The 72,089-nt window shown below is 39.2% G+C and overlaps 3 protein-coding genes across 6 annotated transcripts; 1 reads left to right on the top strand and 2 right to left on the bottom strand.

The window, feature by feature from the left end:
* Positions 1 to 5,609: 5,609 nt before the first annotated feature.
* On the bottom strand, positions 5,610 to 23,922 carry LOC131721994 (zinc finger protein 345-like). 2 transcript variants are annotated; one of them, XM_059015477.1, is made up of 3 exons: positions 23,708 to 23,922; positions 8,733 to 9,237; positions 5,610 to 7,450 (listed from the first exon to the last, which is right to left on the bottom strand). In XM_059015477.1, exons 2-3 carry the CDS (start codon positions 9,205 to 9,207, stop codon positions 6,003 to 6,005), a joined length of 1,923 nt encoding a protein of 640 aa, XP_058871460.1. In that variant the 5' UTR covers positions 9,208 to 9,237; positions 23,708 to 23,922; the 3' UTR covers positions 5,610 to 6,002. The 2 variants fall into 2 exon arrangements, with proteins under 2 accessions (XP_058871460.1, XP_058871461.1); XM_059015478.1 differs by having other exon boundaries at positions 8,733 to 9,234.
* An 8,109-nt stretch (positions 23,923 to 32,031) lies between these two features.
* Positions 32,032 to 42,710, bottom strand: LOC131721995 (zinc finger protein 345-like). Of its 2 annotated transcripts, none has more exons than XM_059015479.1 (3): positions 42,499 to 42,710; positions 36,851 to 37,319; positions 32,032 to 36,435 (listed from the first exon to the last, which is right to left on the bottom strand). In XM_059015479.1, the coding sequence occupies exons 2-3, from the start codon at positions 37,287 to 37,289 to the stop codon at positions 35,054 to 35,056; spliced, it is 1,821 nt and encodes a 606-aa protein (XP_058871462.1). In that variant the 5' UTR covers positions 37,290 to 37,319; positions 42,499 to 42,710; the 3' UTR covers positions 32,032 to 35,053. The 2 variants fall into 2 exon arrangements, with proteins under 2 accessions (XP_058871462.1, XP_058871464.1); XM_059015481.1 differs by having other exon boundaries at positions 36,851 to 37,316.
* A 7,185-nt stretch (positions 42,711 to 49,895) lies between these two features.
* Positions 49,896 to 71,594, top strand: LOC117407894 (aurora kinase B-like). Of its 2 annotated transcripts, XM_059015498.1 has the most exons (9): positions 49,896 to 49,989; positions 65,190 to 65,239; positions 65,608 to 65,692; positions 65,972 to 66,005; positions 66,192 to 66,383; positions 67,419 to 67,557; positions 67,780 to 67,928; positions 68,282 to 68,456; positions 71,175 to 71,594. In XM_059015498.1, exons 2-9 carry the CDS (start codon positions 65,195 to 65,197, stop codon positions 71,343 to 71,345), a joined length of 990 nt encoding a protein of 329 aa, XP_058871481.1. In that variant the 5' UTR covers positions 49,896 to 49,989; positions 65,190 to 65,194; the 3' UTR covers positions 71,346 to 71,594. The 2 variants fall into 2 exon arrangements, with proteins under 2 accessions (XP_058871481.1, XP_058871482.1); XM_059015499.1 differs by lacking the exon at positions 65,190 to 65,239 and having other exon boundaries at positions 49,922 to 49,989.
* Positions 71,595 to 72,089: the final 495 nt, after the last annotated feature.

Raw genomic sequence — 72,089 nt, 5'->3', positions numbered from 1 at the left:
ATAGCAGGACAGGCAAGACAAATAGGCACAGTGGGAGCAGTGGGGTGAAGGGTACAGACTTGACTAGTAGATGGCTTCTTCCAGAGCGCTGCTAGGTTCGGATCTATTCGAAGAGTGTCTCAGCGCAGGCCCCCCCTTTCTGGACTCCCACAGCTAGACTCCCGGCTCTTTTGTTGAGGCTCTTCTGTTTGCTGGCGCTTCTTGCTGGCATGGAATAGGCTGCTTGATTAATATTACAACTGTGTGGCAAAAGAACCAACTAAACTGTGTGGAAACCAAATCAAATAGCAAATCAACTTCTAATCAATTTAACCACTCACCTGGTACTAATCACACACTAACTCAGCTAATTCAAACTCCACCTTACAATGTTACCAAATGTAGTTAATTTAAAATTACTTGAAGCAGGAACTTACCTATCTGCCTCGGTCCCTGGTTACCTGTAGACTGACAACTATTAGATACCCACCCTTAAATAGGTTCCACCTCACTTTGCAAGGGAACTGGCACAGCTGCTAACTGCTCTAGAGACAATACTTTCACACACTTCAATGGGATCACACCACTACAGGAGGCTGTGTGGAGACCAATCCAAATGCAAACAACTCTATTCAAGTTAATTAACCACCTTCCCTGATACAATTTACAAATTGCAAATCAACCTGAGAGGCCATTTTGAAGAAATTCTGTCTACATATGGAATACCTTCACCCATGCTAAAGGGCTAGGCTTATACATTTACCCATTAGGGGTCTAGCAGAATGCAACACCTCAAACTCTTTAGTTTTATTTTTGAATGTATTATATTTAGAGCCCTGTGTTTTATTCTCCTCTTTTCCATCTGGACACTTATCATTCTTCCTTAAATGCACTTTACTTGCTCTTATCTGCTCCCTATTTTACTGCATTTAACCCTGTACTTTAGAGTACTGTAATCTGTCAAGTGTCATTTAATCAGCAGTATTTTGTATTGAATTATATCCTGATGTAACTATCACTGACACTGTTATCTGCTCTGTTATTGAATCGTATTTTGTCATGTACTTGTACTTGCTAGAACCGAAGTGATTGTATTTTATCTTGCTCTTAATTGTATTATACTTGTACTAATTCTTGAAATGTATTTTTGTCTACGACTGTAAGTCACCCTGGATAAGGGCGTCTGCTAAGAAATAAATAATAATAATAATAATAATAATAATAATAATAATAATAATAATACCACCGTGTAACACATTTTTTTTTGGTTCCTGGGTAGTAAGTGTTATTTCCTAATTGCTTATGCCTCAAAAGTATAGAAAATGGCTATTATTCCCCACAAACTTTGCTTTTGTGACCAGGACAGTGATATTTTGAAATTTAACTATTTTCCAGAACATTCCAGATAGATTCAGTGCTGAGTGAACTTGGAGTAACTTCTAGAACTTTCCAGTAATATAAATAGTAGTATAAATACAGGGGCCCACCAGTTCAGTTTAGTTCCAGCTGCCTAAGTGGATACATATCTGCATTTTTCTGAGATGGCATCAAGAGGCTGCAAGCATCCGGCAGACGCATTTTGCTATGTCTGTGGCCAGTTTATCAAGACAAGAGCGAAAAAGTACTCCGTGGAAGCATCTGCTAAGATGTGTGAGGCATACAAGGCATATTTCGGCATGCCTGTCGGGGGTCAAGACAAATGCTGGGCACCTCATTTCACCTGCGAGCACTGCAAAAAAACTCTGGAAGGTAAGATGGACAATTGTTGCTCGGAATTTTATGTTATAAAATGTGTTAATTTTTAAAATTGTAAAAGTTTTTAATTTTAAAATGTTTTACAATTTTCAATGTTATTGAAAAAATATATCCTATATGAAAAATGTTGCGAGAATCTCTTACACATTAGTCATGGGTGAAATAAATGTATTTTTGTAGGATGGTACAGAAGGGAAGAGAGAGCCATGAAGTTCGCTATCCCAAGAATTTGGCGGGAACCCACGGACCACTCAAGCAACTGCTACTTCTGCATGGTGGACCCTTCCAAACGTCGGACTGGCAAGAAATCAAAATGGTGGCATTCCTGATGGGTCTCCAAGGCGGTTTTACCAAGTTTCCCTGCTATCTTTGCCTTTGGGACAGCAGGGACACCAAGGCGCACTACCACAGGCGGGACTGGCCACAGCGGACAGAGTTCTCTGTGGGGAGGAACAACGTCAAGTGGGAGCCACTGGTGGACCCCCGGAAGGTGCTGATGCCACCACTGCACATCAAATTGGGCCTTATGAAACAATTTGTCAGAGCTCTAGATAAGGAGACGGCAGCCTTCAAGTACCTTCAAGACTTCTTCCCTAAGCTGTCTGAGGCAAAGGTCAAAGCCGGTGTCTTTGTCGGACCACAGATAAAGAAGATCCTGGAGTGCAATGAATTCCCCAAGAAGCTCACTAGTAAGGAGAAAGCGGCTTGGAACAACTTTGTCGCAGTGGTTCGGGGCTTCCTGGGCAATCACAAGGCCGAAAACTATGTGGAGCTGGTTTAGACTCTGGTGAAGAACTATTGGACAATGGGCTGTAGGATGTTCCTCCACATCCTTGATGCTCATCTTGATAAATTCAAGGAGAACATGGGAGCGTACTCGGAGGAGCAAGGCGAGCGCTTCCACCAGGATATACTGGACTTTGAATGCCGCTACCAAGGACAGTATAACGATAACATGATGGGAGACTACATTTGGGGGCTGATTCGTGAAAGTGATTTACAGTATAATCGTAAATCCCGAAAAACTACTCACTTCTAAATCTTTTGTAGTCATTCTTGTATTACTTTAGTATAAATACATGTTAATTTGGATTCATATGTTGTTTTTTTCTGACTTTATGTGAACGAAAAGACACAAATTCGCCCGTTTTCTCATTGGAAATAGGTAAATTTCAAAATATCACTGTCCTGGTCACAAAAGCAAAGTTTGTGGGGAATAATAGCCATTTTCTATACTTCTGAGGCATAAGCAATTAGGAAATAACACTTACTACCCAGGAACAAAAATGGTGTTACATAGTGTACTCACTGTTGCTGTATAATGCTTGACTTGGCTGCCCTCCTCAGGACAGATTGTGCACATGCAGGATTCTGGCTGAAAGGGATTCTGTTCACCTGGGATCTAGCCTGGTTTGTTAAAAATGTACAATACAATACATTAATTTGATTGTTTTGGGGTTTCAACAAGCAAACCGGTTGCGATTGATACATTTTTTCAGGTATTTGTTGTAAAATGAAACTGGAAAGTTGACCCGTTCTGTGGATTTGTTGAATTATTCCAAAGTAATGCTGTGTGTGTGGGTGAGTAGTTGTAGAAGGATGTACACTGATTAAAGGAACGCCTTATGAAAAATGTTTTGTTAACTCCTGTATTGGACACACTTCAAAATACAAGTATATTAACTAGACTGTACTTAATATTGTGTTACATTTAATTAAAGTACATTTAATTAATGCAATGATCTCTACCATATTACAGCAACAAATTCACAAGCAAATTAAATCCAAACACTTCTGTACAGTAGAATTATTCTTCAGACCTCATTTATGCATTGGCTTCCTTTGCATGTGTTTGATAGTCATTTATATCTGAACATTTTCACCACTGAATATATTTCAAGCAGTGTTTATTCAAATAAAGGACCTGGCTCAAGTTGATAGTTGCCAGATGGACACAGACAAAAGCATTGATATTTAAAATCCACAAACAAATACATTGATAAGATTTGACTGTAAAATCTTTAGGGATCCCTTACAATTTTTTTTAAAATACAAGTCTTTAGAAGCACAGAATCATACAGTATTTGGGAATCTCTTCAGGAACACACATATTTGCTTTCTATTCAGCAAAGTTATAGATAATCCAAAATAGTCTACACTGTAAATGTTTATCACATTCCATTTACTTCCCATCTCAGCATAATTATGTGTGTCATTTAAAATGTTCAGAATACCAAAAACATTAACCTCAAGATAAAACAAGAATCGTTAACAATGATAAACGTTTTATTAAAGCCACACAAATGACTGAAAGTATAACTCTGTCGCCTTGCACTTTCTGACACTTGTGTTTTCCTCCTTTGCAAAGAAGAAATCTAACCATTTCTGACAGGAGAAATTATAATATTAAGCATACTGGTTCAGAGCGAATATATAATACCTTTAAATGAATTAAAAATCATTATTTTGTACATACACAGATACTGTATAGAGACACCGTATGTATGCCACTCCATTGTGTATGAAAGAAATCGTCTAGGAGAGAGAGGTAGAAGGATTGAGATGAGAAGCTGAAGAGGGAGCAGTTTTTAATACAAGAGGAGGGAGTGAAGGGGAGCCTGCCAATCAATTGGGACAGGGGAAATGAAGAAAAGATGGGGAAGAGAGCGATAAGCCAGCAACTCTATGTAAAATTTGGAACAGGATAAAGAAAAAAAAAAGTTTATTAATGCACACATTATGTTCAGTGGATAGTATTTGTGCAGTAAATATGAATGCATGATACCGAAAGTGGCTCCTCATAATATGAAGGTTTTTGCTGGTCCCTTAAAGAGTTGGCAGAGAATATATATGTTAACACTAGGGCTGCTCCAATTAAAAATTGGACTGATTAATCAACTAAAGAATTGATTGCAGATTAAATCTTTTTACAATTTAAATCGTGCAGAATTTTATTTTTTCATATAAAATCAAATCAACCAATAGAAGATCTGCAGTCCAATCATAAGTGAGGGGAGGCGGGACATAAACAGTTTGAGTAGTCTTGAGTAGGTTTAACCAATGGGAAAGTCAAAGATCTGCCCTGGTTTTGCAGCTGTCCAATCATTAGTGAGCTGAGGTGGGACATAAATATGCTAGGGTGCACGGTGTAAGAATAGCTGAATTTCACACTATATTGCTAATATTAAAAAGATCATTATTGAGAATTATATTGATATTTAGAATTGCTTTTTACAAATTAAAAAAAATGTCAGACAACAGGGACATCGTAATCGTTCTGGTTCTCAGAAAAATTGGAGATTCTTAAACGCTCGATTGATTCTGTTTACCTTAGCAAGCAAGAAATGACATTCAGAGGGCATGATGGAGGCACCAATTCCTCAAATAGAGGGAATTCTGTTGAACTGCTTTCTGATTTGTGACTACGACAGCATGTTAAGCAATCGCTTGTCAATAGCCACAGTATTCTCAGGTACCTCTAGATTCAGAACGATAAAAAAAAACAGCAGTATGTGTTACATTTACTAAAATAAAAATACTTGTATACTTTTATAGTAGATTCTACTGCAAAAGAGCAAGAAAGCCTGGGGTAAAACCTGTATGCTTTTCTGTACCTAAGATCAGTACACATGCTTTCTACACTTGTATTATTTGGGGCAGTTTACAAAAGCATGCACAAGATAACGTATATCAGAAAAGCTAAGGAATCGCTTCTTTTCTGCATATTCACTCTCCCACGCCCTGACTGCATTTACAGCCCGAGTTAAAAGGACAGCAGAGCAGCCTCTTGTGATGTTGCAATGAAATTGCTGTTTTTTATTTTTAAATGAAATGAAAAAGGATTAAATCACATCATAGAAAGGGCGAGACACCTGTGATGTTGACACACCAAATTTATTTGCCACAGTAGCCTGAGAAACCACAGGAGACTCCAGCTCCTTCAAGCACTAATCTGGTTTATGCAATTTACACAAGTCACAGCGTAATCACTGCACTGAGCTACGCAAAGCTGTCTTGCTCTGAAAAGTGATCTCTGTTCATCATTTCAAAATACTGAAATGATCCCATTTAAGCAGAAATCCTGATTATCAGTGTCCCGATTAGGTGGCGCCGACTATACAGGGGAAAATATAAATTATATATATATATATATATATATATATATATATATATATATATATATATATATATATAATTACACAGGGACATAATTCAAGGTTAACGTTTTTTCCCCCCAAATAAGTGAAAAGTCCCATTGAACATGCTCTTTAAGGTTTCTCTCCTCTGTGAATTCGCTGGTGTTTTTTAAAGTTTCCTGAATCTCTGAAACTCTTACCACAGTCAGAGCAGGAATACGGTTTTTCTCCCGAGTGAATTCGCTGGTGTTTTTTCAGGTTTCCTGAATCTCTGAAACTCTTCCTACAATCAGAGCAGGAATACGGTTTTTCTCCTGAGTGAATTCGCTGGTGTTTTTTCAGATCTCCTGAATCTCTGAAACTCTTCCCACAGTCAGAGCAGCAATACAGTTTCTCTCCTGTGTGAATTCGCTGGTGTGAAATAAGGCTGTGTGACTGACTGAAACTCTTCCCACAGTCAGAGCAGCAATACGGTTTCTCTCCTGTGTGAATTCTCTGGTGTGTTTTCAGCTCTCCTGACTGCTTGAAACACTTCCCACAGTCAGAGCAGCGATACGGTTTCTCTCCTGTGTGAATTCGCTGGTGTTTTTTCAGATCTCCTGAATCTCTGAAACTCTTCCCACAGTCAGAGCAGAGATACGGTTTCTCTCCTGTGTGAATTCGTTGGTGTCTTTCAAGGTCTCCTGACTGTCTGAAACTCTTCCCACAGTCAGAGCAGAAAAATGGTTTCTTTCCTGTGTGAATTCTCTGATGTGTTTTCAGGTTTTCTGAACATCTGAAACTCTTCCCACAGTCAGAGCAGTGATACGGTTTCTCTCCTGTGTGAATTCGCTGGTGAGCTTTCAGGTTTCCCAATTGACTGAAACTCTTCCCACAGTCAGAGCAGCAATACGGTTTCTTTCCTGTGTGAATTCTTTGGTGTGTTTTCAGGTGTTCTGAACGACTGCAACTCATCCCACAGTCAGAGCAGCGATATGGTTTCTCCCCTGTGTGAATTCGTTGGTGTATTTTCAGGTCTCCAGACTGTCTGAAACTCTTGCCACAGTCCGTGCAGCAATACGGTTTCTGTCCTGTGTGAATTCGCATGTGGGCTTTCAGGATTCCTCTGTTGCTAAAACTCTTCCCACAGTCAGAGCAGCTGTACGGTTTCTCGCCTGTGTGAATTCGCTGGTGTGTTTCAAGGTGTGCTAACTGACTGAAACACTTACCACAGTCAGAGCAGAGATACGGTTTCTCTCCTGTGTGAATTCGCTGGTGTGTTTTCAGGGAGTCTATCCTACTGAAAATCTTCCCACAATTAATGCAGCGATATGGTTTCTCTCCTGTGTGAATGCGCTGGTGTTGTTTCAGGGCTCCTGAATGACTGAAATGCTTCCCACAGTCAGAGCAGCAATACGGTTTCTCTCCCGTGTGAATTCTCTGGTGTGATTTCAGGTTTCCTGATTGACTGAAACGCTTCCCACAGTCAGAGCAGCGATACGGTTTAGCTTCTGTGTGAATTCGCTGCTGTTTTTTAAAACCTTTCCCAGAGTCAGGATATTCTCCACTGCCCACCGACGCTTTAGCTGCTGGACTGGAACCTGGAAAATATGAACAGGAAAGAAAGTAAGAGAGTCTGTCTGAAGGTTTAGGGCATGTGGCTAGGTGGTGGAGTGGATTAAAGTAAGTGAATTTCAGTTGTGGAGGTTTACAAGAGTTTAGAAAAGCAAACTTAACCACTTCAACTCCAGATGTAAAAATGAAACCCCTTCCCAGGTACCACATTTTGAAAATAATAATAATAATAATGTTTTCAAATCTGTAATTGCTATAAATTGTTAACATGTGATGAATAAAACACAAATAAATGACCTAAACTGTGTTTCTTAACCCTTTATGCTCCTGTGTACTACATACCCATGTTCAATATATAGATTTTTTGGTTTTTTGAACAATGAAAACAAAAATGCTGCTTATAAAATAATAATCAGTAAACAGTAATTATCAAATAAAAATCAAAACAACATAAAAACGTGTGCCATTATCGACTTGCTCTGTGCCATTCATTGAAATGTTCAATACAACAGAACCCGGGGTTGCCTTCGCAACCACTGCACATTTTTCTTGTGTCTTTTCATTTGTTTTCATTTTCGTAGCAGACCCTGCACCTTTTTTACAGTCTCTGCTTCCCTTGTGTTGGAGGGATAGTCACAAATGCGTGTACGCAGCTACTTTGCACAGGCATTGTGATGGATCTGGCTGCCTTATTGCCTGTACCCAGTGCTGTGTTTTGATAGTATTTTGTCACAGCACTGCCATTTCAAACCAAACAGCTTCCCGATTGCAGCTGGCTTACCTGTAAAGTAGCTGCATACTCTTTTGTTTGTACAGTTTGAACTGTTCTTGGCTCCACATCCTCTTAAATCCTCCGAACCAACTTCACTCCCATTGCTCATTATAGAAAGACCACGTACGTTGCCATGTTTAGCTTTTGCTAAAAACTATATAAACTACAACTAAACAAGTAAAATTAATAATAAAACAAATTTAAAACACTATATATATATTACACACACACTTGTAAAAGTTGAATGATTTCCCGCAGGTAGATTGGAATCGCTACATGACACGCAATTTGATACAAATGTTACCTGACACTCCCCCGATTTTCATTATTATTATTATTATTATTTATTTATTTCTTCGCAGACGCCCTTATCCAGGCACATTCCACAGTACTAGCACTGCCTTAGAGAATGAAACCTGAAGTGCTAGATTGAGAAGCCAATCATAGAATAGAATGGGAATCTTGAGTAATCCCTACCTAGTAGTTCCTCTCATTGCGTGATATTCACAATGTCACAGTTACTGGGAGTCACTCACCTGCTAGACTGTCTTCTGAATATGACCACCCGTCTTCCTTTCCAGCGCCTTGTGTGCTGTTGGGAGGAAAGCCTTCCTCTCCAGTGCCTCGCTCTCTCATGCAGACTCTCTCCAGCACCACGCTACACTTCCGCAGGTGTACAGGCTCCAGCTCAGGGATGTTTGGTTTGAAGTCCTCAGATTCTTCCTTCCCGGCTTCCATGTGGTCAAACTCTACTGTCAAACCCTCCTGTTTAATTTCCAGCACCTCTTCTTGTTTAACAGAAAGCAGTTCTTCTGTCTGGGGGATCTCGAATTCATTGTGCTCAGCTTTAATCTCAGAGACATCTTGCTGACTGCTGTCACATTGCACCTCACAGAGCTCCTGTTTAATGGGGGGGCAAGCCAGCCCAAAGAACTCCACACTAAAGGGGACAAGTTCAAGTTCAAAGAGCTCCTCTTTAATTGGGACAGATTCCATCTCCACACTGTCCATGGCATCACACGGGACTCTGTTTAGTAGCTGCTGAAAAAAAAAGAAAAAAACATTCCAATCATTCATTTATTGATTGATTTATTTAAATACAGTGCTGATAAGGCCATTGAAGGGGCAGACAAAATCTGGCCTTAATAGCAGGGGTGGCTTTACTATTGAAGGGACACAGAATTTCTAGTAATAAGCTTATAATACCAAAGGTTTACACAATTTAACCATTCCATATATTATTCATTTTAGATTTAATTTATACAAGCTGTTCTCATATATTTGTTTAGTTTTATAACAGTTACACACGCACACATTAGGGCTGGTACGATTACATCGAAAATTTATTTTTTTATCGATACCATTCCTCATTACATACATTAAGATAAATACTGGATAATCGATTAAATAATTACATTTTTGTAACGCACATAGTTTATAACATTATTTAAGTTTATCACATTAAGTTTAGTAAAAATGTCTGTAGGCTGCACCGAGTACAATCATCATATTTTTCTAACTTTTATTGTGTGCCCAATTAATCAACTGCTATTTGGAGGTTTAGCTGACAGCCCTAACATATACATATAGATAGTACAGTAATCCGTGATGTATCTAACTGTCACATATCCACCCTAACCGTTTATCCACCATGATCAAGCTCTTCAGCACTGTGTGTGTGTGTGTGTGTGAGTGAGTAAGAGAGAGCCAGAACCAGGAAAACGCAGACAGTTGGGCGAGTAGCCGGAGTTCGTTTATCATTGAACAGAAAAGATTAGTTCAGAGATTGCAGATTCCACATAAGTTTTCGTACACTGTTGTATAAACTCCATGCTCTACCATTGCTGGTAGTGTCATGTGAGCTGTTCAGTGTGTTGATATGTAAATAAATCCTGTTCGCCTGCGGGGCGTATCAGCTTCAACCTCCATCTCGCTCTCCTGACGGTCACTAAGCAGCGAATGCACGCCCACACACGGCAGACGGCTACCCTGTATCTTTCTAAACAAGGGATTTAGGGGAGCACCATAATAAAAGCTGAAACTCAAAACAAGAATTGTGTGAATATAGTAATTGTTACAGCTGTATATAATTGTATTTCAAACAGCATTAATTTCACGGACTTTTTACATATCCAGCCTTACTCTGGTACCACTGCAGTCGGATACGTGACAGCCTACTGTAGCTATATTTATCCATTGGCCCCATGCTTAAAAAAAACAAACCTGGCACTGTGTGTATGGGCTGTGGAAGCAACTCTCTCCTTGCGTTGCTGTCTCCTAGCAACAGTACTGCAGGGACGGGCCTTTCTACAGAGGCTCTGATCAGACTGTAAAGCTGAATCAGAATTGCTGCCTAATAATGAGCTACATTTCCTTAAGCAATGTGTGTGAAGTTTTCCTTATAGACCCGGTAGGTGGCATCTCTTGAAAGATTACAACGGTACTATTCTGAATTCAACATTTGTTATTGTGTTTATACATGTTTATACATTACGAAAAGACGAAAGTGAGTAGCCTATGAACCCAGAAAGGTACGTTCTATTTTGAGTAGTTATTATTATTAGTTTACTTTTACTTTGTGTGTGTGTAAAGAACAATCATTATTATTATTATTAATATTATTATTATTATTATTATTATTATTATTATTAGTTTACTTTTTCTGTATGTAAAAAAGGATGGAGAATCTTTCTTATTAATTGGTATTTAGTTTAATGTTATGTAGGTGTGTGTAAGACAGAAAATGAATCGGTTCCAGCATCTGGTCCAGTCACTGAAGAGGAGGAGGGCCCTGACTCTGGATGTCGTTCCCATTTACAAACCGTCTGTTCAAACTTCAACCCTAACCCTATCCCTAACCCTGTACCAACTTCAACCCTAACCCTAACCCTATCCCTAACCAACTTCAACCCTAACCATAACCCTAACCTGTACCAACTTCAACCCTAACCCTGTACCAACTTGAATCCTATCCCTAACCCTGTACCAACTTCAACCCTAACCATAACCCTAACCTGTACCAACTTCAACCCTAACCCTGTACCAACTTCAACCCTAACAATAACCCTATCCCTAACCAACTTCAACCCTAACCCTGTACCAACTTCAACCCTAACCTTAACGCTATCCCTAACCCTAACCAACTTCAACCCTAACCCAAATTCAACCCTAACCCTATCCCTAACCTCAACCCTATCCCTAACCTCAACCCTAACCCTATCCCTAACCTCAACCTCAACCCTATCCCTAACCTCAACCTCAACCTCAACCCTATCCCTAACCTCAACCTCAACCCTAACCCTAACCCTCCACACCCATCCTGTCTTCTCACTCTCTTCATGTGCCGGAACTAACTTGCTGGCTTTGCTACCGTAAATACAGAAAAGAGCATAAGACCCTGATTGTTTGCATGGCGCCAGAATGCAACATGAAGCTGCTTTGCTTAGTTAAAAATCGGAACTGTTTTCAGATTTGGCAATCCCCCGAAGGTAATTATTTTCGTTAAAACTAACAAAAAAAATAAAAAAAAGTAGGTCTCCATACGTGAACAGGGTGCTTGTTGTTACTGTAAGTACTTTACTGATCATTATCTTGTATAAAATGTTAAATTCATTAAAAAGAATTGTTATAAAATATTACTTTTCTGCAATAAAATGTTTTAGCCTGATTTTTATTGATTCTAGTTTTGAAAATAAATCAATTCAGCACAATATGGAAGTTTTTTCTTGTCTCCCTCCCTCCCAAATAAAAATTCTTAATATTAAAGAATATTATTATTTCTAATATGCTTTTTTTTCCAAAAAAATAAATAATTTTTTTGCTTGATAACTTGTGTGTTAATTTATTTTTATACTGAAATATAATTGTATCTCAAACAGGGCAATAATGTTTCCAATTTCACTTTTTGGCAAGTCTTAGCCCTGGTCTGCCTTTGCCATTTCGGAGGTTGATTTTTATAAAAATACTATGCATTGTAAAACCTTATCTAGCTCTGCAACTGTACAAGATATTTCAATTCAAATCCTTGATAAATTGTGAAGCTACAATATACTCCAAGTTTTTTTTTTTTATATAACATTTGGAAAGAGGTTGAAAAATACTATTTATTATTTTTCGGGAGGTGTAGCTCATATGAAAAAAACAACAAAATTAATGTCCTCACTGGAAAATCTACTTAATGCCTTTCTGTAGTTTTAATTTCTGATTTAAGGTTCCAAAACTAGAAGCGCTTAAAACACAAAGTGTTCATATTTATGACCAAATATGGTCATTCCCCCTAGGCGGCATAGGGTTAAGTTATATATATATATATATATATATATATATATATATATATATATATATATATATATATATATATATATATATATATATATATATATATATATATATATATTTTAGCTCAAAGAGCCAGCTGCCCATATACATACATATATACACACACACACACAGTTGTAGTCAAAAGTTTACATACCCCAATGGAAATGTATAATTTCTAGACATTTCTCAAACAAATTATAGGAAAAAAATGTTGTCTGCTTTTGTGGATGAGGAAAAAGTTACAAGAAATAGATTACAATTATTATTACAATTATTTGTTTCATTATTTATTTGCAAAACTTCAAAAATGCTAATTCAAAAGTATTCATACCCTTTGATGCTATGATAGTATTGTCTACAAGGTGCTAAAAATGTCATATGATAATGCAGCACCTAGTTCTAAAAAAGTCTAGAAAATGCTGGATTGTAGGTGAACATTCTTAGAGAGTATAAAAGGGCTAGGCATAGGATGATTGCTGTCATTACCAATAAGTCTGTATGGGGAAAAAGTAGAGCTATCTGAAGACCTTAGGCAGAACAAATATTTATTGTCATAAAGCTGGAGAAGGATACAAGAAGATTTTCAAGCACGAGTATCCCAATTTCAACAATTGTTTTTATTATCAAGAACAAGTACAAGAATTGTGAGGAAGGTTAATAACAATCCGAGACTGACTACCAAAGATATTCAAAGTGAATTGACTGCAAGTGGACTGGGGTTTGCATTTCAACCATAGGTCGAGTATTGCATGGTGAAGGTCTCAATGGTCACAGGCCAGGGAAAAAGGAAAACGTCACAAGGACAATCGCTTAAAGTTTGCAAAATGGCGGAATAATGGATACGAGTTCTGGTCAAATGTTTTGTGGAGTGATGAAACATAAATCGAGCTATTTGGTCACGCTGGTAGTCGTTACGTTTGGAGAAAGTCTGTTGAGGCATACAAAGAAAAGAACACCATACCTACTGTCAATCTAATGGCACACAAAATTTAGTTCCAATACATGGTATAATGGATTCCATAGCATACCAAAAGATACTGGCCAATTACCTGAAACCCTCCACTACAAAACTTGGTTTAAAGCATTCCAACACGACAACAATCCAAAACACACATCAAAATCTACTTCAGAATGGTTAAAGAACAATAAAATCATGATTCTGAAATGGCCTAGTCAAAGTCCTGATATAAATCCGATTGAGAATCTTTGGTATGAGTTGAAGAAGGCTGTGCACAAGAGAAGTCCTTGGACTTTGAATGAACTGGAACAATTTTGTGTTGCAGAATGGTCAAAAATCACTAAAGAATCATGCCGAAAGCTCATTGACAAATATCCTAAATGTTTAAAAGAGGTTATTATTGCTAAAGGTGCCTCAGCTAGCTATTAATTTCATGTTCCTTGTTAGGGTATGAATACTTTTGAATTAGCATTTTTGGAGTTTTGCAAAAAAAAATTGCTGAAATAAATAATTGTATTTCTTGTAACTTTTTCCTCATCCACAAAAGCAAAACATTTGCTACAAAAGATTTTTCCAATAATTTGTTTTCAAGAAATTTCTAGAAATTATTGGGGTATGTAAACTTTTGACTACAATTGTGTATATGTGTGTGTGTGTGTGTGTGTGTGTGTGAATAAATATATATATATATTATATATATATATATATATATATATATATATATATATATATATATATATACACATATACATTGTTTTAGCCTGATAAATCAGTAAGAAAAATAAATAAATAAATAAATAAATAAATAAATAAATAAAAAACCTTGCCAAACTAGCTGAGGAATTCCTAATCTTGTAATGTTTAGATTTTTCTCTAATACTAACAAACACACATTCATAACACACACAATGTAATACAATATAATGAGCAGGCTGCATTAAAAGATCATATGAGGTAATCCTATATAATACTTAATCTTCAGCATGATTTAACCATATCATCTCATCCGCAGTAATACAGCATCAGTGGTAATACAAGTTTTTTGCGATTGTTTAATTTCTTTTTATTCATATTTTGGTAAAATTTGCATTTTTATTATTAAAATGCCACCTCCCAAGTCATCAGAGGGTGAAATGTGATTGTTGTAAAAAAGAAATGAGACAAGATGAGCTTGCGCATTATACAAATGTTAAACAAAGGTAAGCTCCTAACTTTTTTCTTTACAAAACACCGCATTAAGAGACTTGGGCCACATTTACAATTATCGGGATGGTGAGTATTTGGTTAAATGCATTGCCCTTCTATATATTCGTTCCATCAAAAGTTCTCATTTATAAATACAGTAATTAAAATGTGTAATCCCCACAATCAGCTAGTTTAATTATTTGCCACGTAATGGCAATTTAGACTCCCGTTTGTACGTCTACCCTCCATCTCAAACGTATAGATAATGTTATCGTTTTAATCAAGGTGATATTTGCTTTAGATTCTATTAATATAAAGATAAAGGTTGTTTGAAAAGTATTGTCTATGTAAAACCCTAATATGTTTCAAATCTATAAATCTTTTCTACTCTCCTTATGAATTCAATTGATCCCTGTTAAGCCAGTAATAGTAAAAGTTATTTAATTTACGTGTTGTTTCTGTGAATGCAAAATCTATTCTCAGGTGTCTTTTTCACACTTAAGTTAACTCCCTCCCAGCACACACTGAATTTTCATGTTATGCACGAATGTAAAAATTGGCATTTTATTTTCAAATAGCATATATCTATAATTGTTTGCGTGATATATTTTAATAGCAAATATATAGCTTCCACACTATTACAGTTTTGTTACAGGATACATTACTTTATCTCAAATGTAATCGCAGTTTTACATATAGACTGCCACTGTTTTCATTTTCGTCCCAAATTCTGGGCCGCTTTGCTTTTTCAAATTCACCCCAGTTTTTGGGATATTCTGCTCAGCTGACAGCCGAGTTTCTAAGTCATGCATGCACATTTTACCAAAAACTTAGTACATGAATCAAAGTTAATGTATTTTTTACTCTCCCCAGAAAATATTATATTAGAAATAAAATGGAAATGTTAAAAAAAAAAAATTCTTTATTACAATGAAGAAACTACATTCCACTGAAATAGATACATGAAAATTCTTTAAAGCAGTCATTTTCCTTTATTAAAGACTAATATTAAAACACGTTTTTGAGAAGGGACATTGTATTCCAAAAAGGACATCACATTTTCTTATGTAATGTCCATCAATATATTGTAGCATTTCAGGTTCTTTTTGGGACCGAAATGAGACTGCAGCTGTGAGTAGATGAAGGCTGTTTATTTTTACAATAATGAAAATAATCTCAAAATAAAATCATAAAGTGAAGGAAATGGGACTGGGAATAGAAAATGAAAATAAATGAATGCAACCCCTGCACGCACAAACCACCATGCAACCCCTGCACGCACACCCCACCATGCAACCCCTGCACGCACACCCCACCATGCAACCCCTGCACGCACACCCCACCATGCAACCCCTGCACGCACACCCCACCATGCAACCCCTGCACGCACACCCCACCATGCAACCCCTGCACGCACGCACCCACCATGCAACCCCTGCACGCACACCCCACCATGCAACCCCTGCACGCACACCCCCACCATGCAACCCCTGCACGCACACCCCCACCATGCAACCCCTGCACGCACACCCCACCATGCACCCCCTGCACGCACGCACCCACCATTCACCCCCTGCACGCACGCACCCACCATTCAACCCCTGCACGCACACCCCACCATGCAACCCCTGCACGCACACCCGCCATGCAACCCCTGCACGCACACCCCACCATGCAACCCCTGCACTCATGCACGCACCCACCATTCACCCCCTGCACGCACGCACCCACCATGCAACCCCTGCACGCACGCCCCCACCATGCAACCCCTGCACGCACGCACGCCCCCACCATGCAACCCCTGCACGCACGCCCCCACCATGCAACCCCTGCACGCACGCCCCCACCATGCAACCCCTGCACGCACGCCCCACCATGCAACCCCTGCACGCACACCCCACCATGCAACCCCTGCACGCACACCCCACCATGCAACCCCTGCACGCACACCCCACCATGCAACCCCTGCACGCACGCACACCCCACCATGCAACCCCTGCACGCACGCACACCCCACCATGCAACCCCTGCACGCACGCACACCCCACCATGCAACCCCTGCACGCACGCACACCCCACCATGCAACCCCTGCACGCACACCCCACCATGCAACCCCTGCACGCACACCCCACCATGCAACCCCTGCACGCACACCCCACCATGCAACCCCTGCACGCACACACCCACCATGCAACCCCTGCACGCACACCCCACCATGCAACCCCTGCACGCACACCCCACCATGCAACCCCTGCACGCACACCCCACCATGCAACCCCTGCATGCACACACCCACCATTCAATCCCTGCATGCACACACCCAAGCAGTCGTTTTCCTTTATTAAAGGTTATTATTAAAACACATTTTTGAGAAGGAACATGGTATTCCAAAAAAAGGACACCTCATTTGCTTATGTAATGTCCATCAATATATAGTCATGCGTAGGGGGTTATCAGACCTTCTGGGTTTAAGAGACCAGTGCCCTTCAACAACTTCAAATAAATCTTACTGTATTGTATTAGTCAACATTTTCCTTATCTATTCCTGATAGTTTATATTGTAGGCCAGGAGTTTTCACCCTTTTTTTGAAACTGTACCCCTTCTATCTGGAGGTTAAATAAATAATTGAATGCCACAACAGTTTGGGTGATAAACTGATGGTTTAGGACAGAATAACAAACAGTAAGCCTAATTCTTAAAACTTTTAATTACAAATATTTGGATGCACAGAATTAAAAAGACAAGTATTTGGTAATCTCTTCGGATTTGCTTACTATTCGGCAAAGTTAGTACAAATAATACAAAATAATGTGCACTGTAAATGTTTTTTTACGTTAACATTTACTTCCCATCTCCGCATAATTGTGTGCCATTTAAAATGTTTACCTCAAAATAAAACTATATAACTACTAACAATGATAAACATCTTTATTAAAGCTAACATAAAAAATATCCAAAGGGATTCAGTATAATTTTCATGCGCTTTACACTCTGTAGACCCTTGTGTTTTCTTCCTTTGTTTTGCAAGTAATGTATCCATTTCATCAAACACCGAAAACAAATTCAACCCCTTCGCTATTGCTGTTACTAAAATGCATCCGCGCCTAATAAATAAAAAAAAAAAAAAAGTGTGATTATTATGATTAATAATTATATTTACCGTTATTATTTATACTGTACTTCTCAAAAATACAGAAAGATTGCGCTTCCCTGTGGGAGGCTTGGTGGTCCAGTGGTTAGGTTTAGGAGCACACCTATTGTTTTTGTAACTGACTGCCTTTTTTAACTTTGACTGCCTTTTGACAGCCTTTTTGTAAAAGAACGGATCATTTTTAAAATGACGGCCATTTGTCGGCCTTTTTCCTATACTTTTTATTGGAGCTTTTTCATGGAAATAACTTTTTTTTCCAAGTTTGACAACCTTTTGACGCCCACTTGTAAAAGTGACGGCATCAAAAAACTTGTTTATTTTCAAAGTGAAGGTCTTTTTTAAAGTGACGGCCTTTTTTAAAAGTGACGGTCTTTTGATACCCAGCATACACTGCAATACCCAGCAAAGTTATACACTGATATTCTGATAGCACAGCAATTAAGTTCATAAGTGGTTGTTTCTCAAATTTACAATAAAAAGTGATATTTATAAGGTATACAGTGACTTCGGCCATCTAAGGACAGGTACTGCATGGGAACCAAATAAGCTAGACACTCGATTTATTAGCTGCATGCACTACAGGTACTCTGTAGCAATTTTCAGCCTCCCAGCCCATTCACAGCTTGTTTGACAACCTCTTGTAGTTGCCCATTTCTGTCAATCTCTTTTTTCTTATAAATCAGTCTTTGCAGGAATCATTCCAGAAACACTGGGACCAGTTAGAGACTACCGGTCTGATACCATATCCATTTAAATTGAGTTCTTAACCCTTTCTGTTGCTGAAAAACGTTTAGAAAGCTGCTATTTACAAGTATAGTGCAAGAGTGCATTTTCGTCCTTCTAGGGCAAGCTGCTCCATGGGAACCAAAAGAGCCAGACACTGCTGTGCTTCTGGATTCACTATCTGCATGTCCTACAGGTACTCTCTACCAATTTGCAAGTTGCTAAGTGGTTGCGTTCCTCAATTTGCACTACAAAGTGATATTTTAAAGAATAGGCTATATATTGTTTTTTGTTGCCGATAAACTCAGGCTGATACTGTGATCACAAAACACTTCGAATGGACTTAATTGGTGCTTCTGTTGCATAAATGCAGTACAAAATGTGCTTTTATATATAATGGAAATTTTTTGTATGTATTTTGTCATAGGAAATCTCAGTCGGGGGGTGGTCTCTTATCATACCCATATCTCCACGACCCCTGGGCCAACAAACTCAGGAGGGCACTCTGCGTGCACAAGAGCCTTAGATAAAGAAAGACATTGGCCAATGAGATTTGCCATAGGGAATCGCGGTCGGGGGACTGCTGTCGTACCCCATATCTCCACAACCCCTGGGGCAAGTATATGGGTCAGTGTGCCAAAACCCCCACCCCCCCCGGTCAGCATCTGAGACCACGTACTGAAGTGCGTACTCATTTATCGACATGGCAATTTTTTACAATTGTTTTTTTTTTTTTTTTTTTTTTTAAAACAACTAAGCAACCAACTGCACCAATAAATCAAGTAAAGTGTTTAAATCAATAATGAGAAAGAATGAAATTATGAAGAAAAAATGATGACGAAAATATAGAGTGGAGTGGAAGAAAGACAATCTGGCTTCATGATGACAGTGAAACAAATGTCAGTTTCCCAGACCTGCAGATAAAACAGCAGCTTTTTTGTTGGGAATTCAACATTTAGTTGCCCTCATATCCAGTCTCACAGTAATAGTTTGCAAGGTTAGCAGATGTTTGTCTGCTGCTGTGACTTCAGCGTAAAAAGATGCACCGATGGATACCCAGAGACGCGCATGGAAGCTGGACAACGGGACTGAACGTTTTGATTTGGGGTACAATGAATGCCGTTCACAATCTTTACAGGAATCGTTCGTATCAGCAGTAAGATTGGTGCTTACTTGGGAGAGGCTACAAGCGACAACGACCTGAAAACGACTACTTATTATGATTATTGTTTGAATAGTGTATATTATTAGGATTAGTATAAATCATTTAACCTTTTAGCGTTGCTGTGACCATATGGTAACAGCTTGGTTGCAGGTTTGCTTGTAAAAAATTGAGTATAATTTGTACACATACATTTTCAAATCTTGAATACAGTATTTCAGCATTCCCTCCAAGCTTTTAAATACTACGAATCTTGCCTTTTTGATTGAGAAAGGGTAAATTATCAGTGAGAAACCTTCGGCCACGCATTAACCCTTTTAATATATTTTTGTTGCATTATACAATTTTGAAACAATATTCCAACACAAGTATCTCAACAATTTTACAATTTACTTTAAATTTAAACAAGACATTTATTGTGGCTCTGTCTCTGATCCTGAATCATCCTCTGATCCTATGCAGCCCTGTCGGTTGTTATCATAGATAAAGACTGCATGCTTAACTGGTGACCTGCATAAAATTGCTTTATACTACTGCATGAAACACTGGCGTCTGCACTGCCTTCGATTGTAACCATCGTTAGGGTTACTAATTGTTCCATTCTTGGGAATACCAAATTCCATTTTTTTCAAAAATGGCCGATTCCATTTGTTCCCACTTTTGGCATTTGAACATAATGTTGGTAGTTAAAATAAGTAAACTTAGTAAATATGACCACAATTTTTTCTTTTTTTTTTTTTCAATTAGACTTGTTGCTGTAATAGTAAATAAAGCGCCTGAAGACACTTCAAATCTGTCATGTTTATAGACATCACTTGGCTCATTGCTGGCATTAAAATAAGCAGGAAAACCTAAGAATTATATTAGAACAGAATCATATTTACAGTCTTCCACTAACACAGTAGTTCAGTCAAATGAAGTTTAGCATTTTAAAACATTATAATAATAACCAGGATAAAATATGAAACACTGATAAAGGTGTGTTGACTGACTCGTTGCTCTACAATAGGTTCACTGCTATGTATTACCCGATTGTAATTTAAATAGCGCCCCTTTTAATGTAAACGCAGAATTAATCCTCTCAATTGTTTCTTTCCTAATTCTGCAGTGTTATTTGCAAGATTAAAAAGAGGCGTGTCTCCAGACAGAATGTCTTTATGAAATCAACGTTGTGTAGTGTAGTGACTACATCCTTTACACAGTAAAGCCATCAATTTCCACACCGGTGAAGTTAGGTTGATATTGGATATTCGCGCAAAACACTAATATTTCACCCAAAGAAAGATGTTATGCTAAGGAGTAATTTAAGCCATGTCTCGTTGATTTGCAAGTAAGCAATCTCTGGTTATGAACATGAAAAATATGCATTCATATTCACTTTACATTGTGCAGTAGGTAGTTACATCATATAATGGTTCATAGCTCCTACATAAAAACTTGCAATAGAATGTTATTTCACCACATGCAAGATGTTATGCCAAGGAGTAAATTAAGCCATGTTTTGTTTATTTGCGAGTTAGCAATCTTTAGTTATGAACATGAAAAATTGCTTTTTGCTGTACTGATTTACCTGCTGGGACTGTAGTATTGAATGTTTTATGCTCGGTGCTAGTATACACTTATGGCCTAGGTGTTTGGTTATTGCACACTAGGTAAATTTGTTACAACGCAATGCAAATATTTTTAAGTAGCATGTTTAAACAGATAACCATGAATAAACTAAAAGAGGATAGCATCTCGCTTTGTTTCAATTTGGCAAATTTGTCAACACGACTCTGAAAAAATAAACAAGGACCAGGGGTCACAAATGGAGATTAGATAAGGGGCATTCAGAACAGAAAATAGGAGGCACTTTTTTACACAGAGAATGGTGAGGGTCTGGAACCAACTCCCCAGTTAATGTTGTTGAAGCCGACACCCTGGGATCCTTCAAGAAGCTGCTTGATGAGATTCTGGGATCAATAAGCTACTAACAACCAAATGAGCAACATGGGCCAAATGGCCTCCTCTCGTTTGTAAACCTTCTTATGTTCTTATGTTTTAAGGATAGCTCATTTGCAGTACAATTATTCAGAGAAAGTAGATTTGTAAATAAATCTACTAGTGTTTCCCTTGTCTGGTGAAATTAATATATATAGAGAAAATGTAATTCTAAATAATGTATTATTTTCCTCAATAGAAGTTTGGCGAAATTCAACGCAGTGGTTGCATGGTGGTGTGTGCATGTAGGGGTTGCATGGTGGTGTGTGTGTGCAGGCATTGCATGCTGGTTGTGTGCGTGCAGGGGTTGCATGGTAGGTGTATGCGTGCATGGGTGTGTGCATGGTGGTGTGTGCGTGTTGGGGTTGCATGGTGGTGTGTGCATGCAGGGGTTGCATGGTGGGTGTATGGGTGCAGGGGTTGCATGGTGGGTGTATGGGTGCAGGGGTTGCATGGTGGGTGTATGGGTGCAGGGGTTGCATGGTGGTGTGTCCATGTAGGGGTTGCGTGTGGATGTGTGTGGAGGGGAACTGGAGTGCACATTTGGCGCAAAAGAGGGGGGGGGGGAAGCAAGGGAATATAAGGGGGTGGTGGGACTACAATCATTTATTTCCATTTTTGACTCCCAGTCCCTTTTCCCTCACTTTATGATTTTATTTTGAGATTATTTTCATTATTGTAAAAATGAACAGCCTTCATCTACTCACAGCTGCAGTCTCATTTCTGCCCCAAAAAGAACCTGAAATTCTACAATATATTGATAGACATTACATAAGAAAATGTGATGTCCTTTTTGGAATACAATGTTCCTTCTCAAAAACGTGTTTTAATATTAGTCTTTAATAAAGGAAAATGACTGCTTTAATTAATTTTCATGTATCTGTTTCAGTGCAATGTAGTTTCTTCATGTAATAAGAAATACGTTTTTTTAACAGTTTCATTTTATTTCTGTTTTTTCATTTAAAAAAAAAGATTTCTGGGGAGAGTAAAAAATACATTAACTTTGATTCATGTACTAAGGGTTACTCTCAAATTAATTCACGATCCAGTTTATGGTAAACTGCATGGATGGCTTAGAAACTCGGCTGTCAGCTGAGTCCCCAAAACTGGACAGAATTCGAAAATGCAAAGCGGCCCAGAATTTGGGACATTATCTGAAAAGCAAAGCGGCCCAGAATTTGCGACGTAAATGAAAACAGGGGCAGTCTATATGTAAAACTATGATTACATTAAAGATAAACTAATGTAGCCTCTAAAAAAACTGCAATAGTGTATACATTTTATATTAAAATATACCGCAAAAACGATTATATATATATATATATATATATATATATATATATATATATATATATATATATGCTACTTGAAAGAAAAAAGTACACCACCACAGAAAGCCAATTCTTACATTCGTGCATAACATGATAATTCATATAAAGTAATCACGCATAGTTTGTTATATCAGTACAGGGCGTAATACCACATTAGATTTTAATGGAAAGGTTGCGGAAAACAGATCACTCTCTCTGATCACAATGTTAAAAATGCCTGCAAGCTTTTCTGTCTAGAGTATTACGAGGTCCTCTTCATAACCCACAATATTATGCGCACACAGACGCTCGCTCTCCCTAGCTACAATAAATCCACCCAAAGTACAAGAGGGTGGGTCAATATATACACACACATACAAATAAAAAACTAAAAAAAAAAAATGTACACAAAGGTTTAAATGATTCAGATGTTTCAGAGAGAAGCACTTTTCTCTGCACTGTGTTTACTTTGCTTTCTACGCAGCTGAAGGGCTTTTGTGTAAAAAAATAGAAACAAAAAATCATTTTGTACACTGCAGTTATAACTCATATATACAAAGCGGTATAACGGCACTGTATACCGGCGCCTTAGTTTTAGTTTATTTCTTACATTTTAAATTGAATCGGCCTTGTTAATTTTGTAAATAAAGCCTGGGTCTGCAACACCCGTGCGTCGCAAACAGGTAAACTTTATTAAAAAAAAAAAAAAATGTAACTTACTTTTGTATCGTAACGCCAAGCAAACTGGTGTGCAACAACAGTTAAATAAATAATACTATTAATGATAATTCCGAATGGATGAGTCGGTGTTTTAACTTCTTATGTTTGAAAAACTTGGCTGTGTCTCCACGGTAAATGGCCGACGCTTCACTCAACCCACAGATGTAGGTTCCGTTCTGTAACCGAGAGCCAGTGTCATGGTAAATTCCTTCCCCCTAATCAGGGAGTTGTCATGGTTACACATACAGTGGCAGACAAAAGTATTGCACCCTTAACTAAATAGATTATTCAAGACACTTTTTAAAAATTTAAATTAAAATAACCACATTTATAATATTAAAATATTTTACTTATGTTACTGTTAAAATGTATTATTATTAATTTGTGTTTTAAAAGCTTTTTTCCCCTCAATTCATGTAGAATATATATATATATATATATATATATATATATATATATATATATATATATATATATATATATACACAGACATGCTCAAATATGTTGGTACCCTTACAGCTCATTGAAATAATGCTTCATTCCTCCTGAAAAGTGATGAAATTAAAAGCTATTTTATCATGTATACTTGCATGCCTTTGGTATGTCATAGAATAAAGCAAAGAAGCTGTGAAAAGAGATGAATTATTGCTTATTCTACAAAGATATTCTAAAATGGCCTGGACACATTTGTTGGTACCTCTTAGAAAAGATAATAAATAATTGGATTATAATGATATTTCAAACTAATTAGTTTCTTTAATTAGTATCACACATGTCTCCAATCTTGTAATCAGTCATTCAGCCTATTTAAATGGAGAAAAGTAGTCACTGTGCTGTTTGGTATCATTGTGTGCACCACACTGAACATGGACCAGAGAAAGCAAAGGAGAGAGTTGTCTGAGGAGATCAGAAAGAAAATAATAGACAAGCATGGTAAAGGTAAAGGCTACACGACCATCTCCAAGCAGCTTGATGTTCCTGTGACAACAGTTGCAAATATTATTAAGAAGTTTAAAGTCCATGGAACTGTAGCCAACCTCCCTGGGTGCGGCCGCAAGAGGAAAATCGACCCCAGATTGAACAGAAGGATAGTGCGAATGGTAGAAAAAGAACCAAGGACAACTGCCAAAGAGATACAAGGTGAACTCCAAGGTGAAGGTACGTCAGTTTCTGATCGCACCATCCGTCGCTTTTTGAGTGAAAGTGGGCTCCATGGAAGAAGACCCAGGAGGACTCCACTTTTAAAAGAAAAACATAGAAAAGCCAGACTGGAATTTGCTAAAATGCATATTGACAAGCCACAATCCTTCTGGGAGAATGTCCTTTGGACAGATGAGTCAAAACTGGAGCTTTTTGGCAAGTCACATCAGCTCTATGTTCACAGACGAAAAAATGAAGCTTTCAAAGAAAAGAAAACCATACCTACAGTGAAACATGGAGGAGGCTCAGTTATGTTTTGGGCTGCTTTGCTGCGCCTGGCACAGGGTGCCTTGAATCTGTGCAGGGCACAATGAAATCTCAAGACTATCAAGGCATTCTGGAGCGAAACGTACTGCCCAGTGTCAGAAAGCTCTGTCTCAGTCGCAGGTCATGGGTCCTCCAACAGGATAATGACCCAAAACACACAGCTAAAAGCAGCCAAGAATGGATAAGAACAAAACATTGGACTATTCTGAAGTGGCCTTCTATGAGTCCTGATCTGAATCCTATCGAACATCTATGGAAAGAGCTGAAACTTGCAGTCTGGAGAAGGCACCCATCAAACCTGAGACAGCTGGAGCAGTTTGCTCAGGAAGAGTGGGCAAGACTACCTGTTAACAGGTGCAGAAGTCTCACTGAGAGCTACAGAAAACGTTTGATTGCAGTGATTGCCTCTAAAGGTTGTGCAACAAAATATTAGGTTAGCAGTCCCATCATTTTTGTCCATGCCATTTTCATTTGTTTTATTATTTACAATATTATGTTGAATAAAAAATCAAAAGCAAAGTCTGATTTCTATTAAATATGGAATAAACAATGGTGGATGCCAATTACTTTTGTCAGTTTCAAGTTATTTCAGGGAAAATTGTGCATTCTTCGTTTTTTGTGGAGGGGTACCAACAAATTTGAGCACGTCTGTGTGTCTATATATATATATATATATATATATATATACAGTGCCTTGCGAAAGTATTTGGCCCCCTTGAACTTTGCGACCTTTTGCCACATTTCAGGCTTCAAACATAAAGATATGAAACTGTAATTTTTTGTGAAGAATCAACAACAAGTGGGACACAATCATGAAGTGGAACGAAATTTATTGGATATTTCAAACTTTTTTAACAAATAAAAAACTGAAAAATTGGGTGTGCAAAATTATTCAGCCCCCTTAAGTTAATACTTTGTAGCGCCACCTTTTGCTGCGATTACAGCTGTAAGTCGCTTGAGGTATGTCTCTATCAGTTTTGCACATCGAGAGACTGAAATTTTTGCCCATTCCTCCTTGCAAAACAGCTCGAGCTCAGTGAGGTTGGATGGAGAGCATTTGTGAACAGCAGTTTTCAGTTCTTTCCACAGATTCTCGATTGGATTCAGGTCTGGACTTTGACTTGGCCATTCTAACACCTGGATATGTTTATTTGTGAACCATTCCATTGTAGATTTTGCTTTATGTTTTGGATCATTGTCTTGTTGGAAGACTAATCTCCGTCCCAGTCTCAGGTCTTTTGCAGACTCCATCAGGTTTTCTTCCAGAATGGTCCTGTATTTGGCTCCATCCATCTTCCCATCAATTTTAACCATCTTCCCTGTCCCTGCTGAAGAAAAGCAGGCCCAAACCATGATGCTGCCACCACCATGTTTGACAGTGGGGATGGTGTGTTCAGGGTGATGAGCTGTGTTGATTTTACGCCAAACATAACGTTTTGCATTGTTGCCAAAAAGTTCGATTTTGGTTTCATCTGACCAGAGCACCTTCTTCCACATGTTTGGTGTGTCTCCCAGGTGGCTTGTGGCAAACTGTAAACGACACTTTTTTATGGATATCTTTAAGAAATGGCTTTCTTCTTGCCACTCTTCCATAAAGGCCAGATTTGTGCAGTATACGACTGATTGTTGTCCTATGGACAGAGTCTCCCACCTCAGCTGTAGATCTCTGCAGTTCATCCAGAGTGATCATGGGCCTCTTGGCTGCATCTCTGATCAGTCTTCTCCTTGTATCAGCTGAAAGTTTAGAGGGACGGCCAGGTCTTGGTAGATTTGCAGTGGTCTGATACTCCTTCCATTTCAATATTATCGCTTGCACAGTGCTCCTTGGGATGTTTAAAGCTTGGGAAATCTTTTTGTATCCAAATCCGGCTTTAAACTTCTCCACAACAGTATCTCGGACCTGCCTGGTGTGTTCCTTGTTCTTCATGATGCTCTCTGCGCTTTAAACGGACCTCTGAGACTATCACAGTGCAGGTGCATTTATACGGAGACTTGATTACACACAGATGGATTCTATTTATCATCATTAGTCATTTAGGTCAACATTGGATCATTCAGAGATCCTCACTGAACTTCTGGAGAGAGTTTGCTGCACTGAAAGTAAAGGGGCTGAATAATTTTGCACGCCCAATTTTTCAGTTTTTTATTTGTTAAAAAAGTTTGAAATATCCAATAAATTTCGTTCCACTTCATGATTGTGTCCCACTTGTTGTTGATTCTTCACAAAAAATTACAGTTTCATATCTTTATGTTTGAAGCCTGAAATGTGGCAAAAGGTTGCAAAGTTCAAGGGGGCCGAATACTTTCGCAAGGCACTGTATATATATATATATATATATATATATATATATATATATATATATATATATATATATATATATATATATACACATTTGTTATTAACAGATTTTGATTTATTTAATGTATACTCTAAACTTAAATAGTGTAATATATAGTTTCTTTCCCTAATATTATTCTAGCCAAATTAATAACATGTCTTTGATTTTTCATGCAGTTTCTGATTCATGAAAATATTTTTAACAAAACATTTCCAGGTACAATTGTTAATCTGTTCCATTTGCACAGTCACCTTATCAAACAGAAGTCTCTCTCACTTACCTCTGCATGTAACACTTCTCTGTGGTTTCAGGTTGCAGTTCTGGGCACCAGTATTCTCTTAGCTGATATAGGATCCCCTTAATACACTATTTAGTGCTCCTATTTTTTGGTGAGCTTTCATCAGAATAGCCCACCTGCTTAATGTAGGAGGTACTATTCTCTTACTTGTTTTAAACAGGCTGTACAGTACTCTCTGCTCCAACTGGTATTTGTGTACATCTGTCAGAAATTCAAATAGCACTGTCAGTAAGCAAATTAAACACTCGAGCAGCTTACCCAAGCGGCGTTACAAATAAAGTTCTGTCTCCTGTGTGCCAGTGAATTGTCCACCACCCTTCCACACCCCAGATAACTGATTAGTAGATACCAAGACCACTCCATCACTCACAAGTTCAGTGGTTGCAAGATCACAGATTCCAGGGTTTCGGCACCAAGGTGTGGGGAGTAAAAGAAGTCGCACAAGTCATGGAGTCCAGTTTCAAAACCAGTGGTTCGATTTATTGCAAAAGGCACACCAAACAGTGCAAAACAGAGATCAAATTCTCTGAGCTCTGATGTACTCATTACAGTTGTATACACCATACATCCCTGCCCAGATTTTAAAGTACCTCCCCTATATATCCCCTAGTTAACCAATTACAGCAGACAGCACACAGTTATATCCCCCCCATCCCATCCTTTAGTATTTTTACACTTGGTATGTTGAACTTTGAGCTACTTTTAAAGTTTTTATTGCCATGGCTGGAACTAGTTTCAGCCGGTTTTACTTATGTGTGTGTTCAGCTGCACCCCTCTTCACTAGAATCGTTTTTGTAGACTCTTATCTTCACAGGCTAGTGTGAGCTGTTACTTCTTCATCTCTATGCAAGTTTTGTACACATACCATAATATAAAAATGAACCTATTCAGTATTTATATAACGTACCTAACTTAATGAGATCCTTGGGCTTGACTTCACTACCACTGCATCAAGGAATGTTGTCATTTTGCGCACTGAGTTGCTGAAGGCAAAAGTTCTGTTTTTTCCCCATTCTGGATACTTTGGAGATAAATGAAATCTCAATTTTGCAGGCTTAAAAGCTTTGTTTGATAAAACCTTGTGACAAATAATGCACTTAACCTAGTATTTGTTTATTTAGCAGATGCCTTTATCCAGAGACTAGGGTGTGTTAACTATGCATCAGCTGCAGAGTCACTTACAACTACGTCTCACCCGAAAGACGGAGCACAAGAAGGTTAAGTGCCTTGCCCAGGGTCACACAGTGAGTCAGTGGTTGAGCCAGGATTTGAACTGAGGACTTCCTGGTTACAAGCCCTTTTCATCCATTTCTAACACAACTTATTTCATACCACTTCTAGTGGGTTGTGATATGTAAATTAAACAGGATAGTGGCGCACAGTCAATTGGATTTCACATGTTGGTTAAATATGACGCCGTCAAGAACAGACTGTACACATTATTTCCAGAATTAGTGTTAAGAAATTTTCATTTTGGCATAGTCTTGTGAGAAATTAAACCTGGCTGAATAAACCCATAAATAACATGGAGCTGAAATTGATTATTCACACTACAGTACAGTTCAGAAGTCAAGCTACTAATATGGGAATGTTAAAACTTGGAAAAATGTGAAGTAATGTTAAAACTTTACAATGCATTAGTAAGACCTCATCTAGAATACTGTGTTCAGTTCTGGTCACCTCGTTACATAAAGGATATTGCTGCTCTAGAAAGCGTGCAAAGAAGAGCAACCAGAATTATCCCGGGTTTAAAAGGCATGTCATGAACAAAGAAGACTACGCGGTGATTCAAGCATTCAAAATTCTAAAAGGCATTGACAATTTCGACCCAGGGGACTTTTTCGACCTGAAAAAAGAGACAAGGACCAGGGGTCACAAATGGAGATTAGATAAAGGGGCATTCAGAACAGAAAATAGGAGACACTTTTTTTACACAGAGAATTGTGAGGGTCTGGAACCAACTCCCCAGTAATGCTGTTGAAGCCAACAACCTGGGATCCTTCAAGAAGCTGCTTGATGAGATTCTGGGATCAATAAGCTACGAACAACCAAACAAGCAAGATGGGCCGAATGGCCTCCTCTCGTTTGTAAACTTTCTTATGTTCTTATATAGCCTCTTCTGTTTCACATTAACTTCAGTTCCTATACGCAGCTAACGTCTCCAAAACGTAGATGCTGGAAATAGGGATATTCCTGTATCCCTGGCAACACTGTAGCACATTTTTTTTTATTTTATTTATTTCATTCCAACCGAGTTACAAATATTCAATGAAGTGTGCTACTTTTATGCAGAGTGAAAATGCTGGGACAGCCAGATTACATTTATTTTTCCCTGAACAGTGAAAACAAAACAAGCAGTAGAATCAGCACAGATTATAGAGAGGTGCATTTACGTGAATGCTAGATGTGGATTTAGTTTTTGCTAAAAAAAAAAATTAAAAAAAAGTAGTCTGTAATTTTGACAAGACAAATGTACCTTCATAATGTGTAAGTTATTTAGTATTTGTTTCACATTAGAAAGCTATTTCAGTTAATGGTGGCTTTTAAGCCAATGCTTGGTATTGTACCAAAGGGAGCTAGAATATATATTAATGTATAAACACACCCTCAATATAAGAAAACAGATAGAGGAAAATGCAGACGGCATACATATCTTATAATGATATATAATGTGGTTAAAGCTGTTAAGTTACTTAGTAATACAAATTGTAGTAGCACAACATGTGATTGTGTAGAAATGGGTTTTTTCAAGAACTGTATAATCACATTTTTGGAGTTGTTTGCAGACCACAGGTTGGGAACCACTGCTGTAGGAGAGAGCAGAAAGTAAAGAGATGAGAAGCTGAAAGGAGGAACAGTTCTTAAATACAAGAGGGAGGGAGCCTGCCAATTAATTGGGACAGGGGAAATGAAGCAAAGAGAGAGAAAGCCAGCAACTCTGTATGTAAAATTCTGAAGAGGATAAAGAAAAATCCTTTGTTTATTAATATACACATTATGTTCAGTGGATAGTATGTGTGCAGTAAATATGAACGTACGCAGGGCTGGATTAACCTATACGCAAATTGCGCTATAGCGTAGGGCCCCCAGCAGAATTGGGGCCAACGCAAGGTCGATGTATTTGGGACATTTTACAAAACGGGCAGCCGGGCTTACACACACACACACACACACACAGGTGCACAATGGCTTTCGTTTTTGATATGCTGTATGAAATGAGTGTTTTCGGTTACTTTCCAAAATGCTTGAGCATTTTTTTTTGTGTTAAAATATGTATAGTAGTAACTCGACAGTACTTGCACGCTTAAATTGTACCTTCTTTCCTTTGCTGTCTTCCACAACGAAATCCCTACGGTCACGGGCACATTCTTCTGGGGTTTTTGTGTGTAGGCATTTTTGTACATTTCGCCACAATTGTTTTAAATCCTCCGTATCCTAACTGTAATACAGTTTTAAATCCCGCTAACAAGCCTCCATCCTGATTGTAATCTCATTTTAAATCTTGCAAGTGGAGTCTCCAATGGAAATGTATGAATGTGCTGTCACTCAGTAGTTTGGGCGGGTTTAAAGTATTCAGAACTAATCAATGATAGATACAAGTCAGGCAGGCAGGACATTGCCCAGCAGCACAGGGAAATGTATTTATTATTTTTGTAGTAGTTTTTTTTTTTTTTAAATGTGAAAAGGGTAAAGTCAACGTGAATAGATTAACCATTTCCAATGTTTATTGGCTATCCACCGATTTAATTTGATTTGTATTGGTGGTGTTTTATCGGTTAAAACCAAAAATGAGAAGCCCTAGTTATAACCAAAGGCTTAGTTGTTACTTAAATTTTATACATATCTGCGGGAAGGTGTAAGCTGTTCATAGAATCACATTGCAAGATGGCACGGCAACTATTACTACATGAACTTCTGTTTGAAGATGACTGGTGTTTGAAGTTTTCGGCTTCAGCGTGTTTTGCGAGACTGCATATATCCTCTTGACAATACGATATTGACCTTTATGTCCGTTTTAGATTTAGACACGAGCATATTTTGAAGATCACTGATGAACTCGAAAGTAGCATAAAACATTCATCTTCCAGAAATGGAGCACTTCCTCAATCTCCCCAGGTTTGCCTCACATTACGGTACTTCGCTACCGGATCTTCTCAAAATCTGGTAGGCGACTCAGTACATTTTAGAAGCAATCAAAAAACAAACAAGACAAAGATATCTGAATGTCAGCCAACACTTTATTTAAAAACAAATGCCACTAAACAATTTCTGCAAGTAACAACACAGACCAGTATTACTATAAGCTTCATATAATAGATGTAATGGGGATGCAATTTCATTTACTGAAATGTACAACTTGTTATAATAAACACTTCTATATATTGTAATGCAGGTACCGGTATATTCATTAGCCTTAGATTTGGCAGTATTTTAAACAGTTTCCATTTATTGCGTATCCAGCACGAGTTTTACACAGCGATGGAGGGAAGCTCTTCGGTACGTCCTGCAATGTTACTGTAGATCACTACTGAAAGTAGTCTGCTGACAAGCATTTAGATTCAAGAGAAAGGCAGAAATCCAGAGCAGTACCGCGACTGCTTTACTTGCAAACAAACAAAAAACGATGACTGTCATGTTCCAAAAGTCCACTGAAAACTGTGAAGCAGGAAACACATTACATTTTGACCTGACAGAGGTGTTTGTTTGCACAAATATCCCTCTTGAAAAATTGGACTAAAAAGGAACGTAAATTCTTCAGACTGAGTGTAGCAAATGGTGGAGTGATTCCTTTATCAGCCCAGCTGAGACGTGAATACTTACCTAAAGTTGCTGAGTATCACAAGCAGGAGATTATGGAATTGGTAAATTGGTTGCTTGTCAGTGGTCACTGACAAGTCAACTGAGATGTTACACATTGTATTTGTTTTGCAAAGTCTAAATGGTGAACATGCATCTGACGTAGAACTGAAAGCTTTCCTTGCAGATACACTTTACCTACAGGCTGTTAATTACAACACTGTTTCACAACCTATTGTGCATAGGGCCCCCTCGTCCTTTAATCCGGCTTTAAATAACAAAATAACAAAATAACAAAGTAGGGCTTCGGTACAGTTTTGTTTATAAACTTAAATAACATGAACTATTACGTTAAGTATTGAATCGATTATCCAGTATTTATATCGATGTATATAATGAGGAATGGAATCGATCAAAAAAACATTTTAGATTTAATCGTAGCAGCCCTAGTAAGCGGTGGCAAAGACTCCTCATAATATGAAGGTTTTTGTTGGTCTCTTAATAAGAGTGGCCAGAAAATATTTATGTTAAAACCACACCCTAAATCAGCATTAATACTGAACAGCAATTTTAAATCAAAACAGGACTCCACCAAGATTCAGCATCTACAACACAGCAGCATTTCATTATGACAAAGAAAAAATGCTTTTGTATCAAAGCATCTGTTGCACCGATATATATGTATCTGCACTAAAGGTAAATAAATCTGTTGCAAAATCTATGGACCCCTGTAACAGGGACAGGAGCCCTGTACATGAAAAGGGGGCAGGGCAAAGCCCTGTCATAAATGTATTATTTATTTATTTATAGAACGGGGTACCCCTCCGCCCCTGAGCAGTTGACTGTTTTGTATTTGTTTTGTTGTATTATTATTGTTATGGTTTATTTATAAATGACGGCAGAGCCGTGTTTTATTATTTTGTATTTATTTTAGCAGAGTGGATAGGAAGCCCCATCCACATAAAAAAAAAAAAAACTTGTGTAGATTGTGGCCGAGGGGTAATGAGATAAATCGATAGTTAACCCCTTGGTCATAGTAAATAAAAGCCTGCAGCTCTCTGCACTCGGGGTGGTGTACAGAGTACAGGAGAGTGAGAGAACTAAACTAAACAAAAGGATAGGGTCAGTGAAGGCGATTGCCCAGCCTGACCGGTTGTAGTGTTTGTGATTTATTTTGTTTAATTATTTATTTTGCTCTGTGAGCAGTTTTTTTTTTTTTTTAATATTTTATTTTGGCACGTCTTTTTGCCCTGCAGTACTGCCTTTGTTTTTCTGTTCCTGCATCTGGCCTGACGTCACCACAACGTCATCCTGTCACAAGCCCCTACATGTTTATTTCTATTACTAGACTGCATTTTATATTATTTTATGCTCTGTAATGGTAGCTTAATCCATTAATAGTCATAGCTAAGCAACATTTCCATTTGTAATTTGTCAGAGTGTAAACTACTGCAAAAGAGCAAGAAAGAGACAGGGATAAAACCTGTATGCTTTTCTGTACCTAAGATCAGTACACATGCTTGCTACACATGTATTATTCGGGGCAGTTTACATAAGCAGGCTAAAATAAAAACATGGACAATGCACATTGCAAACCTACACATCACGCAATATTCGGTCATTCATGTCATCGTTTCATTAGTTCTAGAATTGTGATGAATTTACAAGTCAAATCATCCAGCCGACTGCCCAGTATATGGTGCAGTCTTGTCTCTGGGATGCTATACACTGTGGTTGAGATACTCCTTCCGATCAATTTATTTATTTTCAGATTAAGTTTAAATGTTAAACACTGAAACTTATTTACCACATTGAGTTATCGATTTCTCCTGGCTCGTATATCTGTTAAATTGGGAAATAGTTTCCTTCCTGCATATTCTGCTCCCAGGCACTGACTGCATTGACAGCCTGAGTTAAACCGACAGCAGAGAAGGCTATTGTGACATTACAATGAAATCGCTGTTTTTTATTTCTAAATGAAAAAAAATTAAAAATCACATGATATCAAAGCGAGACACCTGTGATGTTGATATAGATAGATAGACAGATAGATAGATAGATAGATAGATATACACATACATATTACCCTGAGAAATCACAGGAGACTTCAAGAGTTAATCTGGTTTACGCAATTTACACAAGTCATAACATAAATATGTAAACACTGCACCACACAAACCTGTCTTGCTCTGAAAAGCGATCTCCGTTTATCATTTTAAAATACTGTAGCCAAAATAAACAAAGTGACATCCCAAATAAACATAACTAGCATTGGGAAGAACTGTCCCCCAGTTCTGTCCCATTTAAGCAGAAATCCAGATTATCAGTGTTACGATTTGGCGGCGTCGACTGCACAAAAAAAACCAAAAAAACACAGGGACTAATAATCCAAGGTTAAGGTTGTTTTTCACCCGAATGAGTGAAAAGTTCCATTGAACATGCTCTTTAAGGTTTCTCTTCTCTATGAATTCGTTGGTGTTTTTTCAAGTTTCCTGAATCTCCGAAACTCTTCCCACAGTCAGAGCAGCAATACGGTTTCTCTCCCGAGTGAATTCGCCGATGTTTTTTCAGGTTTCCTGAATCTCTGAAACTCTTCCCACAGTCAGAGCAGCAATACGGTTTCTCTCCTGAGTGAATTCGCTGATGTTTTTTCAGGTCTCCTGAATCTCTGAAACTCTTCCCACAGTCAGAGCAGCAATACAGTTTCTCTCCTGTGTGAATTCGCTGGTGAGAAACAAGGCTGTGTGACTGACTGAAGCTCTTCCCACAGTCAGAGCAGCGATACGGTTTCTCGCCTGTGTGGATTCGCTGGTGCGTTTTCAGCTCTCCTGACTGCTTGAAACTCTTCCCACATTCGGAGCAGCAATACGGTTTCTCTCCTGTGTGAATTCGCTGGTGTTTTTTCAGGTCTCCTGAATCTCTGAAACTCTTCCCACAGTCAGAGCACCAATACGGTTTCTCTCCTGTGTGAATTCGTTGGTGTCTTTCAAGGTCTCCCGACTGTCTGAAACTCTTCCCACAGTCAAAGCAGCAATATGGTTTCTTTCCTGTGTGAATTCTCTGGTGTGTTTTCAGGTTTTCTGAACATCTGAATCTTTTCCCACAGTCAGAGCAGCAATACGGTTTCTGTCCTGTGTGAATTCGCTGGTGAGCTTTCAGGTTTCCCAATTGACTGAAACTCTTCCCACAGTCAGAGCAGCAATATGGTTTCTTTCCTGTGTGAATTCTCTGGTGTATTTTCAGGTCTCCAGATAGTCTGAAACTCTTGCCACAGTCCGTGCAGCAATACGGCTTCTGTCCTGTGTGAATTCGCATGTGGGCTTTCAGGATTCCTCTGTTGCTGAAACTCTTCCCACAGTCAGAGCAACGATACGGTTTCTCTCCTGTGTGAATTCGCTGGTGTGTTTCAAGGTGTACTAATTGGCTGAAACTCTTCCCACAGTCAGAGCAGCAATACGGTTTCTCTCCTGTGTGAATTCGTTGGTGTGTTTTCAGGGAGTGTATCCTACTGAAAATCTTCCCACAGTTAATGCAGCGATATGGTTTCTCTCCTGTATGAATTCGTTGGTGTGTTTTCAGGGCTCCTGAATGACTGAAACACTTCCCACACTCAGAGCAGCGATACGGTTTCTCTCCTGTATGAATTCGTTGGTGTATTTTCAGGTTTCCCGATTGACTGAAATGCTTCCCACAGGCAGAGCAGCGATACGGTTTCTCTCCTTTGTGAAATCGTTGGTGTTTTTTAAAATGCCCCAACTGGGTGAAACCTTTACCAGAGTCAGGATATTCTCCACCGCCTGCCCTCGTTTTAGCTGCTGGACTGGAACCTGGAAATTATGAACAGGAAAGAAAGTAAGAGGGGCTTCCTGAAGGCTTAGGGCATGTGACTAGGTGGTGGAGTGGATTAAAGCATGGGAATTTTAGCTGTGAAGGCTTGAACTGGGTTACACCAATCTAGAAAAGCAAATTTAAAACTTAAAACCAAAGCAAAGTCACTAAAGAGCAATGGCAACCATATATATATATATATATATATATATATATATATATATATATATATATATATATATATATATATATATATATAATTTACCAGTAGTGAGTCATATCTTGAACTGGTTGGAATGCTACAGGAAAAACAAATACCTAGTAATCTTACCTATATGCTCCCTCCCTCTCAACCACACTGTGGATATCACGCAACCTAGAATGACTATGTCACAGCTACTGGGAGTCACTCACCTGCTAGACTGCATTCTGAATATGACCCGGCTTCCTTTCCACCTCCCTGCATGCTGTTGGGAGAGCCTTCCTCTCCAGAACCTTGCTCTCTCATGCAGATTCTCTCCAGCACCACGCTACACTCCCGCAGGTGTACAGGCTCCAGCTCAGGGATGTTTGGTTTGAAGTCCTCAAATTCTTCCTTCCCTGGTTCCATGTGGTCAAACTCTTTCGGGGGCTCCTGTTTAATTTCCAGCATCTCTTCTTGTTTAACAGAAAGCAGTTCTGTCTGGGGGATTTCCAATTCACTGTGCTCCGCTTTTTGGTCACATTGCACCTCACAGAGCTCCTGTTTTATGGGGGGGCAAGCCAGCCCAAAGAACTCCACACTAAAGGGAACAAGTTCAAGTTCAAAGAGCTCCTCTTTAATTGGGACAGATTCCATCTCCACACTGTCCATGGCATCACACGGGACTCTGTTTAGTAACTGCTGAAAAAAAAAAGCATTCCAACCATTTAATTTAGTGATTGATTTATTTAAATACAGTGCCAATAAGGCCATTCAAGGGGCCGAAAAAAACTGGCCTTGACAGGGACTATTGAAGGGACACAGAATTTCTAGTAATAAGCTTAGATTATGTTTGTGATATTCACTCAATTTAAATATTTATTCAGATATTCGTTTGTTTTTCATGAGTAAAGAATAAGTTGTGTAGGACTTACTCTACCCCAGTGAATTAACTACAAAACAAAGGATGCCAAATATCAGTTCAAGTTAAACTTGTTTTGTTTATTCCCGAAATATAGTACATAAAAGTTGGCAATGCATTTATTTATTTATTTTTTCATTCCTTGCCATTGCTGTTTCTTCACAGTAAACAGTGGCCATAGACACGTTTTCATAAACTAATAACACAAGGTTTACTTGTGCCTTTTTGTACATGAACAAGCCAACAAAAACTGAAATTTAAAACTTCAATTCCAATAAAACAAAACGTGGAAATGGCATTGTAAAACTAAGGTGAAAAAACTCAGCATTTTGCTTCTCATTTATTATTAAATTCCACACAACAGAAAGTCGCAACAGAAAATATATAATATCAGGGTTAGAAGTTAGCTTAAGGCAGTAGTGAGGATTTGCTACCTGCCTGGAAAGTAGGTAGCAAAATGGTCTTATTCGGTAGCAGTTTATTCGACTAATAATTACCTACCTACTGTTTTAAATAGACTGAATATCCCAAACTATTATATAGTAGGCCTATATTTAAATCAGAAAATATTTACTGAAACCACCTTGTGCTCAACTAAGTAATGGAACTAACGCAATTCCTTGTCAAAATGTATTTTGTTTTATCCTTAAGTTCTACAAGAATGCAAACATATCTGATATCTAAGCATTTAATATGCCATCAGTAAGGATAACCAGGTTATCTCTCATCGGTGCAAATCAAGTGGTACGAAATTATCTTCATGTTCAGTTGTTGACATATATATAACATTGTGTTAAAGCACACGTCTGTCTATAAAACAAACTTCATACCTTGAAACTGTATCCATGTTGCTCTGCTACTGTAGGTACAGTATTTGTACTTAATACTGTCCAATATCAAAACAAGGGCAACAACTCAGGTAAGACAGCCATTAAATGTATTTATCTAAATGCTAGAAGTCTCAGAAACAAAATGTTAGAACTTGAAGCTACTGCACTAACAATTAACTACGATGTGATAGGTGTTACAGAAACTTGGTTGTCTGAGAGTGATGGAGACGAATATAATATTAGTGGGCACACACTGTATAGGAAAGACAGACAGGACAGAAGAGGCGGAGGGGTAGCGCTATACATAAGAAATAGTCTTGAAGCACAGGTGTTAAATCTGGATGAAGAAAACAACGCCGAATCAGTATGGGTCAGAATAATGGACAAAAATTCAAAGGGCATAATAATAGGAGCATGCTATAGACCGCCAAATTCTAGACGCTGAGCAAAATAATCTGTTATACAATGACATTAGTAATGTGTGCAGCAAAGGAGAAGCCATACTAATGGGGGATTTCAACTTCCCCATATAAAATGGGAAAACCCGGTGGGGAGCACGACGGATGAAATTGAAATGGTGGAAATTACAAATGACTGCTTCCTAACGCAATTTGTCAAGGCACTTTACAGAGCGTTTAAAAGGGACCAAAAACAAAGTGCACAGAAAGAGTACTTGGAATTGCAAACACAAGTCAAAAAGGAAGTTAGAAAGGCCAAGATAGAAATGAACATTGCTAAGGGGGCTAAAACCAAATTCCAAAATGTTTTTCCAATATTATCACAGCAAAAGAACATTCAAAGAGGTTAAAGGTGTAAAGAGATACAAATGGCAAAACCATAGACAAAGAAAAAAAAATAGCAAATATATTAAATGATTACTTTTCACAAGTTTTTACAAAGGAGGATACAGACAACATGCCCCACATGTCGACCTGTTCCTATCCAGTTTTAAATAACTATAGCATAACAGAGGCAGAAGTGTTAAAGGGACTAGGAGCTCTTAAAATAAACAAACCCCCTGGGCTGGTTGAGATCCTCCCAGTAGTACTCAAAGAAATGAAAGAAGTTATTTACAAACCGCCAACCAAGATCATGCAACAGTCTCTTGACACAGGGGTTGTACCGACAGACTGGAGAATTGCAAATGTAATACCGATCCACAAAAAGGGAGACAAAACCGAACCAGGTAACTATGGACCTGACTTCTATTATATGGAAACTATAATAAGGTATAAAATGGAAAATTACCTATATGGTAACAGTATCCTAGGAGACAGTCGGCATGGTTTTAGGAAAGGGAGATTGTGTCTAACTAACCTGCTTGATTTTTTTGAGGATGCAACATTGACAATGGATAATTGCAAAGCATATGACATGGTTTATTTAGATTTCCAGAAAGCTTTTGACAAAGTCCCGCATAAAAGATTAATTCTCAAACTGAACGCAGTAGGGATTCAAGGAAATACATGTACATGGATTAGGGAGTGGTTAACATGTAGAAAACAGAAAGTACTGATTAGAGGAGAAACCTCAAAATGGAGCGAGGTAACCATTGGTGTACCACAGGGATCAGTATTGGGTCCTCTGCTATTCCTAATCTACATTAATGATTTAGATTCTGGTATAGTAAGCAAACTTGTTAAATTTGCAGACGACACAAAAATAGGAGTGGCAAACATTGTTGCAGCAGCAAAGGTCATTCAAAATGATCTAGACAGCATTCAGAAGTGGGCAGACACATGGCAAATGACATTTAATAGAGAAAAGTGTAAGGTACTGCACGCAGGCAATATAAATGTGCATTATAAATATCACATAGGAGATACTGAAATTGAAGAAGGAATCTATGAAAAAGACCTAGGAGTTTATGTTGACTCAGAAGTGTCTTCATCTAGACAATGTGGGGAAGGCCAAAGGCCAACAAGATGATCGGATATATTGTGAAAAGTGTTGAATTTAAATCAAGGGAAGTAATGTTCAAGTTTTACAATGCATTAGTAAGACCTCATCTAGAATATTGTGTTCAGTTCTGGTCACCTCGTTACAAAAAGGATATTGCTGCTCTAGAAAGAGTGCAAAGAAGAGCAACCAGAATTATCCCTGGTTTAAAAAGCATGTTGTATGCAGACAGGCTAAAAGAATTGAATCTATTCAGTCTTGATAATAAAGCCTTTTATGTTATTTTTGTAAATAATTATTTTGTTTTTACAATTTTGTGTGTGTGTGTGTGTGTGTATATATATATATATATATATATATATATATATACACACAGTATATACACACACATACATATTACCTGGGAGAGCTAACTAAACACATTCAACGTTTGAGAGCTGAAAAAGTAAGAATGTGTACTTTTAAGGAGCATATTTTTTAAACAAGTATGTGTACTTTATTGACATGCTTTTTGGGGCTTGCTTTGCTGCATTAAAATGTACAATTGCAATCATTACCTCACGAAAACGATTATTTGGTTTTAGATATTATAATTGTTATTATTACTTTTTCAGTTCTCAAAACGTTGAATGTGGTTAGTTAGTTACGCCCCATTCAATTATATAGCTGGTCTCCCGGGTAATATGACTGGCATTTAATTTAACCAATGAAAACGTGTAAAAGTTGGAAACGTTTTTTTTTATTGGCTGATCTCTTCAGACCAGCACAAATGATTTGGGAGTGTGAATGAAGCATGACGGAGGGGGGACAAAGGATGGCATTTCAGAGGAGGGTGCACATAATGACTCATTTTTGCCAGATGTCCTACTGCAACTCCCTCCTGACTGGCCTCCCCCCGTCTGCCACCCGTCCACTCCAGCTCATCCAGAACTCCGCTGCTCGCCTGGTGTCTTCTCTGCCTCGCTTCTCCCACGCAACTCCATTGCTCCGCTCACTCCACTGGCTCCCAATCAGCGCTCGTATCCAGTTCAAGACTTGTACTCGCCTACAGATGCCTTGACCAGACAGCACCCAGCTACCTCCAGACCCTCATCTCTTCCTACACCCCCACTTGACCTCTCCGCTCCTCCTGCACTAGAAGACTGGCTCTACCTCCTCTACGCTCCCCTGCCACCCTCGCCCCGCAATGGTGGAATGACCTTCCAGTCCCTGACCACCTTCTGGTGCCTCCTCAAGACTCACCTCTTCAGACAGCACCTGTAGAACTCTTTTCCCGCTGGACACTATCACTCTTCCTTAAATGCGCTTTACTTGCTCTTATCTGCTCCCTATTTTACTGCATTTAATCCTGTACTTTAGAGTACTGTAATCTGTCACAAGTGTTATTTAATCTATACTATGTTGTATTTAATTATATCCTGATGTAACTATCACTGACACTTATCTGCGCCATTCTTGAATTGTATTTTGTCATATACTTGTACTTGCTAGAACCAAAGTCATTGTATTTTATCTTGCTTTTAATTGTATTAATACTTGTACTGTGATTCTTGAAATGTATTTTTGTTTACGACTTTAAGTCGTCCTGAATAAGGGTGTCTGCTAAGAAATTAATAATAATAATAATAATAATAATAATAATAATAATAATAATAATATGGACACCGCACGCAGGTGTCATTTACACAGCACATTTCTCCCTCCCAGCACACACACGCGTGTGGTACAGTACCCAATTCAATCGTGTCTGTATTCTACACTGCATGTTTTGGTAAAAATTACATTAATTATACAAACTAATATTTAAAATAAATAATAATAATACCACCACATTTCCCTAAATTAGTAAACGTATGTAATCCCCCCCTCCTCTTACAGTTACAACCCGGCAATAATGGGAGCACAGAGTGTCGGGAAGGTGAAGTCAGAAATTGTTCTACCTACAAATTTACACGAGGTGCTAGAGGGTGGTAAATACACACACACACACACACACACACACACACACACACACACACACACACACACACACACACACACAAATATAATACAATACAATAAAAACTACTTTGCATCTTTTTCGATTAATTTCACCTGGGCGCCTTTTAGTTTATTTGTTACATTTTAAATTAAATCGTCCTTGTTCATTTTGTAAACAAAGCCTGGGTCTGCAACACCCGTGCGTCGCAAAACTCAACTTTAATAAAAAAATATATATATATTTACTTACTTTTTTTATCGTCCACGCCTAGCAAACTGGTGTGCAACACCATTTAAATAAAACATAATATTAATAATAATTCCGAATAGATGAGTCGGTTTTTTAACTTCTGATGTTTGAAAAACGGCGCTGTGTCTTTCAAATGCCTACAGGCTTCCCTTTAATACGTCACTGATGCTTTTATCACCGGACTTGGTCACATGACAGGGATTCATTCCACAGTCGCCTCACGGAAACTCAGTCAGAAGGGTAAACATAGACAGTTATATAAAGATATACCTATGAGGCTGAAAATAAACACATATAACCCTATCCCAGGCAGATATATGCATGTGTGCAACCTAATTCCCCACTCTGACTACCCATATAATGAGGAATGTTTTCAAATCCTCCAGACAACTGTATACATTTTCCAGTAAGGTGACCATATGGCTCCGTGTTCAGAGGGACAGATTGGGACAGTTCAGGCTTTTCAACTCAAAACCCTATGCATTCGGGTACATTTTTACCTGTCTCAGGTGCCATTCTTTCCTTTAAGAGAAGCAGGACTATGCTTACCAGAATGCATTGGGTTGTGAGTTGAAAAGCCTGAACTGTCCCGCTGAACACAGAGCCACATGATCACCTTACATTACCAGGCCCCGGGGAATGTGCTGCTCTGTGGGGATTTTAATGCCAGGACAGGCATACAGCCTAACAGTATCAAAACACAAGGAAACAGGCATATATTAGGACTGACCCCTGCATATCACACGCCCACCACAACACACAGAAACAATGCTGACAGTGTTTTGAACAAAAATGGGAGAAGATTAGTGCATCTCTGTCAAGGCCTAGGTCTGTACATCCTTAATGGCAGTATCAGAGGGGACTCTTTGGGAGGGTTTACTTACAGCTCAGTTCTTGGTAACAGTGTGGTAGACTATGCCATTACTGACCTGGACCCCCACTCTATTAATGCACTCACTGTCAGTGCTAATGCCTGTGATAATGATAAACATTAGATACAAAGGTATGCAAATTTCATATGCTTAAGCACAAAATTATTTGAACTGCTCCGAAGACCAAATATGAATGAAAATGGCTAAGTTTTGTGATAAGCGTGACAGACTTACAATGCGCAGAATGTTTCCATTACATGCGTTTAGCTAAGTGCCCTATCCTCTGCAACATTGGCAAAGGGCCGCAGTGCCCAAGGGCTCAATCCGTAAAATATCCCTGTAGTTGCATTCTCCAAAGGCTCCCTTTCCTTTTCATGCCTCACCCAGTAATTCCACACTCAAGTATAAGGACACAGCTGCCTTTTGTTTTTAAGTATTGTTATTTATTTCTCATTGATATCAGAAGCATACTTTGACACCCACAATCTGCATTCCATAGTTTTATGTGTGGCAAAGTGGTTAACAGTGTGCAGGTGCAGGTGATCAATAATCAGACAAACAACGATAATCCAGGTGCAATGAAGGTTTAATTGTATAATCCGATGCCTGGTGGCTAACAGCAGTAAACAATAACAATGTTAATTAAGCAATACAGCAGCGTGTATTGCTTATTTATAATCCGTGGGTTTGCCCTGAAATAATAACAGTCCCATTTCAGTTCACCCACACATAACACATACACAAACACCAGTCCACAGTGCATGCTCTAGTGCTCGTGGTGAATACAGTTCTTTAGTGACAACAAAAGTGCAGTGTTGTTGATCCAGGTTTAGTGCTGGCCTTTGGTGACAGCTCTGGATCGTGTTAGCCGTCCAAATAATTACAAATAGTATTATTAACAACAAACAAAAACAAACAAAAACACTCACATTTCACAGCACAGTTTCCCCTTGGGGTCATTTAATGTAACCATTCACAAAGGAACAGATCACATGACTACGTCCCCTTTTTATAACAGCGTTTCCTGTCCGGGTCATTGAGTTCGTATACCCTAGCTTTGCCCCCTTTCTAGATGGCCCACTTCCACCTAACCTTGGGAATAAACTGTCGTGCCATTTAGTCCAGGCTATTCTGTTCCCTTTATGCAGCTGCCTCGCAGGCCGGGAGGGAGATCTAACACCAAGAATCATTCAATCTCTGTCACAGATACTACAGAGATATTTTGTCTGTCTCCTTCATGTTGACACTTATCCAGTTAGCAAGTTGCTACAATATATTTTTATTTAAGTTATATGTTGAATAGCCTACACCAGGGGTCTCCAACCCTGGTCCTGGAGAGCCCCTATCCAGCAAGTTTTATAGGTGTCTTTACATCATCAGTGGCTAAAGATCTGGAACACTTGTTAATCTTGACTAATTAAGACAATAATTGGTTCAATTAAGTAACTGAGAGATTGGTTGAAACGAAACCAGCAGCCTCAGTAGCTCACCAGGACCAGGGTTGGAGACCCCTGGCCTACACTGTCCTGTGGTCCATTGTTTCATTTCTCCATTTAGTGGCTTATTTATATATTTGTGGGGGTGGGCATGCAACTTTAGGGGTGCCAATGCTACCGATGTATGTTGAGCTTTGATTCTGTATTTCATGTGCAGGTTACATTTGAGTGTTGACTCTTCTGAGGGATATTGGAATGTACTGTACACCCATGATAGCTGCTTGGCAGGATATTGTTAACAGTCCATTGTCGTGTAGTATTCCAATTCAGTGCATTCACGCGTAGCTCTTGTGCATTTCTGCTATATTGGTAATTAATGCACAGGTGGTTTTGCGAGGCACAAACACATTTGCGAATTGAGCAAAAAACTGTTATTTTCCAACTTGCGCAACTGTTTTGTGCCGTGTTGGAAAATATCAATTTTTATGTAAAAGCACTAATTTTTGCGAGGCACAAATTTCGCGAGGGGATTGTGCATCGCTTCGAATATGTGGGCCCAGGACTATACAAAGTGGGACAAACACCGAACAGGAATCCTGCATGCAGAATTCTGTAAAGATGTACTAAAAGTACAAAGAAATACAGCAAATCTTGCATGCAGGGCCGAATTAGGCCACTACCCTGTAATTCTTTTTTTTTTTTTTTTTTTTTTTTATAAATTTAGTCGTTGCCAATTATTTTTTATTATTTTTCTCCCAATTTGGAATGGCCAATTATTTATTACGGTCGGCTCACCGCTACCACCCGTGCGCTGACTCAGGAGGGCGAAGATGAACACATGCTGTCCTCCGAAGCGTGTGCCGTCAAGCCGACCGCTTTTTTTCACACTGCAGACTCACCATGCAGCCACCCAAGAGCTACAGCGTCGGAGGACAACGCAGCTCTCGGGCAGCTACAGGCAAGCCCGCAGGCGCCCGGCCAGACTACAGAGGTCGCTGGTGCGCGGTGAGCCGAGGACACCCTGACCGACCTAACCCTCCCTCCCCCTGGGCGACGCTCGGCCAATTGTGCGCCGCCCCTTGGAAGCTCCCGTCCTCGATCGGCAAAGGAATAGCCTGGATTCGAACTCGCGACTTGCAGGCTATAGAGCGCATCCTGCACTCACGTGGAGCGCCTTTTACTGGATGCGCCACTCTGGAGCCTCTACCCTCTAATTCTTAATATTAAAAAAGAGCACTAAAATACTGGGTTCATTTAAACCACAGATCCAAAATCCTACCATCACAAATATAACATGAATCCCAAGCCAAGAGCTCAGCCCAGAGAGGAGTCCTCAGCAGCTGGCCATGAAGCTCATTGCACTGAGCGACACTGACATCAGTCAGCTTCAGAACAGCACTGCTAAAACAATGCTAATCAGATTCAACCAACTTTGATCTCACCTCAAAAACTCATACCTCACTCATTGGGACAAAGTAACTAAAACACAAAACAAACTTGAATGCTATCGGGCCCTAAAAAGAGACTTTACCCTGGCTGAATACCTGGTCAGGGTGAAAGACACAAAGCAGAGGCAGATCTTGATCAAGTACAGACTCAGTGACCACCACCTGGCCATCGAAACAGGATGACACAGACAGTCCTGGCTGCCCAGAAACAGGAGACTATAGTCGCTGTGAACAGGGAGAAGACGAGACAGAGGTGCACTTTCTCCTACACTGCAGTAAATACAGCCAAACAAGGGACATTTTCTTTAAAAACATTGTAATCTCCTGCAATTCCCACACATGAGCAGTCCAGATAGTGGCAGTCCTACTGGGGGATGGACACACAGCCTCAATGGCTGCCCAGTATGTGTGTGCTTGTCACAGGCTGAGGGACACACAGTGAGCACTCTGCCCTTACAAAAATGTACCATTCATTGCCATAGGAGTTTACCATTAAATATTACCATTTGTAAACCATTGGATTTCACATGATAATTTTAAAGGTGTTTTGGAACATTCTGTATGGTAGCTAATGCTAATGTAAATGGTGTTTTCAATGGTAAACTGAATAGTAAGTTAAATGGTGTTTTCAATGGTAAACTGAAAAGTAATTAAAATTATGTTTTCAATGGTAAACTGAATAGTAATTAAAATTATGTTTTCAATGGTAGACTGAATAGTAATTTAAACAGTAATCTAGGTACATTGGTTAGAATACTGTAAGGTATCATAAATGGAGGTTTGAGGCTTATAAGCAGATAAGAGTGATTACATTACCATTATAATAAGCTATTTATATATTGTGCTATTGATTTAAAATTTATTTAATTATTTGTCATTTAAAAAATATAGAAACATGTGCAACAAACAGCAACAGTGAACTTATTGAATGAACTCTACATTTTGGAGTTGGTTCTCCTGCAGAAATAATCAACCAATATTTTTAGGTAGAACTACACAACATTTTTATAAATGAATGGAATTTCAATAGAATTCACCATTTGAAAAAAAAAAAGCATGTGTCAGTGTGGCAAAGTGGGTTGCACTGCACAGGTGTGGAGGTGATACAGTGCTCCAAACAAAGACAAACAACAGTTCTGATGAAGTGATGATTGTTTATTTATAATCCAGGGGTCAAAACTGACCAACAAGGTCTCCCGAGTGGCGCATCCAGTAAAGGCGCTCCACGTGAAGTGCAGGATGCGCTCTATAGCCTGGACGTTGCCGGTTCGAGTCCAGGCTATTCCACAGCCGACCGTGGATGGGAGCTTCCAGTGGGCGGCGCGCAATTGGCCGAGTGTCACCCCGGGGGAGGGAGGGTTAGGTCGGCCAGGGTATCCTCGGCTCAGCACGCACCAGCGACCCCTGTAGTCTGGCCGGGTGCCTGCGAGCTTGCCTGTAAGCTGCCCAAGATCTGCGTTGTCCTCCGATGCTGTAGCTCTTGGGTGCTGTATGGTGAGCCCGCAGTGTGAAAAAAAAACGGTCGGCTGACGGCACACGCTTCGGAGGACAGCGTGTGTTCGTCTTCGCCCTCCCGAGTCAGCACAGGGGTGGTAGCGGTGAGCTGAGTTTAAAAAGATAATTGGCCATTCTAAATTGGGTGAAAATAATAAAAATAATTGGCAACGACTAAATTTATAAAAAATAAAAAAAAACCTGGCCAACAGAAATAATAATGAGATACAGGCAATACACAACGATTTGTACTGCTCTGTATATTTAATTCATGGGGCAGACAATGTACACAGTATTCAAAACACATACACAAAACACATAGACGGTCACCAGTCCTCAGTGAGTGCAGTAGTGCTCGTGCTGTAAATACAATTTATCATGCTCCAGTGCAGTGATGTTCCGGGTAAGTGCTGGCCTCTGGCAACAGCTCCAGAACGTGTTAGCCGTCTAATAATAACAAGTAACAATTAGCAAACCAAACAAAACACTCACAATACAGTACAATACGGGTCCTTTCAGGTTCAAAGCTTTAACCAAATGAAGGAACAGATTGCTACGCCACATCCCCTTTTATACCACTAGTCACACCCCCTATGGTAGCGGGGAAAATCGCTTTTCCTCTAATCCGCAATTGACACATTGGCGACCATTTTGGGGCAATGACTTGCAGTATTGTGACTCTGCCCCCTTTCTAAGATGGCCGACTTCCAACCCTGGAATGAATTGTCTGGCCATCTGAGTCCAGGACACTCTGTTCCCTTTACACAGCGCCCTCACAGGTCGGGAGGGAGATTTACCACCAAGAATCACTGTATTTATGTCACAGTCTTTAAATAAAAATGAAATATTCTTGATCACATGATATCGCTCTTGAAAACGTGAATAACAGAACCAGTCTCAGCTGGCCTGGGGGAGATATTCAGTTTCAGTTCCTCTTCTTCTTTATTTAGTTGGGTGGTTTTGCTGTAAACATTGTTTTAGAATGTTAAGTCCTATAAAAGCCTAAACATTTCAGATTATGACAGCTAGCATGTATAAATAAATGAATGTCTTGTTATTTCATTTATTGTGCCCAATTATTATACCTCAATCTCCATGCACACATCTAACTCTGTACTGGCTTTGGAGTACTATAGAATAGGGCTGGCTGTGCTCTGGCTATGGAGCCCTTGGCGCCTTTGTGGAGCTCGCCAGTTTTCTGAGCTGGGGATGCTGGAACAGCTCCATGCTTTCCTGTATTTCACATTTTATAGGAAGAACATTTGCTGATTTATTCAGTTTGAACAGTTGAGCGAGCAAAATACATAAGTATATAAGTCTATGGACAAAGCATTAAAATATGCAAATGTAAATTCTTTAATGTAATATTTTTATTAATATAATATACAATGAGAATAAATTATCCTAACGTAAATTAAAAGCCTACATTTCAAAATCTAATGCGCAATACTGTTCTATTATGGCTTCCGGTAGACTTTTGCGATACATTTTGTAGTTTCTTTTGATTGCATGACGTTATACAATATCTAAATTATACATTATATTAACAATCTTTTTTCTGATATTGACAAAAGTGTTTTTTAAACATTTTGGAAGTACCAAATGGAGACGTAAACGCCAGGTAAACGACGTACTTGAAATATCCCGGCACCCATGACAATTCATTTTCGATGGAAATTATGCTACTTCTTGAGTATCCATAAAAATATCACTTTTATTATTTTCAGTTACAAATAGATGCCCGTAAGTATAAGTGTGTATATAGCTGAGTGTATTTTTTCATAAACAGTGAAAAGAAACACTATTGTGACTTTCATAAACCTTTAACATAATATTTTATTTGTTTATTTACCAGTGTTCCGTTTTACATTCCTACATCTTTATTTAATTTTTCCTTTTCATTATTTCCTTTTTTATATTTATGTTTATAATGCTTTTGTAATGTCTATATTACATGCTGTACTTTTATCAGCTTTGGCAATACCGCTAAGAGAGGTGGGAGTTCTGATTGGCGGACTTGGGAAAGAATGGCACGCTTGAGTCTAATCAGCTTGCGTCTACTGTTTACCTGTAAACCAACCGATAGCCAATGACACGAATGAGGGGCTGAAAGCATCCAATCAGAAGAGAGAGAAGGCTTTTTTAATTTCTTGGCAGGTGTGATGCAAGAAAGAAAGAAAGAAACTCGGTCGTTGGATTGAGTTCAGAGAGACGCGCAGATGAATTAGGATAAATATCAAGGTATGAAAATAAATAAATAAATAAATAAATAAATAAATAAAACAACGACGGCTTAAGGCGAAATGCCTTTAACTAATATACTATAGGCTTATTTTGTTTGAATTTTATCTTTCGTTTCGAGTTTAGAGCGTTTTTATAGACGAGTCTATTTTAATAATAATAATTATTAATAATTTTGTAGACAGAGAAGGCGATGTGATGCCTTTTATTGGCCTAACTAAACACAAATTAATCAAGCTTTAAAGGTCTCTTTAGGTTAAATTAGAGGAAACAGATGTGTTAATTTGTTTAATTGATTTAATTTAAAATGTTTTTTTGTAGAACGCTACAATACGTTTGGTTTTAACAAAATATTATTGTTGCGTTGATAATCAATATCTCATTTAACTTTGATCAAGGCTTCAGACTTTAGGTATTTGATTTGCACAGCATCAGAATTGCTGTGTTTGTAATCCTAACCAAGTAACTCTAGGAACTTTTTTTTGTCCAGTTTCACAAAGCCCGCTAGTTTATTTTTCACTTGTGTGTGTGTGTGTGTGTGTTTTAAAAAAAAAAAAAAAAAAAGTTGAAACAATAGTTTAGTAGAAATCCACTCGGCAAGTCCTGTATGATTTACCTCAGGGCTGAGCCGAATGTTTGGGGCCCCACAGTTTCACAGCGCTCCTGAGGTTAGGACAGCGGTCCTCAAAGTAATATGGGCACGGGCATAAATCTTACTTGGCTGTTTGCAGGCACGCTGACTATTGCATAGGTTATTATCTTAAACACTGTCTTCCCTAGACAGACACAATTCAAACCAGAGAGTATAACAATATATATTAAGAGTTTTAGTGGGAGTTATTCTTGGCTCACTCTGATAAGGCCAAGTCTCGGGCAGTAATTGTGCATGCTGTGCTTATTCTTTAAATAATTTATATAAAATACGTAATGCAAATATTTTTAAATAGCATGTTTACGCAGATAACCATGAATAAACAAAAATAAGAGTATAGATAGCGTGTTGCTTTGTTTCAATTTGGTAAATTGTCAACACTACTGTTTTAAAGATCGCTCATCTCCAGTACAATTATTCAGAGAAAGTGGATTGGTAACAATCTACTACAGGGTTTCCCTTGTCTGGTTATAATATATATGAGAGAGAGAGAATTAAATTCTAAATACTGAAATGTAGTATTTTTCTCTAAGTCTGCAAAATTAAGTGCTTACCTGGCATATTAACACCCCGCCTCTGCTCACCAATGATTGGACACTGGTCAGATCTTTCACTTATCCATTGGCTACTCACTCGCCTTCAATTTTAATGCAGAATACCGTGAACAACCTCTGCTTGCTTATGATTGGACAGCTGGGTAAAACTTGGCAGATACTTGACTCTCCAATTGGTTAAACTTGCTGTCAGTACCTGCAACTGAAACAGACAGTGTATGTCCCACCCAGCGAATTTATGATTGGGTACCGCAGAAAAAATGCAGATATTCAATTTGTTAATCGTATTGCAGAGGCCCTTCAGGAAAAATAAAAATGTCATAAGTACAAGCACAGCATAAGTGAGCATCACTGTCAACAGACTGCTGTTGTGACTGCATTTGTTGGAAAACTTGTTAAAGCTTTATTTATTTCCCCACGCTACGACCCGCCAGGAATGTGTTCATGACCCATAATTTAAGGTCAGCTACCGTGGGCACGATGGCCTGGCTTCGCGGGCATGAATCTGCGGGCACCACTTTGAGTGCCACTGAGCTAGGAGAATGTTTGCTTACAGTTTTAAACTTTTCTATTGCTGGTACGTTCGCCTCAAAGGTTTGGTGACTGAGGCGAACACTCTGCAGAGGTAGTTTTGCATAACACAATAAAGGGCAACAGGCTGGGAGAACATTTCTTTGACTCTTGGGGATGGACAAGTTTTGTCCATTTTTATATGACAAAAAAAAGCCGAAAGTTACTTCAGGTATATTTATTATAATGCGACTTATTTATAAAATATTGGTATTTTGATCAAATTGATAAAATATGTATGCTGTTATGATAAAGGAAAGAAAAAAAATATATATAAATTTCAGTTTTAACCCTTTGCAGTCCATTTATTAAGTGCGTGTCAGGCGCGTCCGGTCCAATTTATTTTCACACGAGCAGTTAATTTGACGCGCTGTTTAAAAGTGTTTTTTTCCACAGTCAAACGGGTTTAAAAGGCCCTGCATATCAACAAAGCACTCACTAGGCATCTCCAGCCCCGCCCTACCCTTTCATTCGCTAAAGCTTTTACATATGCCAAGAAATAAATAATAATAGTCATACATACCGATCAATCATCTCCGGATCACTCGTTTTATCACCAAACGCCTCAATAATGCGATCCAAGTCATTATTTTATTACTATAACATCTGAAAAAAGCTCTGCAAATGTCTGTGATATTCTCTGAGTGCTGATGCAGTCACAGCCAGCTTGTTTCCTTATGGCTTCCATTATTAGATGCCAGGGGCAAGTATGACTTCATGAGATACGCCCTTTTTTTCGGTTTGTCTCGGCTCCTGTCGCTCCCACTCGGCCATTGAATGGTTTTCTCGGCTTTTTCCGGAGAAAAAACGACTAGAAACCCGTTTTTTGCGTCTCGTTGATGATGTCGGACAGGGTCCGACATTGGACCGGATAGGAATAATTGCAATGTCGGACCAGGTCCGACATAGGACCACAAAGGGTTAAAATAGCTAATCTGCCTTTTTTGCTTTTGGATTTTAGGATGTGTTGCATATTTGAAATGTCCCTGGAATATTAAGTAAACCGTTCAACTAGACCTGTTCAAAGCTAACAGTTAGTCTCGGAAGTTCGCCTAGTTGAACGCATCTCAGGATGTACTTGTAGTTTGCAGTGAAAACAGCTCATTTGGAACATGGAATTTGGCAAGTGATCTCGCAAGGTAGTTAGTTTTGGAGAATGGGGGTAATTGTGATTACTCCAGTGGAGTCGAGGATCCTGATTTGGAGGATGAAGAGCTTCTGGATCTTTTCGCTGTAGACACCGAAGGTAAGAGCATTGAATATTTATTTTTGTATCTTTTGTTATTGCTCACACATACCTTACTAATGTCATTACAGTAGTAATATATTTAGGACGCGTTTGCCGGTTTTCTTTCAAGTTGGTTTATTTACTATTTTTATATATAAATTACCTGTCGGATTGGCCACGTATGGATAGTTGTTTAGGTAGATGATTTTTTTTATAAACAGACGTTAACTCATCTTTGTCTGCACAGGTTTATTTCTATTTAATTTACCATCTGAAGGGTAACTTTTAATGTGATTAAGTAATCCTTGTATAACCCACATCTTGGGTACGAGGTTGCTGTTTGTCAAGTTTAATGTTTGAACAATAGATATATTTGCAGCTTATGTGTAGTAGGTTATAGTTTTGTTTTACTAAGAAGCAAATAATGTTACCCTTATAAAAGTTGATCATAGAGTTGATGATGTGCATGTTAATTTTGCAGTTATCATCCTTCTACATGCTTATTCTACACATTTACTGTGCTTATATTTATTTGCCGGTGTAGTACACTCACAACACTCGCACACACACACAAAAAAAAAAAACTTCTGGGGAGTGTTTTCAATGTACGTTCAAAACACTCTATGTTCAAAACACCACCCTACGTACTTTCAAAACACTATACATTAATCTTCAAAGCATTTATTACTTTCAAAATACTCCTACGTGCACAACACCTTACAGTACATTAAGTTCAAAGCATTTACGTAGATGTTTACAGTAGTTACATTTGTATTTTCCCCAAATGTTTTTCAGCTAAAGCGAACTGAGTTAACCAACATAACAATTCACTGTTAGAAACTGTAACTGTGCGAATGTACTGAATCAAAATACGGAGGGTTGGGAAACCAATCTACTCGGAGAAAGAATCCTCGGAGGTTCAGAAGCATTTAAACTAGAAAGGAAGGGGTGATAAATCAACAAAAAAACAGAAGGGAGACTACATTAGAACAACGGCAACAACTCAGGTAAGACCGTGTGGCAAAGTGGCTGCTGAGTGAGAACAGGTGCAGAGGTGATGCAGTGCAGGAATAATCACAACCAGAAGCTGTAAATCATTTGGAAAAGCGGTCTTTTTTTTAATCCCAGTCTGGCGACCAAACAAACCTCCGGCAATACACACCAATGTGTAATTCACGGAGGTAACAATAATAATGAGTTGCAACCCAAACAATAAATACACGTTATCCACCCCACAATAATACTGGACACGGTCACCAGTCCGGGTGCGTGCAGTAGTGCTCGTGGTGGGTGATAACAATTTTATTAAGTGACTGGTGTTTCTGTTTAGTGCTGGCTCAAGGCGACAGCTCCGGATACGTGTTAGCCATCTGGTGATTCACAAACAAAGACAATTACTAACCACGACAAACAAACAAAAAACACTCAAATACTTTTTAGTTTTCTCTGGGTCTTTCCCGGTCTTTCCACTTCTCTGTCTCTAAAAACCAAGCGAAGGAGTAGATTGCGATTTTCTGTTCCCCCCCCCCCCCCCCCCCCCTTTATGCTAGCAGGCATGACCCCTTGGTAAATGAGCTGTCTCTACAATCTGCAGCTGCTACGTAGTTTCCCTTCTGGGTCAATACATTCCTGCAACGGAGTCACGGCTTCTTCCAGACTGACCGACTTCCAAACCCTGGGAAAAAACTGTCAGGCCAGCACGTCCAAAGAACTCTACTTTCACTGCTTAGCGCTCTCACAGGCCGAGAGAGAGACTTACAACCAAGATTTATTATATTTCTGTCAGACAGCCATAAATGTATTTATCTAAATGCTAGAAGTCTCAAAACAAAATGTTAGAACTTGAAGCTAATGCACTAACAGGTAACTATGATGTGATAGGTATTATAGAAACTTGGTTATCCAAGAGTGATGGAGACTAATATAATATTAGTAAGTATACACTGTATAGGAAAGAGGTGGAGGAGTAGCGCTATACATCAAAAATAGTCTTGAAGCCCAGGTGTTAAATCTGGAAGAAAAAATCCACGCAGAATCAGTATGGGTCAGAATAATGTACAAAGATTCAAAGGGCATAATAATACGGGCATGCTGTAGACCGCTAAATTCAGGCACCAAGCAAAATAATCTGTTCTACAATGACATTAGAAATGTGTCCTGCAAAGGAGAAGCCATATTAATGGGCAATTTCAACTTCCCCCATATAAAATGTGAAAACCCGGTGGGGAGCACCGACAGACTAAATTGAAATGGTGGAAATGACAAATGACTGCTTCCTAACGCAATTTGTCGAGGCACTGACTAGAGGGGAGGCATACCTTAATTTAGTCTTTTCAAATAATGAAGACAGAGTAACTAAAACAGAGGTCAGAGAACATTTGGCAAACTTTTGAAGTGCTTTTTAAAACCACAAAAGTAATGACTAAAGCTAAGGTTTACAATTTTAGGAAGGCAAACTATGAAGGAATGAAACAGACTAACAGAAGTAGATTGGAGTAAAATAGAGAAAACATCCATGGAAAAAGGATGGCTGTTTTTTAAAAATGATGTACTAGAGGCGCAAAACAATTGCATCCTAAAACAAAATGGCAAAAATGGTTTAATAGATCAATTAAAAATATGTATTATATATATATTCAGCTAAAAAAGGCACTTTACAGAGCGTTTAAAAGGGACCAAGAACAAAGTACACAGTAAGAGTGCTTGGAACTGCAAACACAAGTCAAAGGAAGTTAGAATGGCTAAGAGAGAGATAGAAATGAGCATTGCTAAGGAGAGAAGGTTAAAGGTGTAAAGAGATACAAATGGCAAAATCATAGACAAAGAAAAAAAAATAGCAAATATATTAAATGATTACTTTTCACAAGTTTTTACAAAGGAGGATACAGGCAACATGCCCCACATGTTGACCCGTTCCTATCCAGTTTTAAATAACTTTAGCATAACAGAGGCAGAAGTGTTAAAGGGACTAGGAGCTCTTAAAATAAACAAATCCCCTGGGCTGGATGAGATCCTCCCAATAGTACTCAAAGAAATTAAAGTTATTTACAAACCGCTTACCAAGATGATGCAACAGTCTCTTGACACAGGGGTTGTACCAACAGACTGGAGAATTGCAAACGTAATACCGATCCAGAGACAAAAAGGGAGACAAAACCGAACCAGGTAACTACAGACCAATAAGCCTGACTTCTATTATATGTGAACTTATGGAAACTATAATAAGACCAAAAATGGAAAATTACCTATATGGTAACAGTATCCTGGGAGACAGTCGGCATGGTTTTAGGAAAGGGAGATCGTGTCTAACTAACCTGCTTGATTTTTTTGAAGATGCAACATTGACAATGGATAATTGCAAAGCATACACCATGGTTTATTTAGATTTCCAGAAAGCTTTTGACAAAGTCCTGCATAAAAGATTAATTCTCAAACTGAACGCAGTAGGGATTCAAGGGAAATGCATGCACATGGATTAGGGAGTGGTTAACATGTAGAAAACAGAAAGTACTGATTTTAGATGACAAACCTCAAAATGGAGTGAGGTAACCAGTGGAGTACCACAGGGATCTACATAATCTACATTAATGATTTAGATTCTGGTATAGTAAGCAAACTTGTTAAATTTGCAGACGACACTAGGAGGAGTAGCAAACACTGTTGCAGCAGCAAAGATCATTCAAAATGATCTAGACAACATTCAGAACTGGGCAGACACATGGCAAATGACATTTAATAGAGATGTGTAAGGTACTGCACGCAAGCAATAAAAATGTGCATTATAAATATATGGGAGATACTGAAATTGAAGAAGGAATCTATGAAAAAGACCTAGGAGTTTATGTTGACTCAGAAATGTCTTCCTAGACTGGGGAAGCAATAAAAAAGGCCAACAAGATGCTCGGATATATTGTGAAAAGTGTTGAATTTAAATCAAGAAAAGTAATGTTAAAACTTTACAAATCATTAGTAAGACCTCATCTAGAATATTGTGTTCAGTTCTGGTCACCTCGCTACAAAAAGGTTATTGCTGCTCTAGAAAGAGTGCAAAGAAGATCAACCAGAATTATTCTGGGTTTAAAAGGCATGTCGTATGGCTTTAAAGAATTGAATCTATTCAGTCTTGAACAAAGAAGACTACGTGGCAATCTGATTTCAAGCATTCAGAATTCTAAAATGTATTGACAGTGTCGACCCAAGAGACTTTTTCAACCTGAAAAAAAGAAACAAGGACCAGGGGTCACAAATGGAGATTAGATAAAGGGGCGTTCAGAACCGAAAATAGGAGGCATTTTTTTTACACTGTGAATTGTGAGGGTCAGGAACCAACTCCCCTGTAATGATGTTGAAGCTGAAACCCTGGGATCATTCAAGAAGCTGCTTGATGAGATTCTGGGATCAATAAGCTACTAACAACCAAATGAGCAAGATGGGCCAAATGGCCTCCTCTTGTTTGTAAATTTTCTTATGTTCTTATAATCATCAAATGGGTAGACTTGTTGTCTCCATGCAGACAACATAATGATCAAAGGAGTAGATCTGTATGCAGCAGAAGATTAACTTGTGTTCCAAGGGAATCAGTTTTGGGGGGGGGGGGGGGGGGGGGGGAGTATGGTATTGTCTCGTTACATTTAGGGAGACAGATATTACATTTCACAAGACGCTGAGTCACCTATCCTAGTTCCACCCTGTGTTAAACGCACATATTCATGGAGAAAGATTTCAATTCATTCAACCCCTATATTGAAACTAAATTTCCTGTGCCTGAGGAAAAAGCCCTATAGAAGGATATTACCACTTCCATGCTTGACAGTAGGTATGGTATTTTCTTTGTACGCCTCACCAGACTTTCTCCAAATGTAATGACTATCAGCATGACCAAATATTTTTTTTTGTTTTGTTTCATCAATCAACAAAACCTTTGACCAGAACTCATATCCATCATTCAAATGCTGTTTTGCAAACTTTAAGCGATTTTGTCTTTTGTCATTTTCTTGACAGTGGCTTTTCCTTGGCCTCAGACCATTGAGACGTTCACCATGCAATACTCGACCTATGGTTGAAATGGAAACCCCAGTCCCACTTGCAGCCAATTCATTTTGAATATCTTTGGCAGTCGGTCTTGAATTTATTAACCTTCCTCACAATTTTTACTTGTTGGTGAAATAACCTTCTTTCTTCCAGACCAAGGGAGAGTTGTGACAGTACGATGAGTCTTATAGTTGATAATAGAAGCACAAGTTGAAATTGGGATACTCAAATGCTTGTAAATCTTCTTGTATCCCTCTCCAGCTTTATGAATAATTTTCTGCCTAAGGTCTTCAGATAGCTTTTTACTTTTACCATATTGACTTCTTGGTAATGACAGCAATCATCCAAACCCTTTTATACTCCAAGAATGCTTACCTACAATCCAGCATTTTCTAGAATTAGGTTCTGCATTACAATATTGAAATTTCTGGCACCTTGTAGACAATACTATCCTAGCATCAAAGTGAATACTTTTGAAATTTTGGTATTTTTTATATTGTGTGTGTATGTGTGTATGTATATACAGCTCTGGAAAAAATTAAGAGACCACTGCAAAATTATCAGTTCCTCTGGTTTTACTATTTATAGGTATGTGTTTGGGTAAAATGAACATTTTTGTTTTATTCTATAAACTACTGACAACATTTCTCCCAAATTCCAAATAAAAATATTGTCATTTAGAGCATTTATTTGCAGAAAATGACAACTGGTCAAAATAACAAAAAAGATGCAGTGTTGTCAGACCTCGAATAATGCAAAGAAAATAAGTTCATATTCATTTTTAAACAACACAATACTAATGTTTTAACTTAGGAAGAGTTCAGAAATCAATATTTGGTGGAATAACCCTGATTTTCAAGCACAGCTTTCATGCGTCTTGGCATGCTTTCCACCAGTCTTTCACATTGATGTTGGGTGACTTTATGCCACTCCTGGCGCAAAAATTCAAGCAGCTCGGCTTTGTTGATGGCTTGAGACCATACATCTTCCTCTTGATCACATTCCAGAGGTTTTCAATGGGGTTCAGGTCTGGAGATTGGGCTGGCCATGACAGGGTCTTGATCTGGTGGTTCCCCATCCACACCTTGATTGACCTGGCTGTGTGGCATGGAGCATTGTCCTGCTGGAAAAACCAATCCTCAGAGTTAGGGAACATTGTCAGAGCAGAAGGAAGCAAGTTTTCTTCCAGGACAACCTTGTACTTGGCTTGCTTCATGCGTCCTTCACAAAGACAAATCTGCCCGATTCCAGCCTTGCTGAAGCACCCCCAGATGAGTCCAATTTTCAGCTTTGCCCAACACCTGGTCGTCTGATGGTTAGACGGTTAGTGTCTCGCACCCACTGTGAAATGTGGTGGAGGATCGGTGATGATCTGGGGGTGCTTCAGCAAGGCTAGAATCGGGCAGCTTTGGCATGAATCAAGCCAAGTACAAGGTTGTCCTGGAAGAAAACTTGAAAATCAGGGTTATTCCACCAAATATTGATTTCTGAACTCTTCCTAAGTTAAAACATTAGTATTGTGTTGTTTAAAAATGAATATGAACTTATTTTCTTTGCATTATTCGAGGTCTGACAACACTGCATCTTTTTTGTTATTTTGACCAGTTGTCATTTTCTGCAAATAAATGCTCTAAATGACAATATTTTTATTTGGAATTTGGGAGAAATGTTGTCAGTAGTTTATAGAATAAAACAAAAATGTTCATTTTACCCAAACACATACCTATAAATAGTAAAACCAGAGAAACTGATAATTTTGCAGTGGTCTCTTAATTTTTTCCAGAGCTGTGTGTGTGTGTGTGTCTATATCTAATCTATCTATCCTATCTGTCCTATCTCTCTATCTATCTCTCTATCTTAACAACACATTGACTAAATAAAAGTAATGGGTTAAATGTGGCTGTTTTTATTTATTTAAGCAAATAGTATATGTACGTATTGCACTGTTTATTGATATGATGGTGTTTTGAGGGGATTGTTTTCAGTGTACATAGCTATAGTGTTGTGGTCTTGAAAAAGAGTGTTTTGAACGTAGATTCAAAGCGCAGCAGAGTGTTTTTTGAACGTACGGTCATTACACTCAGTGTGGAGTGTTTTGGGCGTCTTACACTGATCGAGAACGTGGCTTTACCATACATTCGGATTTACCCTGCCTGACGGTGCAGGGAGGCAGGCAGGAAGTTTTTTTATATTATGTATACTAACTAGTTTTATGTTTCCGAAATGTACATTAACCACATACTTTTATATATAATGACATCCACTACAAGTTAAATTTAAACTAACTTCTGATGGATATTTCACAAAAAGCAACAGTTGCTTCTCTGTAGCTATGTCAGTGCTTTTGTCAAATCAAAGAGTGAAACAGATGCTCTCGCACACCATTCAAAGTCTCTGATTCAACTGGTTCATTTAATGCATCCACAAACTGCCAAGCTTAGTTTTTGCTTCTATGGTGAGCACCCACAGATACACCGTGACTTTCCATCAACCTTATAGAAAAGACATAACGTTTTCATGCTGAACGAGTATTGAATTAATGCTATGACTGTAGGATAAATAAGCAAACCAATTTATAAAATAATTCCTACCTGCACAGATGCGTGGCTTTAGAGATGGCAATGTGTTCTTTTGTTAGCCAGAGAACATTTGAGATGATGAATAACTGTCTTTTGTTATCATTTCCTATAATGGCTCTTTGGGCCTTTTCCCAGTCCTTTTCGTTGTGCATTCTGTGCCTGAATATGCTCCTTGGTTGTAACTTGTCGAAGCAATTATTATTTTTTCCCAGCTGCCATCTGGAGCGATCTTTCCAGATGTCTATTCATTGGAAAAGCAGTTGCAGTCTTAAAAGCAATAATAAAAACATTAATGACATTGACATTGATGATGATGATATAGAGTCGTTCTTACCGACAGAAGCAGTTTTGTTGACTGTCAAATGATAACTCGGAAAGCCTCGGATCAGATTGTATCCAAAAAAGTATCCCAAAACACGCTTGAGCTGGTTTACCTTTTGTGCTTGATGTAGATGGACTGGGGAAGGAAATCTTGTCAGATTTATCAACACTTGACATTCTTGGCTGGCAACAGTAGATGTATCCTCGCTATTTTCTTTGGAAACCTGGAATGATGATGCATCCTTTAATACCTTGTTTATCTATCTGTCTATCATGCGCCTTTATCCAACGACAGGCCACGAACTGGGAGACCAAGAGTCCCAACACCTGCCTGAGATCAACCGACCGTTTTGCAGAATCTTTGTGATGTCCGTTGTTAATCGGCACAATAAAAAGTCACTGCACCTGCTGAAATGTCATTTTTTTTAATTGCATCTACTGAATTTTATCCAAATGTAAGTGAAGTTTCTTTTGATACCAAATGTAAGTTTTCTTTTGATGCTCTGTGTGTGTAATTAAAAAAATATTACTGTATGTCGCAGTGTTTAAGCTAAGAACCCATGCAATAGTCCGAATGCCCGCAAACAGCCAAGTAAGATCAATTTATGGCTGTGCCCAAATTATTTTGAGGACCACTGCTGTAGCCTCGGTCACAGAGAATGGCATAATTATATAGGCCTGCTTCCGCCCCCCCCCCCCCCCCCCCCCCCCCAATATGTTGCACTTCCTTTCTCCCCTATTAGAGGGTGTAACTAATTTAGCTGGTTAAACCATTACACACGCAGTAGAACTCATCTTCATAAGTGTAGCTCTATTAACTAAACCATAAAGATATTGAAGACCTAGAGTGACTTGTAGTTAAAAAAAAAAAAAATGAAATTAACATAGAAATAGGGTGAGTGTCATTCAGATTTATAAGTTGCTTTTAGTATTTCTAAAGTTGTTGCAAATTTAGTTTTATTCTGTAGGATAAACAATTAAAAATATACTTTCTTACCTCGTATAATGAACTCCACACAGTGTGAACTCCTGGTTTCCTCCATGTTGCTTGGGTCAGGAGAGAACCTGATCTCTTTCCCAGAGATCTTTTTCATAATCCTCATTGGCACCAAGTATGTGCTTCTCCTCCATAAACCCATTGCAGCTGTCCAAATTTCTCATGCATTTGCTTCAGTAAGGACTAGTTTCGCTTACTGCTTTAATTTTGTTAGGAGGGAAGCTAATACTTCTCTCTCTCCTTTATTTATTTTTCGTATTTCCTGTTTCTATGCCTTCTGTTTGTTTTAAGTGTGGTTCACCACTTTCTCCATCTTCTAACACAGATTTATGTTTGTGTGTAGACATGTCAGTCACTCTGACCTCGCAAGGGAGTTTCTTCCCCACTGTCAGTTTACTGTTCTGATAAGTCATTCTACACCCTCTACTTCTAAAAAAGCATGCAGCCCCAGAGCATATCGGAGTTTAGATTTTTCTCCTCCAAGGAAAAGAATGAGGAAAATCCACACACTCCCGCAGCAGGGAGAGAGATGTGCCGGCGAATTCAGCGACTGCCATTGCAGAGGCTCCAGCAGCTTCTACCTTCACAGTCTGTAACTCACAGCAAGATCTGGTACTGCTGCACCTTGAAGTACTAAGGAGCAATACTTTCCAGGTGCCCCAACCCTAGGAGATGATGTCATTGACTCCGCCCCCGAGGATGACATTTTGGAGTACACAGGTGCCCCTCTCCTATATATGCAGATGCCTTCTGAGAAGGAGTTCATCTTGTCTCAAAGTACAACCCCAAACCTGTGCAGATCAGGATGACTTTTAGCATCTTGGATGCAAGGGATAAAGCCTTTTGAAGGGTTCCCCTTCCATGAGGCAATCTGGAGGCCCGTTGAGGCTATTTGGCAAGAAATCGGCTATTTCTGCACCATGCCTGCCTGTAGATTAATTCTACAGGGTACTAGTCGATCATAAAAAACATCTTTTCAAACAGCCTCAACTGGATACTATCATGGCTACACCAGCTGCAGGTATGTCCTCTAGATCTGCTTCTTTGGGTGGATCATGTGTGGGATTTCTTTTTGTGTGTGAAATTACTCTGCCTCCACATGCAGCATGTGTGTCAGTAATTATCAGGTCTATGCAGCAAAGTAGCAGCATATGCTGTGGGACCAGCTGTCTACAATTTTGCAGTCACCTACACCTGAAAATCTAGAGGTGGCCATGCAGTTGGCAGAAGGGGAAAAAAATACTGCAAAGGTTTAACTGCAAGCAGCATGTAATGCGACTTGATACTAACACCAGAGCTGTGGCTAATGTAGTCTCTGCAAGACTGCGAATCCAAATGAGAACATCCTCTCTGTCTGCAGAGATAACCTTTCAGGGTGATCTTTTATTTGGCACCAGCCTCAAAGATTCCCTGTCTGATATGAAGGAGGCTAGACAGGCTATAAGATTTTGTTCTACAACAGGGAGAGGTGCTTCGTGCAACAGAGGTTTTTTTATCAGCAGACAAACATCATTCAGAAATCGGTCACCTCAACCATGGTTCAACAGACCGAGCCGCTTTCAACGTGGCCAGGGGTTCAGACAACGCAGAGTAGTATGTGGCGATCATAAAGAGGGAGGTAGATCCTCTGCCTCTTCCTGACCATTTATCTTCTCAGCTTTCCAGGCCTATATCTCCTTCCTCTCCCCTGACCCCGAGAAGGGTGTCTCATTTTGTAACCAATTGGGGGGGGAATACATCAGACCCTGTGTACTGAGGCTTATTCAAGATGGCTACAAGATCCCGTTCCACGTTTTACCACCATCAACAGGCATTATCCAGGCAGTATTAGATTGGTCAAAGCCAAGGGGCATCTGCCTGCTAGAGGAAATAAAAACTATGCTGCATTCCCATGCCATACAAGAGGTCCCCTTATCTTCACAGACCCACGGCCATTACTCAAGATACTTTGCCATCAAGGCAGTTCAACTAGGGGACTGGTTGATTTCTATAGATCTCAAAGATGCCTACCCTCTCAGACTTCTTGCCTCAGCCACTTCTTCCATAGGGGTCTCTCCCTGTCCTCCTATTAAGGTACATGTTGCTGCAATCTCCAGTATTCTACCTGGCTGGTCTCCCTTCCGTTGGTTACCAGATTTGTTCAAGGAGTGAACAATTGAAACTCCCCAAGGAAATGTGTTATTCTATAATGGCGTCTCAGTCTGGTACTTAAGCTCATAGGACCACGACTTGAGCCCATGACAACTTGTGACATGAAGTACCTGACATGGAAAATGGCTTTCTTGATGGCAGTGACATCGGCAAGAAGGGTAAGCGAGCTACAGGAACTGGTTGTTGACGCTCCATATTTTCAGTTCTTTAAGGACAGGATTGTTTGCAGAACTAATCCTCAATTCTTGCCAAAGGTGGCAACCGAATTCCATCTGGATCAAACCATAACATTTCCAGATTTCTACCCAAAACCTCACTAATCAAGGGAAGAAGCTAGACTTCCATCTTTTATAGGTGTCGGAGCCCTAAACTTCAACATCCACAGGACCATCGGTAGGAGACCATCAGGGCAACTTTTTATCTCCAACTCGCCAGACAACTGGAAACCTGTCTCTAAACAGATGATTTCACACTGGTTAACATAATGCCTTGAGTTCTGTTACAGGCTTGACAGCAAAACTGTTTCAAAACGCATCAAAGCCCACTCAGTAAGGGGAGTGGCTACTAAGGCAAACATTTTAATCTGTTTCTATTCAGGACATCTGCAGGGTTGCTAATTGGGCATCTTTTCAATACTTTCATCAAATATATTACTGCAATGTATCTTGCTCTCAACCTACCTTTTGCTCGTTCAGTTTTATCTGGTTGCTTCTACTAACATCTAACCTACCACCCTTTAGTCTGCATACTTTAGTATAGTTCACGTTGTGTGGAGTTCATCATACAAGGTAAGAAGACGAAGATTACCTGAAATATGTTTTTTTTTATAGGATGATTAACTCCACACCTATATGACACCTTCCTGTCCCCCTTTCTCCATTTTACTAATTATTTTTTTTTGTCAATTTGGACAACCGGATTGGGTTACGTGGGGGTTTTATGGAGGAGGAACACATACTTGGCACCAGTGAGGATTATTAAAATGAAAGAGGCAGATCTTTGTCCTGACCCAACGACATGGAGACCGGGAGTTTACGTTGTGTGGAGTTCATCATTCTATGAAGAAACCATATTATAGGTAATCTTCGTCTTCCTGCTCAAAACTCTTTTCTTTCAGGAACCATGTCTTCCAAAGAGAATTTGCACCCTAGCACCTCTACACCAAAGGTAAGCCCTCTACTGCCCAGCCCCCTAGGGCAGGGGTGACCAACCCTGGTCCTGAGAGCCACAATCGTGCAGGTTTTCTGGGTATCTGTTAAATCATTGGCTAAAAACCTGGAAAAAATATTCAGTGAAGTTAGATGAGAACTCTGGTAGAATGAAAACCAGAAGACCCTGAAGCTCTCCTGGACCAGGATTGGTGTCGTGTTGTGTCGTTTCCCCCCCAGACTGAGGTTACCATATGTCTCCATGTACACTAGGACCGTTTGGGACAGTTCAGGCTCACACTTGGGCGTACTTCTTTTAAAACCACTTTTAAGCACTTGGACTTTTAATAGTTTATTTTTTCTTGTCTCTCTCCTTTTCTGTTCCAGCTTTTGACACCTCTCAGGATCGATAGTTCCCAGCATGAAGTGAAGAGCAGTTCCAAAGCCAGTGGTGGGACTGTGGCAGTGTTGGGTCAGTCCTGCAGCGGGAGTCACTCCGTGCTCATGCACTTGATCAGACCTTCTTTAACACAAGTTATTTGGTGTTGCTGATTTCTGGACTGTATTCGGTGTCAGACTGTCTGTACTGTACAACACTTTACTAAATGTATTTATAGTGAAATGTGCCATACAGGCACTTTCTATAAAAGTCCTAGATATTAAATAAATACATGTTATATAGGTATATAAAGTTTAAAGGTTGTTGTTTTTTCTTACAAACATTCACTATAAAAACTTGTCTCCCTTGCAGGTCCTGGTAGAGTAATGTCTGAACCTCCTGCCCAGTAAGAGCCATTTATTCGCAGTTAGAACTCAGATCAGTGTTTGGACTCATTCCTTTATCAGTTTTAGTTTCTTCTCGTTTCAGTAATCCCCTGCCCAAACGCTTGTCTGCCTAACTTAGTTTCTTCTAGCAGTATCCTGTTGGTGTGTGTGTTGACCCTGTCTTTCCCATCCCCCTGCCTCTGCAGGGAGCCGTTCTCTCTCAAGGACTTCGAAATCGGCCGGCCGCTGGGGAAAGGGAAGTTTGGGAACGTATACCTGGCCCGAGATCGAGAGATAAACTTCATACTGGCGCTCAAGGTCATGTTCAAGTCCCAGATAGAGAAGGAGGGAATGGAGTACCAGCTCCGCAGAGAGATCGAGATCCAGTCCCGTCTCAGGTGAGGTGGGGGGGGAACCTGCTTTATTTCTAGGTAAACTACGAACTACCCCATAATGTATAGCAGGGATGGTAATAAGACTCCTACTGCATAGCAGTGTGATTTAATTCCAGGTTTTACTACTTGATTCGCACAGTGTGAGTGTGTGTATAGGTAACAAGCTAAGGTGTGTCTTATTAAACTCCGGTGAAACCAGGAATGGATCAAACTGCTATGCAACAGGAGTCTTATTTTCAGCCCTGGTATTATGAGCACAGGACTGTCCAGACCTAGGCAAGATTAGTATATACAGGGATGTAAATAAAGGTCTCTACACACCAGATGCAATGAGATTTAATTGGCGATGAGACCCTTTCACAGTGACATGAACATACACACCAGTAGCAACACAGCCCATGCGACAGGTTTGAAAACTGCCAGATGTATACAACTGTTCAAAAATGCTATTAACAAAACTATGATCAAGACTGGTACATATTTGTCAACATGTGGAAATTGAGTGTCTTCTCTGATGGTAATTCAACACATGGCAATCAATCATACACACCAGGCTTATCAGTTCCTTTCGAAATGGACTCCCATATACAGTGCTCCCTCGCTATAACGCAGGTCTCGGGACACACAATACGAGTTATAACCGAAGAGCGTCAGAACTCCCTCTAATGCACATGGAGTAAAGCAAAAATGTAACTTTCCATGAATTAACCATGCATAAAGCACCGTGTAGTCCACGCTATATTTTACAAAAAATTTACTCTAGAAATATTGCATGAATCACTAGTATTGGGAATTGGAGGACCTGCTGTAGGAGCGTTATATCAGAGGCTCGTTACAAGAGTCTTATAGTGAGGGAGCACGGTATTATCGTTCAAATCCTTCTTTTTTTTTTTTTTTTTTTGATTTGTGGTGCCCTTTGTCATGAATTTATCACTGGACTTGTCTTTTTCTCCTTTACTTTTGGTTCTGAGTGAGTTGGATATGCAGCTGTGCTGCTCTGTGTTAATGACTGTCTGCTCGCTCTCGTCCCCCCTGCAGGCACCCCAATATCCTCCGCTTCTATAACTACTTCCACGACTGCAAGCGTGTGTTTCTGATTCTGGAGTACGCACCGCGGGGGGAGCTGTACAAGGAGCTGCAGCGCTGCCAGCGCTTTGACGAGCAACGCAGCGCCACGGTGAGGGGGGTGGGGGGCAAGGCAGCGCTATACAGAGGGGCGGGTCATTCTGCCATGTCATCAAACTAACTACAAACAGAACAGTGGTAGTATTAGGAGCTGATAGATTGCATTACAAACTGGCTGTCCGGATAGAAGAGTATTGAGGAGTGCCCCCCCTGCAGTATATGGAGGAGGTGTTGACAATGGATGGATTTTAATTGTCATTGTGTTGCTCTGCAGTATATGGAGGAGGTGTCGGACGCCCTGCAGTACTGCCACGAGCAAAAAGTGATCCATCGAGACATCAAGCCAGAGAACCTGCTCCTGGGCTTCAGGGGGGAGCTCAAGATAGCTGACTTTGGCTGGTCCGTGCACGCGCCCTCCATGAGGTGAGGGGGGGGGTGTGAGACCCCCTGCTAGGGGAGGGACCGTGTGTGAGGGGGCAGGGGTATTGTATCACTATTTCACATTATTACTAAAACATGAACTTTTCGGGTAAGTTATGCAGGGAGTGTAACTTCATGAGTGTTATTGATTCGGCAGACACCTTCATCCATATGAGCCAGATGCTGTCGTTCTCTCCATCTCTTCCCCCCCCCCTTCATATAAAGCTATTTTCAATATTTAATGCATGAAATGATTAAGTTTTTTAAAGAATATTCTATGATGAATGGCCTGCTGCCCTTTGTGAACCACCTCTCCTCTTGCTCCACTCTTCTCTCTCCACCCCACCCCCCCACAGGCGCAAGACTATGTGCGGGACTCTGGACTACCTCTCCCCTGAGATGATAGAAGGGAAGACCTACAATGAGAATGCAGACTTGTGGTGTGTGGGGGTGCTCTGCTACGAGTTCCTGGTGGGGCACCCCCCCTTCGAGTCCGCCAGCCACGCTGAGACCTACTCCCGGATCACGAAGGTCAGTGTCAGGGTCACCCTGCCATCAGGGTACCCCTCAACCAACCAACTGTTGCAATACCAAAAGCATAACTGCACAGCTCCCTGTAGTTCAGTGTGGTTATTGAATCAATGGATGTGTTTTTATAGTTGGAGTGAAATACTCTTTGTCTTTTTAACAAAGTGGTCCCATCAGGACCATTCCAACTATCATGATGCATGTCATATTGTTACACCCCTATAAAGGACTGTTGAAGCACTAGAGCCCAAACACTTCACTCCTCCTGATTTTGAGCGTTGTCAAGTCCTGGATGAAATTATTATAAATTGGTCATTCAGCAAAACAAACATTAAATAAATAAATTAGAAGCAAATTCATCTAGTGTCCTATGTGAAGTACAGTGTGGTACATAATTTCATGTTTTGTTAAAATGAGTATTACATTAGGTGTACACTTGTGAATTACTAGTGAAGCAACCAAAGGTTTTTGGAGTTATTTCTTTATTCTAAAATAGAAATTAAGAGCTGGCCCAAAAAATAAGAGATACAAAAAGGAAACACTTTCTCTACAATTAATACAGATGGAAAGCAATATTTAATACAGAAGCTACATACAAAATAGTTTAACATATTAAAAATAGAATACAGTCAGCACACGAATGTTCATCACCCAGATAAATGTCAAACGACTCTTAGTCTTATTAAAATACATTTTTCTATTCCTAAGCCAATAGGCTTATATGTCATACGCGTTGTCTGACACACAAGCGAGCGAGAACTGCAATTCCTGTGAACCATAACGCAAAATTTGTCTTTGCACGTTTTGGAGTTTAGAATAAATTAATTTATGTAGAGTAATACGGTTCACGTGCAGTCCTTGTTTAGGCAAGTAGCATTTTCAGAGTCATGTCATTATGTACAGTCTTAAAATATAGCACTTATCCATAAAGCCAACGATAGTACATCCTATGTATATTTGACATTTTATTCTTAGTGTTCAGTGGAACACAGGCAATCCTTAACCCTTAGCGGTCCATTTATTCAGCTGGATGTCAGGCGCGTCAGGTCCAATTTTATTTTCACATGCGCTGTTGATTTTACACACGCAGTTTAAAAGTAATTATTCAAAGTAAAACAGGTTTAAAAGGCACTGTATATCAACAGGACACAGTACTGCATCTCCAACCCCGCCCCACCCCTTGTTGGCTGTATTTATCACATACCTCTTCATAGTCGTGCATACTGATGATAAATCATGTCCTGATCATCGTTTTATCGCCAAACTCCTCAATAATGCGATTCAAGTCATTATTTTATTACTATAACATATCAAAAAGCTCTGCAAACGAATGTGATATTCTTCGAGCACTGGATGTGGAAGCAGCTGTCTTTATTTCTGTCTTGCTTTTTCTGAAGAAAAAACAACTAGAGACCTGTGCTTGACGTATTTGTTGAACAGGGTCTGACATCAGATCGGAAAGGGATAACTGTCATGTTGGACCTGGTCTGACACAGGTCCAATAAGGGTTAAGCAGATATACATCTCACATGTTTATCCGTCACTTTAGTAACACTAATTTTGGGGTCGGATATGTGAGTGCTGACTGTAAAGGGTTTTCACACCGCGTCACCCTGACTTCATATCCATTACTATAGCTAGCTGTTCTAGTCTGTTGGTTTACATTTTTAAAATTTAACTAACTACATATATAGCTTATACATAGGCTATATATGTATTTACATTTATCTTCCTTTATTCAATTTTATATACCATTTTACATGATATGTTAATTACTGAAACAGTTTTACCTAAAACACACACAGAAAAGGGAAAAGTTTCATTCAAAATCTGGCATTTTAAGGGGTGCCTGTTTCCGTTGTGCAACATGAATGTTTTCAGTAGGATTTATCTGCCAAAGTTTTAGATAGCTGTTTCATATCAAGTTCCAAACCGCAATGAATCTCTAGGATGTTTTGCATTGCGATTTTGCTTGGACCATATGCTAAAGATCCCTTCACAATAATCATTTTATTAAACACATACTCAACAAATGTATGTTTCTTTAGGAATTTAAATAGCTATCCAGATATATTAAGCACTATTTAATTGAACAAACTTTTATATAAGAGGCTTGTTTGCACCTTAAACCTCCTCCTTGTGTATGTAGGTAAAAAGCCTTTGTGGTCAAGGATTAGTTATGATCACAATGTTTTTAAGTCATGTATCGGAGTGAGTAACATGTTTATATTAATAATTTTATAACCAAAAAAGTGATCTATGTGATTTACAAACCAAACATCAGTAAAAGTGAATTTTGAGCATGTGTGGAAAAATTTCAATTGGGCTCCATATCTAATATTGAGAAGTAGGTCAAACCTATACATGTGCAAACTTTGGTGCTTTAGCATAAAACCCACATATCCTTAAATCTGCACCAATCTGCTGGACTACAATAGGACCTTGGTTTTACGTCTCATCCGAAGGACGGAGCAGAAGGAGGTTAAGTGACTTGCTCGGTCACCCAGTGAGTCAGGGCTGAGATGGGATTGACCTGGGAACCTCCTGGTAACAAGCCACTTTCTCTAACCACTGGACCACCAAGCCTCACAACCAATGTATTGTAGTGTCTGTGTGCATTTGCCATTGAAGATCATTTGGGCAGGGTATAGTTAGCCACTTTCTTTATCAACTGGACCACCAAGCCACCAGAGTGTAAAATCCTCTTCTCACCCTCCCTAGGTGGATATGCAGTTCCCCAGCATAGTCTCCCCTGGTGCACGGGACCTCATCTCCAGCCTCCTGAGGCACTGCCCCACCATGCGGCTGCCTCTGAAAAAAGTGCTGGAGCACCCCTGGGTGAAAACTAACTCCCGCAGGATACTGCCCCCAGTGTACCACCCCAAGAGCTGAGCCCAGACCAGGTACACGCGTGTTACATCTGCCCCCACAGGCCAACTCATTCAAAAGACTGGGATACATTTTGTAACTCATTTACACGTCTGACTCGTGTTGAACACAGATGTTTTGTATATTGTCTCGTCTCTTGTAATCTGGTTTGAAGGATAATGAGGTTGATATGAAGTTATTTATTCTGTTTGTATTCTTGTTGAATATATTCTGTGCAAATATTTAATAAATTGTATTTACGTTATAAAGTCATTGACCAAATGTGTTGTGTGGTGGTTGTGGGGGGTGGAAAAAATATTCAGAGAGAGAAAAGGTACTTTTTACGTTTTAAAAGTGACCAAGAACAAGGTACACAGAAAGAGTACTTGAAACTGCAGCCACGAGTCAAAAAGGAAGTTAGAAAGACCAAGAGGTAGATGGAAATGATCATTGCTAAGGGTGCTAAAACCAATTCCAAAAAGTTTTTCCAATATTTATAATAGCAAGTGAACATTCAAATGGCAAAATCATAGATGAAAAGAAAAATATAGCAAATATACTAAATGATTACTTTTCATAAGTTTTTGCAAAGTACTCGAAGAAATAAAGTTATTTACAAATCACTAACCAAGATCATGCAACAGTCTCTTGACATGGGTTGGACCGACAGACTGGAGAATTCCAAACGTAATACCGATCCACAAAAAGGGAGACAAAACCGAACCAGGTCACTACAGACCAATAAGCCTGACTTATATTATATGTCAA

This window comes from Acipenser ruthenus, chromosome 50 (assembly GCF_902713425.1).
Source record: "Acipenser ruthenus chromosome 50, fAciRut3.2 maternal haplotype, whole genome shotgun sequence".
NCBI classification, from domain to species: Eukaryota; Metazoa; Chordata; class Actinopteri; order Acipenseriformes; family Acipenseridae; genus Acipenser; species Acipenser ruthenus.
The sequence above is the reverse complement of the archived record's forward strand: the minus strand, read 5'-3'. Positions and strand labels throughout refer to the sequence as shown.

Excerpts from the sequence above, each read along its gene's own strand:
- LOC117407894 (XM_059015498.1), top strand. The coding sequence starts at position 65,195 with ATGTCTTCCAAAGAGAATTTGCACCCTAGCACCTCTACACCAAAG. Across the intron at positions 65,240-65,607 it reads CTAGCACCTCTACACCAAAG|CTTTTGACACCTCTCAGGAT; the intron begins GTAAGCCCTCTA and ends TTTCTGTTCCAG. Across the intron at positions 66,006-66,191 it reads ATGTCTGAACCTCCTGCCCA|GGAGCCGTTCTCTCTCAAGG; the intron begins GTAAGAGCCATT and ends CTGCCTCTGCAG.
- LOC131721995 (XM_059015479.1), bottom strand. The coding sequence starts at position 37,289 with ATGGACAGTGTGGAGATGGAATCTGTCCCAATTAAAGAGGAGCTCTTT. Across the intron at positions 36,436-36,850 it reads TTCAGAATGCAGTCTAGCAG|GTTCCAGTCCAGCAGCTAAA; the intron begins GTGAGTGACTCC and ends CATAATTTCCAG.
- LOC131721994 (XM_059015477.1), bottom strand. The coding sequence starts at position 9,207 with ATGGACAGTGTGGAGATGGAATCTGTCCCAATTAAAGAGGAGCTCTTT. Across the intron at positions 7,451-8,732 it reads TTCAGAAGACAGTCTAGCAG|GTTCCAGTCCAGCAGCTAAA; the intron begins GTGAGTGACTCC and ends CATATTTTCCAG.